At 43.8% G+C, this 53,596-nt stretch overlaps 1 protein-coding gene and 8 gene segments (V, D, J or C); 7 read left to right on the top strand and 2 right to left on the bottom strand.

Moving 5' to 3' along the window:
• The window catches only part of LOC134459631 (potassium voltage-gated channel subfamily H member 5-like), a gene marked incomplete at its 3' end in the record, with an annotated part of 16,008 nt that extends 14,641 nt beyond the window's left edge, over positions 1-1,367 (bottom strand). The window contains exons 1-2 of the mRNA XM_063211980.1: positions 1,295-1,367; positions 161-284 (exon numbers count right to left, since the gene is read on the bottom strand). Coding sequence (XP_063068050.1) covers positions 161-284; positions 1,295-1,367 — 197 coding nt within the window. The remainder of the gene's footprint in view (positions 1-160; positions 285-1,294) is intronic.
• A 12,758-nt stretch (positions 1,368-14,125) lies between these two features.
• Positions 14,126-14,623, bottom strand: LOC134468891 (Ig heavy chain V region MC101-like). The segment is given in 2 exon segments: positions 14,126-14,433; positions 14,541-14,623. Coding segments are annotated over 2 exon segments (351 nt in total).
• Positions 14,624-20,587: 5,964 nt separating this feature from the next.
• On the top strand, positions 20,588-21,078 carry LOC134468884 (Ig heavy chain V region 5A-like). The segment is given in 2 exon segments: positions 20,588-20,663; positions 20,771-21,078. Coding segments are annotated over 2 exon segments (351 nt in total).
• Positions 21,079-26,692: 5,614 nt separating this feature from the next.
• Positions 26,693-27,190, top strand: LOC134468877 (Ig heavy chain V region 5A-like). The segment is given in 2 exon segments: positions 26,693-26,769; positions 26,877-27,190. Coding segments are annotated over 2 exon segments (357 nt in total).
• A 1,374-nt stretch (positions 27,191-28,564) lies between these two features.
• LOC134459621 (Ig heavy chain V region 186-1-like) lies at positions 28,565-29,062 on the top strand. The segment is given in 2 exon segments: positions 28,565-28,659; positions 28,755-29,062. Coding segments are annotated over 2 exon segments (360 nt in total).
• Positions 29,063-33,491: 4,429 nt separating this feature from the next.
• LOC134459610 (Ig heavy chain V region 914-like) lies at positions 33,492-33,895 on the top strand. The segment is given in 1 exon segment: positions 33,492-33,895. A coding segment is annotated over 1 exon segment (348 nt).
• A 785-nt stretch (positions 33,896-34,680) lies between these two features.
• LOC134468868 (immunoglobulin heavy variable 2-70D-like) lies at positions 34,681-35,172 on the top strand. The segment is given in 2 exon segments: positions 34,681-34,757; positions 34,865-35,172. Coding segments are annotated over 2 exon segments (351 nt in total).
• Positions 35,173-38,649: 3,477 nt separating this feature from the next.
• Positions 38,650-44,759, top strand: LOC134459599 (Ig heavy chain V region 914-like). The segment is given in 4 exon segments: positions 38,650-38,720; positions 43,537-43,871; positions 44,494-44,553; positions 44,742-44,759. Coding segments are annotated over 4 exon segments (456 nt in total).
• A 721-nt stretch (positions 44,760-45,480) lies between these two features.
• LOC134469040 (Ig heavy chain V region 5A-like) lies at positions 45,481-45,978 on the top strand. The segment is given in 2 exon segments: positions 45,481-45,563; positions 45,671-45,978. Coding segments are annotated over 2 exon segments (351 nt in total).
• Positions 45,979-53,596: the final 7,618 nt, after the last annotated feature.

The following is a 53,596-nucleotide window of genomic DNA, read 5'->3' as shown; positions in this document are numbered from 1 at the left end:
ACACACCACTCAACCACATATCAAATCCTAAAGATGACCTGACTTTATTTCACTCATGCACATCGCATACACACACATGCACATGGGTGGTCTCTCTCTCTCTCTCTCTCTCTCTCTCTCTCTCACACACACACACACACATGCACACACACAGAGTCACCTGCAGGTGCTGCTCTTCTGCATGACCTCGGCGCGGTGGAAGCCAGAGAGTTTGCAGAAGCCGTCGTTACTGTAGACCACCGGCCAGCCCACGATCTGGGCATTGCCCAACAGGAAACAGCTCTCTGCAGACAAACACACGTGCACGCACGCACGCACAAACGCACGCACGCACACACACACACGCACACACACACACGCACACCTATGAGGATCACAGTACATTAACCCCTTAGTGCAGCACTATGGCTCTCTGTAATGTCATAGGCGTAGCAATGTTGTTATGATGTAGTTAAGCATTTTCAGCAAGTGAATAGGGTCGCCGGCGACCCCAGCTGCAGTAAGAGGACTGCTAGCTCAAGAAATGGGCATTGCCCAACAGGAAACAACTCAGTCACCTGGACACACAGGCAAACACAAACACAGACACAGACACAGACACACTACAATGTCACAAACATTTGACACACCATCAGGAATCAAACTGCTGCAACAATTTTTATCATTTTGAGTAGAGAACCGGTGCACAAACTTTTGGCGTCAGACTTGTAGCCCAAAGGTTGCCGGTTCAAATCCCGACATGCCAGCTTGGTGGGGGGAGTAATTAATCAGTGCTCTCTTCCATCCATTCCTCCTCCATGACTGAGGTACCCTGAGCATGGTACTGTCCCACCGCACTGCTCCCTTGGCCGCCATTGGGGGCTGCCCTGTGCACGGGTAAGGCATGAATGCAATTTCGATGTGTGCAGTGTGCACATGTGTGCTGAGGAGTGCTGTGTCACAACGACAACGGGAGTTGGAGTTCCCCTGGTGAGCTTTTTTTCTTCTTTGAATGTATTCTGGCTCAGTTCCTGAGCCCACTTCCATACAACTCCATAAAATGCCATTTATTTGTGTGCAGTGCACACTGGTGTGCTGTGGGGTGCTGTTATCACAATGAGTTGGAGTTTCCCAGGAGGGCTTTCTTTCGGTTTTTCACACAGGTTTATCAGCTATCAAACTGCTACCAGAAACACTTTTCGAATAGAGAATCAAGCTTTTTGATGCCACCGTTTTAATAGAAAAAGTTTGCCTGATACGTGTAGAGCGTAGTTAGTGCAAGCGCATCCCTCCACGCTCCCCCCAAACAACTTACCGTTCGAGCGCCTCACGATGTTCTCCAAAAAAGTATTTTGAGGTGCCACGAGCCCACGTTTTCCTCCAGGCATTTCGTGCGTCCGCGACCAAAGGTCCCGTGATTCTGTTTTCGTGGTGATCTGCTACAACGGACACAGTCGCGTGGAGTCTTTTGCGCGAGGACGGGCAAGCTCATGATAAGGTCGTGCGCTGCTGCTCGAGAGAGTTTTCTGTGCCACCCGCGCTCCCAGCACTGTTGAGTGTTTTATTGAGCACGTACGCATGCGCGATGGTGGCACACCCACACAAACAGTGCCCGTGGGCCGCGGGGATCACCACGCTCTGCGCACGAGGAGAAACCTTTTTGTAAACAAAATAAAGATACGAAAGCTGCGGGATGTGCCGTCTCGCTCACCTTCTTGCTGCTACGATGTTTCTGTGCTGATTCGCTAATTGATCCTCAGGAGTCTCTCCTTAGCAACACAGGACACAAATGGACTAAGCTCAATGAACAAATTAAATGAGCTTCACAATATTTTTTTTGAACATTTGTGTCATCATCATTATTATAATTGGCCTATTATAATGCTTGTATTGCTGCCATAGTGTGTGTGTGTGTGTGTGTGTGTGTGTGTGTGTGTGTGTGTGTGTGTGTGTGTGTGTGTGTGTGTGTGTGTAAGGGCTCTGTGTATGAGGACTATTGGCACACAGTCGATATGCCTCTTATTTATTATTAATGACAAGTCACAAATGTCACAGATCCTTAAGATGACCTTATTTTACCAATGTGCATGCACACACACACACACACACACACACACACCCACACACACAGACACACACACACACACACACACACGCGCGCGCGCGCACACATGCACACACGCACAAACACACTGAACCACATATCAAATCCTAAAGATGACCTGACTTTATTTCAGTCATGCACGTCGTACACACACATGCACACAGGCGCTCACACACACTTGCACTCTCTCTCTCTCTCGTGTGTGTGTGTGTGTGTGTGTGTGTGTGTGTGTGTGTGTGTGTGTGTGTGTGTGTGTGTATCCATTGATCCAGGTCTTAATGAGACATCCTGCTGCTGTGTGTGTGACCCCTGCTGCACGTTTACACATCAAAACTCCCACCAAGGTGCGAGCGCACAGTGTGTGTGCGTGTGTGTGTGTGTGTGTGTGCTTGTGCGTGTGTGTGTGTGTGTGTGTGTGTGTGTGTGTGTGTGTGTGTGTGTGTGTGTGTGTGTGTGTGTGTGCATGTGTGTGTGTGCATGCGTGCGTGTGTGTGTTTGTGTGTGTGCGTGTGTGTGTGCAGTCAAGCCGACAAGGCGGGGGCAATCAATTGTCCCAGGCCCAAAGGAGAGGAGGGACCCAGAATTGGGTCCCACACTGTGGGCTATGTATTTTGGAGGTGGGCTTTTCAGGTGATCTTGTCCCAGGCCTGGTCAAAGCTGTCAGTGGTCCTGCGAGTGTGTGTGTGTGTGTGTGTGTGTGTGTGTGTGTGTGTGTGTGTGTGTGTGTGTGTGTGTGTGTGTGTGTGTGTGTGTGTGTGTGTGTGTGTGTGAGGTAGATGCAGTGGAAGGTTCTCATCAATGTCCTCCAGCAGAACCCAAACTGGTCTTAAACAACCCTGAAGACAGGAATGGAAATTATCTCGATGAATTGCGATTAGTTAAGGAAATTAGCTGATTAAAAACAATTATATCAAATTAATCATAGCTTCCATTCCATGTAACATATATCGCGTATCCTTAGCTAGTGTACCATCACATGTGAGCAAGCTCTTTCTCTCCATCTCTGTGTGTCTCTTCCAGTCGGTCTCTCTCCATCTCTGTTTGTCTATTGTGTTGTATGCTTATGAAGATTCTCTTTCATCCAGATAATGTTATCCAAATAATTCAGTTGTTTCTGGAATAGAGATGTATAAAGTAGAAGTAGAAGCATTCTCACAGATGTAATTGCACTAGTGATATGATATTACATGGTTTAAACTTTGAAACATACTTATATCTAGATATGTAAAAGTACTTCTATTTCTACTTCAATTCTGTCCTGGAGATTGAATGACGTTCCTCATGTGGTGACATGTAAAGCAGCATTGTCCCGACCTTTCAATAATGCGACAATGTCCCATTGACAAGTGTAATGGAGCGCTGCTCCTTTAAGGGAGGTCTGACGCTGCGGCACACGTCACCACGCCGCTCGTAGAGGCTAATGGGAAGTCTCTTCATAAACACTGCCAGTGGCTAGTATTCGGTAAGCCTGCAAAGTTCTCCTTTGCGCGTTTCATCGCCGCCGGCGAACGCTGTGGTTGCTTCTCCCCTCGCCGTCGAGAGGAGTGCGGTGTCCAGTTCAGATCTAGGAGATGTGGACCATTTCTTGTCCTCGTGAGTATGTGGACCATTTCTTGTCGCTGTTTATGTGCTAGCCAGCAGCTAGTGGCTAACTTCGCGTCTGCTGTTCTATAGGTTGTGATTCCAACTTGGCGTCTCTTACTTGGCTAGAGTGATCTCTTGCTTCTCCACTGGCAAGGACTTCGGTGGACAATACCAACGGTTACCTTGCGCATTTCCCGTCTCCTGCACGCCGCGTGTGGTCGCTACCGGCGCCTCGGCCGTGTACCTCTGTATTGGCACTCCGACTGTGAGAATCGCGCATCGGTGCACCCTCATCTCCGGGTTGTATCCGTGTGGCCGTGGTCAGACACACCACGCGTTTAGGTGCACGAGCGGCGACTTTTAGCCCCGGTTGTGTGGTGCCTCTGGAAGCCGGGAACCCGTATTTCGGCTGCTGCTCCGGCCTCGGGAAATTGGACATTCGTGTGTGTGTGTGCGTTGGCGCGCTTAGTTCAGTGTGTGTGTGTGTGTGTGTGTGTGTGTGTGTGTGGGCGCTCGGCTCGGTGTGAGCTGGTGTGAGAGCCATTCCACAGTGTGTGTGCGTGTATGTACGTTGGTGCGTGTGAGGTGTGTGGGGGATACCTAGGGGACTGCACTGAGCTGAGCCTCGGGGGGTTGGTTTACCTCATGTTTTGATTTTCGTTTTCTTTCGTTTGCTGTGCCTAATTTCCTTTTTTTTCTTTATTTCATCCAATTATCTAATTTCTTATTTACTTGCATGTGTTAATTGGATTTTGATTTATTTTGCATGGTTTGCTATGATTTCTTGTTGTTTCTGTTTGCCGTGAATTATTTCTGTTTGTTGTGAACTATTTCTTTACTTTTTCTTTTGTTAATCCTGAGGTGTGCCATTCGCCCTATTGTGTTAGCCGTGCCAGCCCCTAGTGGCAAAGTATGACAACCTGAGTGTGGGTTCTAAGGCCCTAGGCCTACCAGGTGTGTTGTCTATTGTGAATTAGTGAACATACTTTGGGGCAGGTATTTACAGATCCGCGGGTGTGGTGGCAGCACGCCCACCCCCGCACTTTACTGTTAACGTGAACATACTTTGGGGCAGGTGTTTATAGATCCGCGGGTGATTGCGACAGCACACCCACCCCACTGCACTTTACGAATTGTGAGTAATTTTTTATATTTATTACAGAGAGTGAGAAGAATATATTTTTATAACGCAAAACAATAATAAAGATTTGAATTATTAATTGTCACCACTGTCTCTGTCTCCATTGTGCACGAACCTGTGTTTGCCTGGTAATCTATAGTGCGGGTACATTGTGTGTTGGTCCGGGGTATCTGTAACTACCCCTAATTCATTTCCTCCGGGGGCTCCACCCCCGGGGGTGGCGTAGTCGAACTACTTCCTGTAACGGTCTCGCCCACTACACAAGCAAAGTTACTGTTATTCCTAGACCAAATTTTGAGGCTAGAGTAAACTAAGCAGGAATCGCATTTCATGAGAATAATAAATAAATGATACATAATTTGATAGCCATAAGAGTTCCATTTATCTTAGTAAAGCACACGCATTGAATACAAGAAAGCAGTGTTTAGTCGCAGGTGGAAAACCTGACGACAGCCTATGAACTTATCATCAAAAAGGCTTCCTCCAAAGAGAATACCAGATATTGACTACGTACAGTATTGATATGTCGGAACAAAGGAGCTTTGAAGAAACACACAGGGACTCCTAAGCCAAAGGAACTTCATGAGTTCTGGTCTGTACTGTACAATTCACCTCTCTTTTCAATGTATACTTCTTCTCCTCTCTTTCTCCCAATCCTCCCCAACCCCCTTCTGCTCTGTCTCCCACTCAACCGCTCTCATTCTTTGTCTTGCCCAGGTTGTTTTTCCTTCTCTATTGTTTCTTTTTTTCCTCATGCTTTCTCTCTTGTGCAGTTAATTACAGTTCTTCCCACTGATTCTATCTTTAGTTTTTAAATAAACTGCTGGCAGCATACAGATGCATGCTTGTGTGCTCGCACGCACGCACGCACGCACGCACGCACGCACGCACGCACGCACGCACGCACGCACGCACGCACGCACGCAAACGTGCTCACACTCACACACATACGTACACACGCACACACACACACACACACACACACACACACACACACACACACACACACACACACACACACACACACACACACAAATAATTGATTTGGAAATTCAGGTGCTTATTTTCAAGGTGAAAGGTAGTGAACTGCAAGAAATACATCAGATACACATACTGCAGTTTTTGCCTTTGTTTTGCCTTGTTCAGGGAAAAACAAAGGCAAAAATAATAGAAGCTGAAATGTTCCGTGGCTAGTTTAGTTCATGAAGTGAAGCGCAATATCTGACACTTTTCATTTTCGTTAGTTTAAACTGAGAATAGAACTGACATATTGATTGGAATTGTATTGATTATTTTCTATGGCCGTAAATCTACAGAACAAGTCCGACAGGCGGACAACAGATGCGTCCGTCTATGCCACTGGTTCTCAATGTCACGGACAGAAGACGACCCAAGAGCGCAAGTTCAAATTCAGAGATATTTATTGAAGGGTTCAGGGGTAAGAGGAGTGAGTGGATCTTGAGGTCTTCGGAGGTGCCGGTTCCAGGGGTGCTAGGAGTGCCAGGGGTGTCAGGGGTTCCAGGGGTGCTTGGGGCCAAGGGGTCTTTCAGGGTCCTGTGGGTTACCTGGGCTCCGGGGGTCACCAAGTATCCGGGGGTTTCCAGTCCAAAGTGCCTAGTGTGTGTGTCCCCCAGTGATCGAGCGGCGTATCGGGCTGAGGGTGGTGAAGCGTCTGGGCTCGCTCGTCTGGTGGTCGGAGACCTGGGGGAACACACACACAACAGCAGAATGAATGGTAGGCAGTAGTACAGACCAGGGCTGGGCAATAATCGTGTTGAGAGACAGAAGGCAGAATCGAGTTACCGGAGGGGCTGAAGATTGGAGAGTAGTCGAGATCCAGAAGGCAGGTCGGGATAGCCGGGGCAGTAGAACAGGACGGCAGTCGAGAACGGATCAGAATCACAGGTAGGAGTCAGAGGGTAGACAGACAGGCAGGTTACTGGTCCAGGTATGAAGACGATCTGACAGGGCTTGGCTGAAAAACAGGGCTTGATATACTGGGAGAGGTTAGTGGGGAAATGCAGTGCAGTTGGCAGAGTAATTAGAACAGAGTGAGGCAAGGTGAGGATGGTGAGTGGGAAATGCAGTGCAGCTGGCCAGGTAACAAGAGCAGAGCAGGGCGGAGCCAGGTGGAGCTCGTTAGGCAGAGTAGGGAGAGAGTGAGCAGAGTGGCAGATAATTGAATGCAATAGGGTTGTTACCAGGGAGAGAGAGTGCTCATGACAGGACCCCCCCTCCAAGGGACGGCCCCAGAAGTCCCAAGAACAACATGCCGGGAGGGTGGAGGGGAGCAGGCGGCGGGTCAGAACTCCTCCGAGCGGTCCGAGTGAATATCCTCATCCTCAGAAGGAGCTGGAGGGTCACGGTCGGGAGACAGGACAGGCACTGAGACAGGAGCAGGGTCAGGCACAGGACAGGAAGCCGGGCGGGCAGGACGGCTAGGGACCCCTCTTGGACGGCCCCTACGGATTGCAGGCTGATCAGGATGTAGTCGGTGGAAGTCAGTGATGAGGGTCCGGTCCACTATCCTCCTGGCCGGGATCCAGGTCCTCTCCTCCGGACCATATCCCTCCCAGTCAACGAGGTACTGGAGACCCCTACCCCTTCGCCTAGAGCGGAGCAGCCGCCGGACGGTGAAGACAGGACCGCCATCTACGAGGCGCGGAGGAGGCGGCGCCGGAGCTGCAGGGACCAGGGGACTTTCATGGACCGGCTTGACCTTGGAGACGTGGAATGTGGGGTGGACCCGCATGGAAGCGGGCAACTGAAGCCGGACTGCCGTTGGACTGATGACTTTCTGCACAGGAAAAGGACCAATGAAGCGAGGGGCCAGCTTTCGTGATTCAACCCGCAGCGGCAGATCCCGGGCAGACAGCCAGACCTTCTGACCAACCCGGTAAGTAGGTGCTGGGGTCCTCCGTCGGTTGGCACCGACGGCGTAGCTGGTTCCAGACTTCAGGAGCATAGTGCGAGCCTGGGCCCAAGTGCAGCGGCAGCGGCGGGCATACGCAAGAGCAGACGGACAGGTGGCATCCGCTTCCTGGCTGGTAAACAGTGGAGGTTGATACCCGTAGACACACTGAAAGGGGGAGAGCCCGGTGGAGGAACTGGTGAGTGAATTATGGGCATATTCCACCCAGAGCAGGTGTTGAGCCCAGGCCCGGGGATTTTGGGAGGCCACGCACCTCAGTGACTTCTCCAGCTCCTGGTTCATGCGTTCAGTCTGGCCGTTTGACTGCGGGTGGAATCCAGACGATAGGCTGGCGGTGGCCCCAAGGAGATGACAGAACTCCTTCCAAAAGGTTGCTGAGAATTGCGGGCCCCGGTCTGACACTATATCCTGGGGTAGGCCATGGATACGAAACACATGTTCCAGGACCACCTGGGCGGTCTCCTTAGCAGAGGGTAGTTTGGGAAGAGGCACGAAGTGGGTCATCTTACTAAATCGGTCAACAATGGTAAGGATGACTGTGTGCCCGTCAGAGGGCGGAAGGCCCGTAACAAAGTCCAGTGAAACGTGGGACCAGGGCCTCTTGGGTATGAGTAGGGGTTGCAGCAACCCAGCAGGAGGCTGGTTGGGGGTCTTGTTTCGGTTACAAGTGGGACAAGCTCGGATGAATTCTCGGACATCCCGTCTCATCCGCCGCCACCAGAACCGCTGGCGGACCAGATGAAGGGTGCGAGTGATGCCGGGATGACAGGCCAGACGGGATTCGTGCCCCCACTGAATCACAGGTGACCTGAGATTTGCTGGAACAAACAGACGGTTGGGGGCGCTGGTGCTTGGGCCTGGCTGGTCCCGAAGAGCCTCCATGACCTGCTTCTCGATCTCCCAGGTGAGGGCCGCTACGACAAAGTGGCTGGGAAGAATGGGGGCTGGCATGGCGGTGGTCTCGTCCTTCTGAAACATCCGGGAAAGGGCATCAGGTTTGATGTTGCGAGATCCCGGGCGGTAGGAGAGCGTGAAATTGAAGCGGGTAAAGAACAGAGACCACCGCTGTTGACGGGAGTTCAGCCTCCTGGCTGTTTGGATATACTCCAGGTTTTTGTGGTCTGTCCACACTACGAATGGTTCCTTTGACCCCTCTAACCAGTGCCGCCATTCTTCAAGGGCGAGCTTGACAGCCAACAGCTCGCGGTTCCCAATGTCATAGTTGCATTCGGCTGGGGTTAGCCGACGGGAGTAGAAGGCGCAGGGGTGCATCTTGCCATCCTCAGCTGCTCTTTGAGAAAGCACTGCACCCACTCCCACGTCCGAAGCATCTACCTCCACCACAAACTGCCTTGCTGCATCTGGCATCTGGAGGATGGGAGCAGAAGTGAAACGTGTCTTGAGGATATTGAAGGCCTTATCAGCAGCTGATGTCCATTGGTACGGTTGTTTAGTGCTGGTTAGGGCCGTGAGGGGTGCAGCCACTGTGCTATAGTTTCTGATGAATCTCCTATAAAAGTTCGCAAAGCCCAGGAACTGTTGCAACTTTTTCCTAGACTCAGGAACTGGCCAGGAAGTGACAGCCGACACCTTCGTGAGATCCATCTGAATGCTGCCCTCGGTCACCACATACCCCAGGAATGAAACGGTTTTGGCATGGAACTCGCACTTCTCTGCCTTCACGAAAAGAGAGTTCTCCAGCAGGCGGTGCAGGACCAACTGGACGTGGTGCGTGTGTTCTGACAGAGTCTTTGAGAATATTAAAATATCGTCAAGGTACACAAATTCGAAAGTATTTAGCATGTCCCTGAGGATATCATTCACTAGGGCTTGAAAAACTGCCGGGGCATTGGTGAGGCCGAAGGGCATGACGAGATATTCATAGTGGCCGGTTGGTGTGTTGAACGCTGTCTTCCATTCGTCTCCCTCCCTCATCCGCACCAGATGGTAGGCATTGCGAAGGTCCAGCTTTGTGAATACGGTGGCTCCCTGCAGCAGTTCGAAGGCAGACGAAAGTAAGGGCAGTGGGTAGCGATTCTTAACCGTGATGTCGTTCAGACCCCGGTAATCTATGCATGGACGAAGAGAACCGTCCTTCTTGCCGACAAAGAAGAATCCTGCTCCTGCAGGGGAAGATGACGGTCTAATTATCCCGGCGGCAAGAGAGTCATTAATGTAGTCCTCCATGGCCTTTCTTTCCGGGGCTGACAGTAAATACAGACGACCCTTGGGAGGTGCTGTGCCAGGCAGGAGATCAATTGCGCAGTCATAGGGTCTGTGTGGGGGTAGAGATGTCGCCTTGGATTTGTTGAACACCTCTTTCAGGCTGTGGTAACAGGCCGGAACATTGGATATGTCGGGGGTAGCGCTAGGTATTTCCCGGTGAACGGGCAGGGTGGCCCCCTTTAAACAGGTCTGGTGACAACTCCTTCCCCACTCACGGACTGTTCCTGTCTCCCAGTCGATGTGGGGGTTGTGCTGACGGAGCCACGGGTATCCAAGAATGAGTGGTTGGCCAGGTGAGTGTAGGAGGTGAAACTGGATGGACTCCTGGTGGTTTCCTGACAGCAGGATTGTCACAGGGGCGGAGATGTGAGTGACAGTGCCAAGATGATGCCCATCCAAGGCTCGTGCAGGAATGGGTTGTGTCAGTTGGTGATGGTTCACGCCCAGTTGCCGTGCAAGTTCAGGGTCCATGATGTTTGCTTCGGCTCCGGAATCCACAAGGGCGGCCAATGTATGAGTCGTGTCGGGAAGCTGAAGGCGGAGATGAAGCAAGGTCTTTCGGATGGAGGGAGACTGAAGATTTGTTGAGCTCACCCGGATCTCCCCTACACCTGGTGAGCTGCGGCTTTTGCCGGACAAGTGGCGACACGGTGATTCTCACCACCACAGTAGAGGCAAAGGTTGGAGCTTAGACGGCGTCGACGCTCCTCGGGAGTCAGAGAGGCACGGCCAATCTCCATGGGCTCAGGCTGATTGAGTTGGCTTTGGGACTTGACAGGCAGGGGCTGGACAGAGGAGCTATCGACCCGAGTGCGGATGGCAGGTTGACTGAAACGGCCCTTCTCCCTCCTCCGGGTCTGTATACGGCGGTCAATGCGGACGGCAAGGTCAATAGCGGCATCAAGCGTTGAGGGCGGGTCATGGGATACAAGCTCGTCTTTGATATAGTCCGCCAGGCTGTGGAGGAAGGCTTGCACCAGTGCCTCTGGGTTAAACGAGCTTTGACTGGCCAGGGTACGAAAGTCAATGGAGAAGTCTGCTACTGTCCTATTGCCCTGACGGATGGTGAGCAGAGCTTGTGACGCTTCGGCTGTTGGCGAGCCCAGGTCAAAGACCTTTAACATCTCCTCCTCAAAGGCACTGAAGGAGGCACAGGCTGGGGTTTGCCGGTCGAATTCCGCCGTTCCCCACAACCGAGCTCGACCGGTGAGATGTGTGAGGACATACCCCACCTTGGCTCCCTCTGCTGAGAAAGTCCTGGGCTGTAGTGCGAACTGGATTCGGCAGCTGCTCAAGAATGGTCTTACTTGCTTCTGGTTTCCATCAAAACGTTCCGGGTTCCCAATCTTTGGTTCAGGAGCGTGGGGATCTGGTGGCAGCACTGCCGGGCCTACAGCATTGGGACCTCCAGCGGAGGGATGAAGGAGTGTCGGTGGTACAGGAACAGAAGAAGCAGGGGTGGGTGCAGGTGGAGTAGCCAGGTTTGAGAGTAGTTGCAGGGCTTGGGCTAGCTGTTGTTGCTGCAGTTGGAACTGTTGCTGTTGTAGCTGAAACTGTTGCTGCTGCTGCTGAAGCTGTTGCTGTTGCTGCTGGATCTGTTGTTGCTGCTGGTTGAATTGCTGTTGTTGTTGGTTGCCTAGCTGGAGAAGGGAAGCGATGTCGCCAGCCATCCGATTGATGTCTCCCTCAGTGCGTTCCAGTCGCTGTAGGGCAGTCATCTCTGGCTCTTCCTCCATCGTGGTCAGGGAGTGCGCTGGGTCCATGGTGGTCAGATCGTTCTGTCACGGACAGAAGACGACCCAAGAGCGCAAGTTCAAATTCAGAGATATTTATTGAAGGGTTCAGGGGGGGAAGAGGAGTGAGTGGATCTTGAGGTCTTCGGAGGTGCCGGTTCCAGGGGTGCTAGGAGTGCCAGGGGTGTCAGGGGTTCCAGGGGTGCTTGGGGCCAAGGGGTCTTTCAGGGTCCTGTGGGTTACCTGGGCTCCGGGGGTCACCAAGTGTCCGGGGGTTTCCAGTCCAAAGTGCCTAGTGTGTGTGTCCCCCAGTGATCGAGCGGCGTATCGGGCTGAGGGTGGTGAAGCGTCTGGGCTCGCTCGTCTGGTGGTCGGAGACCTGGGGGAACACACACACAACAGCAAAATGAATGGCAGGCAGTAGTACAGACCAGGGCTGGGCAATAATCGTGTTGAGAGACAGAAGGCAGAATCGAGTTACCGGAGGGGCTGAAGATTGGAGAGTAGTCGAGATCCAGAAGGCAGGTCGGGATAGCCGGGGCAGTAGAACAGGACGGCAGTCGAGAACGGATCAGAATCACAGGTAGGAGTCAGAGGGTAGACAGACAGGCAGGTTACTGGTCCAGGTATGAAGACGATCTGACAGGGCTTGGCTGAAAAACAGGGCTTGATATACTGGGAGAGGTTAGTGGGGAAATGCAGTGCAGCTGGCAGAGTAATTAGAACAGAGTGAGGCAAGGTGAGGATGGTGAGTGGGAAATGCAGTGCAGCTGGCCAGGTAACAAGAGCAGAGCAGGGCGGAGCCAGGTGGAGCTCGTTAGGCAGAGTAGGGAGAGAGTGAGCAGAGTGGCAGATAATTGAATGCAATAGGGTTGTTACCAGGGAGAGAGAGTGCTCATGACACTCAACCTTTTTTACTCAACTCTGCCACCTTATGGACACAAGAGGTAATCACCGCTGCTGGTGGACTACCCCTGGCTTGGAGCCATTGAAACCCATTCAAAACTTCATTTTTTCGATCTGACACAGAATATTTTTAATTAGACCTAAAGACACACCATGGGACTTGTTTAAAAGCTGAGAACCTCAGCTTTCCATAACTGAAAGCGGTATTTTCTATGCGAATTTCATAATGTGTTTTTATGTGATATGGGAGTAAATGTGTTTACATCCCGTCTGGGATTTGTTAAACCAGCTGGCCCGCTAGTTAGCTAGCAAGTGCTAATTAGGTCTCTACACTAGCTTACATCATGTCAAAAGTGGAAAGATTTGCCAACACTCAAGGCTGTGGATATAATGAACTGGTTCTGAATGTTTTGCTTTGACAAATTGCTGATATTAAACATCCAAATCCTGGTGTTTCTTTGTTTATGCCTGGGCCATTGAGACAGATCGATTCTAATATCTATTACTTACTTGCTAGCTAACTAGCGGACTAGCTAACAAATCCCAGACGGGCGTACTGTTAACACATTTTACTCACACGTTACATAAAAACGCATTTTGAAACTCGCACAGATTGTCCATTAGAATGTCAAGATTAGAAATTCATCCATAATAATGCAAAACCGAATCAAATGACATAGGCCTACATTTATCGCTTCGTCAGTCTGTCTGGCTTCATCTCCGTTCCGTTTCCAAGGAAACAAAACGTTATCTTTAGAAAGGTAACCCCGCACATAAAGTAGGCTACCTGGTGCTAGGAAAATAACGTTTTCAGTTATGGAAAGCTGAGGTTCAACAAGAGGTTCAACAAGACCCATGGTGTGTCTTTAGGTCTAATTAAAAATATTCTGTGTCAGATCGAAAAAATGAAGTTTTGAATGGGTTTCAATGGCTCCAAGCCAGGGGTAGTCCACCAGCAGCGGTAGATCACCACCAGGGGGCAGCACTATGACGTCAGCTGCAACCCAAGAATTCAGAAACGCATCACGGACGGACGGACGGACCAACGGACGGACAAAGCCTCTTATAGAGATGCGTGAGACGCATCTAAAAACCCAATCAATGTCCGTTTTTGACCATCTTTACCCACAGACGGCCTTCCTAAGCAGCCAAATTGGGCGGCAAGCTTTGCCTCTTGCTGCTATTCTATCCTATGCTATGCTGTCTTCCACATCCACTCGACCAAGTGGGCATACTGTGCATCTATACACTTACCCAGATTATTTATCCACTTAATTGACCATGGGTATTTTGAGAGGTGCCAAACGAATTATTATTTATTATTATTATTATTATTATTATTATTATTATTATTATTATTATTATCATTATTATTATTAATAGGCCTAATGAGTATTAGTAATAATAGTAATAATAATTATACAATAAAACATAAAATATCCAATATAATATATATATAAAAAAAAGAAACTGTCTGAGTATCTCCTTGGGTTTTTGTACGGGTCTGAAGCTGTTTTGTATCACTGTGAGTAGCGAGCACAGTAATAGACAGCTGTGTCTTCAGGCTGCATGTTTTGTCCTTGCAGGGTGATGGTGTTACTGGAGGTGTCTCTGGAGACACTGAACTTGCTCTTCAGTGACTCTTTGTGGTCTGTGCTACCACCACTCCAGATAGCGTTGATCCACTCCAGGCCTTTCCCTGATGGCTGTCGAATCCAAGCTGTGCCATAGCTAGTAACTGAATAGGAGACTTTACAGCTGATGGTCAGTGTTTGTCCTGGCTGGAGAGTCACTGAAGCTGGCTGAGTGAGCGTCTCTGAATGGACACCTGTGGAAAACACACCTGTTACTGTCATGGCAGCTCTAACACATGAGCCAGTGCAGACACACAGTCTGGAGTGTTGAGTGCAAATCCACTCCAACAGAGACACTTACTGGAAGTAGCAGCCAGCAACAGCAGCAGAGCTGACAGGGACATGATGGTTAGTTAGTGTGGAAGATGATGATCTGGCATCAACTGCTGCTCTGCTCTTCACTCTGGACACACAAGTTATACACTCACAGCACTCTTCAAATAGGAAGTGAAACTGGCTAAATGTACGTCATATAAGAGTTATTGTCAGCCAACTGCATGTGGGGATTTTATCTTTTTTTAAATTGGTTTGCTGTGTTTAGTTTGCTGTGTTTTAATATAGTGTGTTTTAGTGTTTGCTGTGTTTTTATATTGCATGTTTTAGAACTAGTTATTTATTTGGATTGCTGGCTTGCTGTGTTTTCACTTTGTGCACTAACTGGCTACTCAATAATGACTGTCTTAATTGCTTTGATGGGACACCTGACAAACATTATTACCCAGCCAATCGGTGCATTGGAATGGTGATGGGGAGGGGTATAAAGAGGCATGTTTTTAGAGGCTCCTGGCATTTGGTGGGGGGGATCGGACTGGAGGCAGCAGCAGACCTGAAGAGCAGAGACGGCGCTGGTCGAACGAACGAACGAACGAACGAACAACCGAACTGGACCGGACCGGACCGGACCGACGCCCGCAACCTAAGGAACGTGAGCAAACCTTCTTGTGTGCACTCCTCTCACCTCATGTCTGAGCTGTCTTGATCCCCCTGCCGAATAGCCCGAAACATGTTGGCTGTAGAACGTGTCCTGGAGGACCCAAAGTGGATTGGAGCCGAACCACGCTTCCAACCACAAGTTGAGTAAAATTCCTGACTGTAGCCTGCTCATTATTCTGGTGCTTGGTTGCATGCCATACAGAGACTGACACTTGTTCTTTGTTGCCGAGGTGTGATGGACCTGGAGTAGGCCACAGATGTCACCGGGGACCCCCCTCGGCCACCTGAACCCTGAATGAGACTTCACCCAACACAGCTTGGGCTGGGACTGGACATTGACTGGCCCCTGTGGCCAATGATCAAGGGGCAAGGACCACCTGGACCCTTAGGACTCTGCAGTGCTGCTTTTAGAGGACATTTAGTTTTAACATAAGAGATAATAAAAGAATATATATTTTTAACACTTGTGTCTGTCTTCTGTGTACTGGGCATTTTGAACCTTATTTTTAATTTTTTAACTAGGGACAAACCCCTGACATTTTATGGCGTAGTCGGCAGGATGCCCAGTGACACAGAAGACCGTTTTAGTCTGAGATCAGTAGATGGAACAGTTGATGAATTGAGTACCCCAGCCTCACCTTCATATGCCTTGGTTTAACAGTACTTCATGGCTTCCGGAATGCAGTGGACAGCAGCATTGATTCGGGGAACAGCGTGCCCAGGTACAAGCTCTGGTGTGTGCACAATCGCTCTGTGCAGAACGGCAAGTGGACATTATTCATTGTCTTTGTTGGAGAAATCCGGCACGAAGTTGAGCTGTTGGAGCCAAGGCTGTAATACAGGGGACAAGATTGTGACCGCGGTCAATGACCGCAAAGAGAGACAACTCTCACCACCCAAGAGTGTGCTACATTCAAGTGCTGCCCAGGCCCAGATGTGACGGTGGGAGCATCCATGCTCTGACTCAAGATGGCAGCGACCGACTCGACCCGGAGGCCACAATTGAGGAAGGTGAGCTACTGTTGTCCTGGGTTTAAAGCCTATCTCTGTGGAAAGAAGTACAGCGCCACTTTTGACTGCCATGATGGAGGAAGTGACAAGAGAGCCATGCCATGGAGGAAGAACCGGACATGGCAACAAGGAAGCTCTGACCAGTGCCGTAAAGGAACACTCAACTCGCATTGCACTGTTGCTGGACAGGAGGTTGGAGACTGCCAGTAAGTCCTGGGGAAAGACGGACGGACGGATGGATGAATGGAGGGAGGAGATGCGCCACCAGTTGAAAACGGAAGTAGCGATCCAAGTACAAGCCCTGGGTACAGAGGTAACGAACATTTGCAGAGACCTGTCCCGCTAGGCCCAAGGAGAACCTACTGGCCACTGACCTCTGCCCTGAGTGCACTACAGAGACCCAGTATGGAAGGCCTGTCCACCTGGATGGATGACCCTGAGCGAAGACCTCCGGTGGGCATTGTACCTGGGTCTTTCGATTTCCCAATCCCTCCTGCCGCTCAAGGTAATGGCTTGGTTGTACCGATGGCACTTAAAAAAAAACCCTATTTCAGGTAATGGACCATCTTTTAGTCCTTCATAGTCGGGACGACTATGTTTAAAGCTGGGGGGTAAATGTCAGCCAACTGCATGTGGGGATTTTATCTTTTTTTAAATTGGTTTGCTGTGTTTAGTTTGCTGTGTTTTAATATAGTGTGTTTTAGTGTTTGCTGTGTTTTTTATATTGCATGTTTTAGGACTAGTTATTTATTTGGATTGCTGGCTTGCTGTGTTTTCACTTTGTGCACTAACTGGCTACTTAATAATTACTGTTTTAATTGCTTTGATGGGACACCTGACAAACATTTTTACCCGGCCAATCGGTGCATTGGAATGGTGATGGGGAGGGGTATAAAGAGGCATGTTTTTAGAGGCTCCTGGCATTTGGCGGGGGGATCGGACTGGAGGCAGCAGCAGACCCGAAGAGCAGAGACGGCGCTGGTCGAACGAACGAGCGAACGAACAAACGAACCGAACCGAACCGGACCGACACCCGCCCGCAACCTAAGGAACGTGAGCAAACCTTTTTGTGTGTACTCCTCTCACCGCATGTCTGAGCTGTCTTGATCCCCCTGCCGAATAGCCCGAGCATGTTGGCTGGAGAACGCGTCCTGGAGGACCCGAAGTGGATTGGAGCCAAACCACGCTTCCAACCACAAGTTGAGTAAAAGTCCTGACTGTAGCTGCTCACTATTCTGTTGCTTGGTTGCATGCCATACAGAGACTGACACTTGTTCTTTGTTGCCGAGGTGTGATGGACCTGGAGTAGGCCACAGATGTCACCGGGGACCCCCCTCGGCCACCTGAACCCTGAATGAGACTTCACCCAACACAGCTTGGGCTGGGACTGGACATTGACTGGCCCCTGTGGCCAATGATCAAGGGGCAAGGACCACCTGGACCCTTAGGACTCTGCAGTGCTGCTTTTAGAGGACATTTAGTTTTAACATAAGAGATAATAAAAGAATATATATTTTTAACCCTTGTGCCTGTCTTCTGTGTACTGGGCATTTTGAACCTTATTTTTAATGGTTTTTAACAAGGGACAAACCCCTGACATTATAGGCTACGTAAGCAGCCATATGCAAATCACAAGGCCTCAACTATTGTGTGCATTTTGTTGATAATTGACAAGTTTTGACAATCTGTGCATGTGTTAACCCTCCTGTTATCCTTGGGGTCTATTTGACCCCTTTCAATGTTTAATGCTGAAAAATACATGATGTACATAATTCTTTTGCTTCATATTTGATGACTTTTCCTAAATATATGGGGTCAATGTGAAAAAAGTGAAATTTCCACAAAAATGTTTTCCCTAAGTGCTGTACACGTTTTGGTTACATCTGTGTCCCTTGGGATCAATTTGACCCCAAATTATTTTAAGTGTATTAAACATAAATGGAACATCCATATTTTCCTAATACATGTTCCAATCTGTCTAGATTATGTCAAATACATGAACATAAGTTATTTAGAACAGAACATTTTGCTTTATTTAGGGCTCTGATAACTAACAATATGTATGATGTGGACGAGGGCCAAAACTAATGCAAAGCAACTTTTGGGCAGTTGTTGCACATTTTCGCCTAGTCATGGATTAGTTCTTTTGGTGTGTGGGCTGTGTGTGGGGGTGCTAGGACTTATCTAAAGGGCTTTTTATGTCCCCAACAGAGCAACAGTAAATATCTGAGGCATAAACCGGTGCAAAAGTTTTTGCTTCTACTGATTTTGTAGACATTTAAATGGCTGGGGTCAAAATGACCCCAAGGATCACGGATGTAACCTAAATCTGAGGATAACAGGAGGGTTAATATCTTGCTCTAAACAACATCATGCGTCTTTTTAATGTCTTTTTAATGTCTACAATTTGTGAGTTTGGTAAGGATTGCTAAAGAGAGTTTGATTTTAACATCAATATTTTAAAGATGATGAATAATAAAAAAATAAAGTTGTGTTTTCAGATGCATGGACTGTGTATAATAAATGATTGCATGTTTGCCATCAATAAGGTAAGTTGATGACACTGAATTATAGTTTTAGATAAAGCTAATCGAAATCAAAGTATCGAAATTATGTACATTAAAAAATAAAAAGCACCCAGGCCAGCCCTACCAGTCTGATAAATCATGTGACTATACTGCCCCTGAGTGGTTACAAGTGGCATGGGCTATATGAGTTGAGATAATACTGGCTTCAAGACCATCAGCAGATGGCTATGTGATGCCAGTATGACTTGTAAACACACCAGTATCCGGTACCAGCTAACACAAGTTTAGTGTTTACCGGTACATTCACCACACGTAGATAGAGGATAATACACTTTGGTAGGCTATTGTGTTTTCCTTTCTTTCTTGGATTCCTTGTTCCACGAGGCCATTTAAAACAATAGTAGATAAAAGAAATTTCATGATCATGCTTGGAAGTAGCCACCAGCAACAGCAGCAGAGCTGACAGGGACATGATGGTTAGTTAGTGTGGAAGATGATGATCTAGCATCAACTGCTCTATCTCTCAATCTGTACACACAAGTTATACACTCCACATCTTGCTCCTTGTATAATGATAGGCCTATAATTTGTGAGTTTGGTAAGGATTGTTGAAGAGAGTGTAAGTTTAACATCCATATTTTAAAGATGATGAATTTAAAAAATAAAAGTTGTGTTTTGAGATATGGACTGTGTGTATTAAATGATTGTGTGTTTGCCATCAATAAGTTATATTAATGAAACTGAAATTATAGTCTTTGCATGTCCATCCTAAATAGTACCATAATAGAAACCAAGGTAGGGGCCTATCAAAATGATGTAGCCCATCGAAAAAGCAAAAGAGTGATACCCAGCCCATATATGTCTGTTAAATCCTGTGACTGTACTGCCCCTGTGTGGTTTACTGTGTCCATGACCCTGGGCTAAGAGTTGACATACAGCTCCAGGCCACTTTATTAGAATAGCATGAAAAAGTTGATTTATTTCCATAATTCCATCAATAATGTTAAACTGTCATGGATTATAGATTCATGGCCCAGTTTTTTTAACTATTCCAATCATTGAATTGTTTATTTTTATATATTTTGGCCTTCCAGCTCAAAAAACCCATGAAATGGGTAATTCGCATTATTAGGATATTGTAATAAAATCACAATTTTCTTCATCAAAATTTGCTTCACATCAGTGCATATCAAATCAGTTGAAATTTGGTACTTTCTACATGCAATATTCAATACTTGGTTAGGACTGATTTGATGTGCACTGGGTTGGGTTTTTTGAGCTGGAAGACCAAAATATGTAAAAAATAAACAATTTAATGGTTGGAATAGTTAAAAACTGGGCCATGAATCTATAATCCATGCTATTCTAATAAAGTGGCCTGGAGCTGTAATAGCGGCCTCAAGACCATCAGCAGATGGCTCCTCCTCAGTGTAACAGCATCAGTCCATCAGTAGTAATATCTCCCACTTCAACAGACTATGTGCAGTTATATTTGAACTGTCATGACAGGAATGAGGGTACAATTCAAGTCCATTTTTGAATGAATATTGAGTTTGATCTGTGACTTGGCCCCTGATTTTGATTTTGTCCCACCGTGAATATGAGTTTGACACCCCTGTGTCAAGATAGTTACATTAAATTAATAAAACATCCACTATATGGCCATGTACGATGCAGTTCACACTGAATAAAAAGAGAAACATGCTGCAGCTATGCAAGAAGGTCGCTGGTGTATTATTGACGGTCTCACTTCTAATACTCCTAACCCCATGTAAATATCTGCATGTAAATTCAGCCAGTTTCACTTCCTGTTTGAAGAGAGCTGTGGAATGTATAACTTGTGTGTCCAGAGTGAAGAGCAGAGCAGCAGTTGATGCCAGATCCTCATCTTCCACACTAACTAACCATCATGTCCCTGTCAGCTCTGCTGCTGTTGCTGGCTGCTACTTCCAGTAAGTGTCTCTGTTGGAGTGGATTTGCACTCAATACTCCAGACTGTGTGTCTGCACTGGCTCATGTGTTAGAGCTGCCATGACAGTAACAAGTGTGTTTTCCACAGGTGTCCATTCAGAGACGCTCACTCAGCCAGCTTCAGTGACTCTCCAGCCAGGACAAACACTGACCATCAATTGCAAAGTCTCCTATTCAGTTACTAGCTATGGCACAGGTTGGATTCGACAGCCATCAGGGAAAGGCCTGGAGTGGGTTAATGTTATTTTCTGGGGTGGTGGCACAGCACACAAAGATTCACTGAAGAGCAAGTTCAGTGTCTCCAGAGACACCTCCAGTAACACCATCACCCTGCAAGGACAAAACATGCAGCCTGAAGACACAGCTGTCTATTACTGCGCTCGAGCCCCACAGTGATACAAAACAGCTTCAGACCCGTACAAAAACGTACCGCACACATTATGTACAGTAACAGACAATGTTACATCTTGAACTAGAAGCACTCAGAGAGCGCAGACCTACGCCAAGGAAGCTGCTTGAAAGTATGTTACACCCTAAATCTTTCTGCCTTTTTTTTGTGGAGTAACCGCAATTCAATTTCAAGTCACTAGGGGTGTCTACACATAGGCCAGCAATGGTGAAGAATCTTTTAAAAAGTCCTGGTTCCGGTTCGTGATCCGGATCACCACCAGAATTTAATCACTTGTTCTTTCGGCCATTATGAACAATTCCACAAGGTTTCGTCCAAATCCGTTGATTAGAAAACATTACCTCCTTGGCGGAGGTAATGATGCAAGCTTATATTTTTCCCACATATTTGAATGTTTTTTTTTTACTAAGCTATTGACTATATTGTGTTTTAAATACAACAGAAACTCAAAAATAAGTTGTATTTCGTCGTGTGAATTTAACATCCATACACTGTATGTTGACTTATGCACACACCAAAACAAATAGCCTACATTTAAAATATCATTAACAGCTATCCAAACAGTTCTTTTGATGATGTTGTGAATTTTGATCATTAATAATCATTTACTTCATAATCAGAAATAATCAAATAAAAACTATAGAAATTCACAAAAGAACAGCTAAATTTACTGTTATAATGCCCTTAACTCATATCCTGCCCTGTACCCGATGATACTATTCCCTTTCTCCTATTAAGCTTCCTCCTGGAGCTTTTTATGATATATTTCTATCAATTTGATAGTAATTTTTCAAAAACCATTGTAAGAATACGTTGGTGGTTTTATTAGTCAATGGACAAACATCTCTCACACTTGATTCTCACATCCATCTCCTTGTCTCCCCCTCCCCCACCATGTCCCTCCCCCTGATGTGAAGATATTAAGCTGTTTGTGGACCTTCAGCTCCTCAGAAGCTCCTGGACTTCTGCAGATCTCAGAAGAGCAGCTCAGCCTCCACCAAGTCACCATGACCACCACCTCTCTACTGATGATGATGCTGCTGGCAGCTACTTGCTGTAAGTCAAAGAGATTCTTAAATGGAGTGTAAAAACAAGTGTTACCGTATTTCAGTAATATTTCACCTACTTCTAATCATCTTTTTTCACAGATGCTCAGGACATTGAGCTCATCCAGCCAAGTAACCTGGTGGTGTCTCCAGGACAATCTGTCTCCATCTCCTGTAGGTTCTCAGGATTCTCCATAAGCAGCTACTGCCTTAGCTGGATTCGCCATTCAGAAGGGAAACCCATGCAGTTTATTGGGACCATTTGTTCTTCTGACAGCCATGTCATAGACTCATTAAAGAGCAAGATCAGCCTCACTGCAGATATCAGCAGCAACACTGTGTTTCTCAAAGGCCAGAATATGCAGCCTGAAGACACAGCTGTCTATTACTGTGCTCGACGGTCCACAGTGATACAAACATGCTGCTTCCCATACAAAAACCTTCCTCGTCTCAAATTGAATTATCTGCCACAGGGAAGTTACAATTTCTAACAACATGGAACAAAGCAAAAATGGTAAAAGACATTGACTGTCAAAGGGAAAAATGTAAGTTGTGTGCAGCTACTGTAGATGTTTAACATGAAAAAGTACAATTCATATAGAATGTGTGTTTAGAAAAAAGTAGAATGAAACAAATAGACTGAGACTATATTTAAAATAATGAGTAGCATATTTAATTAAACCAGTATAATTAAACCAAATCAAAAGCAAATTAGCATATATTTGTCCCCATGTAAAGACATTATAGGGTATTGATTAATGTCTCGAACAAGAGTCATTGTAATTAATCACTAGGCTACACCATTCTTAGTGTGTATGCAGAGCGTACACCATTTTTAGTGTGTATATACGTGTAGAAGTTTGGGTTGTGGGGCTTGTCTCTGACTCTGGCATAGGTGAGAAAAAAAGGTTAAGAAAAAAGGTGAAGAACCACTGCCATAAAGTGTTGATCTACTGGTCAGCAGAGCATGAAGTCCTAAACACAGTGGTTTTCATGGCATACTTGAGATTCAGTATACAAACCAGCAGGGGACAGTGTTTACCATCAAATCAGAAACCCTCTGGTATTACTGAAACGGAAGATGTACCTGTTTCAGTATGAAACAGAACAGAAAAGTGTAATTGCAGAACAGAGATGCTTGTTTCTCCAATTGTGACAATCTTATAGGCTCCTGTAATGTCCATTGGACATGTTTATGTCACAGTTTGTGTCATTTGATACCACAGGAAGACCAATAGGGCATTTCACTGAGTCTCTCTCTAAGATGACACATAGTCATTGCTATCACACATGTTCAACCTCACTTTTTAAATTTTATTTTGAACCAGTGTTCCGCTTTAGCTGTTTTTTTGGCCTGGACTGTAAAATGTTGCGGTCCAGTCCAGTATTTTTTTTTTACTCTAATGAATTCACCTGCATTCTGCATTACCAAACCATGTCATCAAATTACGTACACAAAGCAAAGTTATGAAAAATTTTCAACATCCAAGGTGTTGTCCTTCTGACCTGTCCATGCAGGCTGCTTGCTGTAGGCAAATGAACACCAGTCCTCCTCTTCCTCTTCCTCTTCCTCCTGCTCCTCCTCCCCTTTGTCTTACTGTATATACACCATGTCTCTGTTCTGAATGACAATATCAGGAGCAGTGCAGCGATTCAGGACCAGATCACACCATGATGCTGACACATCTGCTAGGCCTACTGCTAATAGCAGCACACAGTGAGTCCTCAAAGACACAAGATATAACAAGATATGGGGTTCACATTACAAACATTATCTGTCACAAAGTAATGTGATTTCAATTGTTAATAATTATGTTTCCCAGGTGTGAGGAGTGATGTTGTTCTTACTCAGCCGAGCTCCATGGTGACCCAGCCTGGGCAGACTCTACGCCTCTCCTGTAATGTGGCTGGATATTCACTGACTAGTTGTTGTTGCATGGATTGGATAAGGCAGCCTGCAGGGAAACCACTGGAGTGGATATCATCCATTTGCAATGATGGGGACACATATTACAGTGATAAACTGAAAAACAAGTTCAGCATCTCCAGAGACACCTCCAGCAGCACAGTGACTCTACAGGGCCAGAATATGCAGCCTGAGGACACAGCTGTGTATTACTGCGCCCGGCGGTCACAGTGATACAAACATGCTGCTTCCCCATACAAAAACCTCCCTGGTCTCAACTAGACTGTGGTGGAACATGGGGCCCAGGGCCCACTTGGAAAAGAGGCAACTGCCTCAATGTGACTACGATAGTGAAACCCGTCATTTTCTTAAACTGCACTCCCTACACTACCAATTTCTGCAAAAAAATTGCATTCAGACCGTATTTTACGCTTATGGCCCAATTTCATCAACTTCTACTAGACTATAAATGGAACATCCATATTTTCCTAATACATGTTCCAATTGTGTCAAATACATGAACATAAGTTATTTAGAACAGAACATTTTGCTTTATTTAGGGCTCTGATAACTTACAATATGTATGATGTGGACAAGGGCCAAAACTAATTAAAGGCAACTTTTGGGCAGTTGTTGCACATTTTCGCCTATGGATTAGTTTTTTGGGTGTGTGGACTGTGTGTGGGGGTGCTAGGACTTATCTAAAGGGCTTTTTATGTCCCCAACAGAGCAACAGTAAATATCTGAGGCATAAACCGGTGCAAAATGTTTTGCTTCTACTGATTTTGTAGACATTTAAATGGCTGGGGTCAAAATGACCCCAAGGATCACGGATGTAACCTAAATCTGAGGATAACAGGAGGGTTAATATCTTGCTCTAAACAACATCATGCGTCTTGTATAATGAGATAGTCTTTTTAATGTCTACAATTTGTGAGTTTGGTAAGGATCGCTAAAGAGAGTTTGATTTTAACATCAATATTTTAAAGATGATGAATAATAAAAAAATAAAGTTGTGTTTTCAGATGCATGGACTGTGTATTATAAATGATTGCATGTTTGCCATCAATAAGTTAAGTTGATGACACTGAATTATAGTCTTTAGATGAAGCTAATCGAAATCAAAGTATCGAAATTATGTACATTAAAAAATAAAATGCACCCAGCCCTACCATTCTGATAAATCATGTGACTATACTGCCCCTGAGTGGTTACAAGGCATGGGCTATATGAGTTGAGATAATACTGGCTTCAAGACCATCAGCAGATGGCTATGTGATGCCAGTATGACTTGTAAACACACCAGTATCCGGTACCAGCTAACGCAAGTTTAGTGTTTACTGGTACATTCACCACACATGTAGATAGAGGATAATAACCTTAGGTAGGCTATTGTGTTTTCCTTTCTTTCTTGGATTCCTTGTTCCACGAGGCCATTTAAAACAATAGTAGATGAAAGACATTTCATGATCATGCTTGGAAGTAGCAGCCAGCAACAGCAGCAGAGCTGACAGGGACATGATGGTTAGTTAGTGTGGAAGATGATGATCTGGCATCAACTGCTCTATCTCTCAATCTGTACACACAAGTTATACACTCCACAGCTCTCTTCAAACAGGAATTGAAAACGGCTAAATGTACATGCCCATAAGTTATACGTAAGCAGCCACATACAAATTAAAGGGCCTCAACTGTTGTATGCATTATGTTGTCATGTTAATATCTTGCTCTAAACAACATCTTGCTCCTTGTATAATGTTAGGCCTATAATTTGTGAGTTTGGTAAGGATTGTTGAAGAGAGTGTAAGTTTAACATCCAGATTTTAAAGATGATGAGTTTAAAAAATAAAAGTAGTGTTTTGAGATATGGACAGTGTGTATTAAATGATTGTGTGTTTGCCATCAATAAGTTATATTGATGAAACTGAAATTATAGTCTTTGCATGTCCATCCTGAATAGTACCATAATAGAAACCAAGGTAGGGGCCTATCAAAATGATGTAGCCCATCGAAAAAGCAAAAGAGTGATACCCAGCCCATATGTCTGTTAAATCCTGTGACTGTACTGCCCCTGTGTGGTTTACTGTGTCCATGACCCTGGGCTAAGAGTTTATATAATAGCGGCCTCAAGACCATCAGCAGATGGCTCCTCCTCAGTGTAACAGCATCAGTCCATCAGTAGTAATATCTCCCACTTCAACAGACTATGTGCAGTTACATTTGAACTGTCATGACAGGAATGAGTGTACAATTTAAGTCCATTTTTGAATGAATATTGAGTTTGATCTGTGACTTGGCCCCTGATTTTGATTTTGTCCCACCGTGAATATGAGTTTGACACCCCTGTGTCAAGATAGTTAGGCCTACATTAAATAAAAAAACATGCGCTATATGGCCATGTACGATGCAGTTCACACTGAATAAAAAGAGAAACATGCTGCAGCTATGCAAGAAGGTCGCTGGTGTATATTATTGACAGGAAGTCTCTAAAGGAAGTCTCTAAGGAAGTCTTTAAATGTGAACTTCTAATACTCCTAACCCCATGTAAATATATCTGCATGTAAATTCAGCCAGTTTCACTTCCTGTTTGAAGAGTGCTGTGAGTGTATAACTTGTGTGTCCAGAGTGAAGAGCAGAGCAGCAGTTGATGCCAGATCCTCATCTTCCACACTAACTAACCATCATGTCCCTGTCAGCTCTGCTGCTGTTGCTGGCTGCTACTTCCAGTAAGTGTCTCTGTTGGAGTGGATTTGCACTCAACACTCCAGACTGTGTGTCTGCACTGGCTCATGTGTTAGAGTTGCCATGACAGTAACAGGTGTGTTTTCCACAGGTGTCCATTCAGAGACGCTCACTCAGACAGCTGCAGTGACTCTCCAGCCAGGACAATCGCTGACCATCAGCTGTAAAGTCTCCTATTCAGTTACTAGCTATGGGACAGGCACAGCTTGGATTCGACAGCCATCAGGGAAAGGCCTGGAGTGGGTCAATGTTATATACTATAACGGAAACACAGCACACAAAGATTCACTGAAGAGCAAGTTCAGTGTCTCCAGAGACACCTCCAGTAACACCATCACCCTGCAAGGACAAAACATGCAGCCTGAAGACACAGCTGTCTATTACTGCGCTCGATACTCACAGTGATACAAAACAGCTTCAGTCCCATACAAAAACCAACTCCACTCATTATGTACTGTAATAGTCAGACAATAGACAACTTGAATGATGCAAACTCAGTGACGTCTGTAGGTTGTCAAATGAACCGGGGTTTTAGCAGGTAGTGGACGTTACTACTGTTATCACCAGAGACTCTCATAGGTATTATCCAGTCTGGTATTACTGTGCTCGAAAGCCATAGAGTGATACAAAAGAGTTTTATTACACCCATACAAAACACTCTGCACACATTATGTACAGTAATATTACATCATGACAACATTACATCTTGAATGATGCAAATTAATTAACAGACTTTGTTTATCTTTACCACAACAAAGTTAAAAGTTGCCTGTTGATCTAAAAAAGGAGGAAAAAACAGAGGCACTCTGAGATTTGAGAAAAATATAAAAAAGTCTTTAATTTAACATGACAATTCTGTTTAAAAACCACTGGCTTATATAGTCCCCTTAGTATATACGTCATTGTTAAAAGCACATGGGCCTACGCGTTGCGGCCATATTGGCCTTCATCAGGGCATTACCTGTAGATCTTACTAAGACATGCAACATAAATTCTTATGTAAATTGTACAGTACAGTAGAGTACTTTTATTAATCCCGAGGGAAATTATGGTGTCTGACAGTTTACATAAATACACAAATACAAAACATAAACAAAGACCCAATACACATTGTGGCACATTGCAGTAAGCATAGCACCCACTTGTGGACAGCAATCAGCCTTACCTCAGTTAACATACACCCCCCCCCTCTCTCTCTCACACACACACACACACACACACACACACACACACACACACACACACACACACACACACACACACACACACACACACACACACACACACACACACACACACACACACACACACACACACACACACACACACACACACACACACACACAACAAATAAACAATTTGATGTTGGTACTGTGGAATGCATTTATAGACAATACATGACAATAACTTACATTTAGCATTATTCATTCAAGACCAAACTAAGTAATAGACCAAAATGTAGGACTAATAATCCAAACTTTTGACTAAGTACCGTAAGTTACACCATTACAGAAGTATGGCGACAAATACTAACAAGCTCATGATCATAATGGCCTATTTGCGTTTCTTTAGCTTTGACAGATGCGATACATTTGGACCAATTTGTAGCTACTCTTAAGTAGCATTTATAAGAAATAGGATGGCGGTTTCATGAGTCTATTCAAAGTATTTCTAACATGAATAGTTTCTTTGTCTTCCCCTCCCCCACCATGTCCCTCCCCCTGATGTGAAGATATTAAGCTGCTTGTGGACCTTCAGCTCCTCAGAAGCTCCTGGACTTCTGCAGATCTCAGAAGAGCAGCTCAGCCTCCACCAAGTCACCATGACCACCACCTCTCTACTGATGATGATGCTGATGCTGGCAGTTACTTGCTGTAAATCAAAGATATTCCTAAAAAGAGTGTAAGCACAACCGTGTTACTGTGTTCCTATCATTTCTCACCTACTTCTAACTATCTCTGTTTCACAGATGCTCAGGACATTGAGCTCATCCAGCCAAGTAACCTGGTGGTGACTCCTGGCCAGTCTGTCTCCATCTCCTGTAAGGTCTCAGGGTTCTCCATTAGCAGCTATTGTCCTCGCTGGATACGCCAACGAGCGGGGAAGCCCTTGGAGTATATTGGGTGGATTTGTTCTTCAAGCAGCTCTGTCATAGACTCATTAAAGAGCAAGATCAGCTTCACTGCAGACAGCAGCAGTAGCACCGTGTTTCTGAAAGGCCAGAATATGCAGCCTGAAGACACAGGTGTCTATTACTGCGCCCGAGAGACACAGTGATACAAACATGCTGTTTCCCCATACAAAAACCTCTCTGGTCTCGACCACAATGCCATGCACAGGGAAATGACACTTTCCTACAACATATTACAAAGTGGAGATTGTAAAAGAAGTTCAATGTTGAAGTGAGAAATTGAAGCTGTATGCACATATACTGTAGGGGTTCAACATGCATCACAGCAATACAATACGATTCATATCAAATAGTCTGATGTGTTTAGAAAAGCAAGTAAAACAGGTAAAAAAAATAGTAGAAGGAAACATATGGACCAGGACTATACATATATTAATTATGACAATTGTTGATTCAGAGTCACACAAATAAACATCTAATGTACATGTACAGTGTTGATCTACAGGTCTTTAGAACATGAAGTTCACAGCAGACAGTAATGTGCATGGCCTGCTTTAAATTCATTACAGAAAACAGCAGGGGGCAGTGTTTACCATCAAATCAGATACCCTCTGGTATTACAGGATGGAAAATAGCAGCATAGAAGCATGTATTTGTAGAAGCTTTTATTTCCACTTCTGAAAATGAAATGGGAGCTTGCGTAAATTCTACCAGGGAGATTCGAAGTACCCGGCTGTCAAACTCTTACTAATCAATCAGTGTCACTTTTGACAGATCATACTCGTGTCATCATTCCCCAGGATGAACGCGAGATTGGGGAGTTCCCCATTACATCACTTACGCATTGTTCCCTCTCAGCCAATGAATCACATTCACGTCTTTTTAGAAAAGCTGTCACTCATTTAATTCTCTGCTTTCCAGTCAAGCCGACTTTGACGCCACCTCCACTCCTCCATCCACCGTCACCAGTGGTTCCCGTCTGAAAGGGGGCAGGCTACGCCCGCCTCCATCTCCGATGGAGGATATGCCGTCCTACCCCGCAGTTCAACGAGAATACGGGAACTTATGCCAAACAGGTTCATGCATTGTTTTATCATGTCTATTTGTTCAATAAATGTTAATAACGTTCATTTGCCTCTCGAGTCTTCATGGTAGAAAGAGTGCACATTGGACATCTTTGTGTCACTGTTTCTGTGCTGCATGACTGTTTGAACTGAACCAAACCGGTTATGTCAAGTCTGACTCTGTTACTGAGCCACTCCAGACATTAGACACCACGGTAACGGGAAAATTAACTGAATCGCTCTAAGACAACATACAATCATTGCTACCTCACAAGTCATTGCTACATGTTAAGCCTTGCATCTTTATCTCATATCAAATCATGTGTTCAGCCTTGAAGACCTTCTGACCTGTCCATCCAGGGTGCTTGCTGTAGACAAATGAACATCCCTCCTCCTCCTCCTCTTCCTCTTCCTCTTCCTCCTGCTCCTCCTCCTCCCCTTTGACTTACTGTATATACACCATGTCTCTGTTCTGAATGACAATATCAGGAGCAGTGCAGCGATTCAGGACCAGATCACACCATGATGCTGACACATCTGCTAGGCCTACTGCTAATAGCAGCACACAGTGAGTCCTCAAAGACACAAGATATAACAAGATATGGGGTTCACATTACAAACATTATCTGTCACAAAGTAATTCGATTTCAAATGTTTTTTTTCCAGGTGTGAGGAGTGATGTTGTTCTTACTCAGCCGAGCTCCATGGTGACCCAGCCTGGGCAGACTCTACGCCTCTCCTGTAATGTGGCTGGATACTCACTAGGAGATAGCAGTTATTGTACGAGTTGGATAAGGCAGCCTGCAGGGAAAGCTCTGGAGTGGATTGGCTATATATGCTATTCTGGGGGCACAGCTTACAGTGATAAAGTGAAAAACAAGTTCAGCATCTCCAGAGACACCTCCAGCAGCACAGTGACTCTACAGGGCCAGAATATGCAGCCTGAGGACACAGCTGTGTATTACTGCGCTCGATATCCACACTGATATAAACATGCTACCGCCCCATACAAAAACCTCCCCGTGATCAACTTGACTGTTTAAGATGGAATATGGGCCTGATTAAAATATTATTTTGGATGAGGTGTATTCTTTAAAAATATATATTCTTTTGATGCCATAATAACATTGTACTCAAAGTTCCTTTTTTAAAGTAAAGCAGTAAAAGGAGTTGCATCTTTACAGTAGGTTGGCACAAATAAGCTAATTGATGGGAGGGTGTCATGCCTGAGTATGTCATAGCATATAGTGTGCAAGTCAATCTTTGTCCTTGGATGGACGTCATGGACTTCATGAGTGAGGGACGTTTTTATTCAATAGGTCCTTCAATGTAATTTTCTCATTTGGGATTTTGAATGGGAGAAAACCCATCAAAATGTCCCTCTGTAACTGGTTGGCATTGGGGGTTTCTCCACGGAGGTGGGGGACAACAAGACACAGGAAGGGACGGGGGGACTCCGTACTCATATACTCGAATGGCATCAAAACCTCTGTCCTTCAATCACACAACCCCCAGCGATAAGTTGTCCTAAACGACACCACCTTTTGTCATTGCTCAACTATTCATATAGAATTCATGATAATGTAATCTACATGTATCTATTTATAGTATCTATTCATGAGTCCTTCAGAGTCCTTCAATCACACAATCCCCAGCGATAAGTTGTCATAAATGACACTGTCATTGCTCAACTACTCATATAGAATTCATGATATTGTAATTATCTAACTACATATCTATTTCTAGGCACTTTGTTTTAACCCCTTAGCGCCGAGCCTATGGTAACTTATAACCTTATATTGTCAACAAAATTGTAATGGGCTATGTCTTAATCTGTTACCTAAGGCTCTCAGTACTGTCATAGCAATGTTGTCATGTTGTACAGTAGTTGAGTATTTTCAGCAAACAGTGAATAGGCCCGTCGGCGAGCCCATCTGCACTAAGAGTACTAGCAGTGAATTTCCTCATAATGTGGCACAATTTTTCTTTAGAGGTATTTTATGAGAATGAGTAAACGATAGAATGCAACTATTTTTATTTATTATATACAACATGCTATCTACAGCACCAGTGATTTGTGGGAGTGGCTTATGCAAAATGCAACATGTCTTTAGCTATATCTGTGTGTGGAGTAAGGGTAAGAAAGCTCATTGACATCCTTCCATGAACCAACCAGCCATGGGTCTGAAACTAATATTAGTGGTTTTGTGTCTAACAGGTAAACTCATCCTCCCAAAACCCTCTCTCTCAATGCTGGATTTTAGCCAAGTTCTGATATAATGAAGTCATGAAATAATGTGTCTTTGTATCATTTTGTTGTAGGTGTGGAGTGTCAGACACTGTCTGAGTCTGAGCCAGTGGTAATCAGTCCTGGAGGATCTCACAAACTGACCTGCACAACATCTGGTTTCACATTTAGCGGTTATCGAATGAGCTGGATCCGACAGGCTCCAGGGAAAGGACTGGAGTGGATTGCCTATATTAGCACAGCCAGTTCCCCGATCTACTACTCCCAGTCAGTCCAGGGCAGGTTCACCATCTCCAGAGATGATTCCAGCAGCAAGCTGTATCTGCAGATGAACAGTCTGAGGACTGAGGACACGGCTGTCTATTACTGTGCTCGGTACCCACAGTGAGTGAGGGCAGTTACCAGGCTGTACAAAAACACTTCCCCATTCAAAACATTTGTCATTCTCAACAGAAGAAATACTGAACTGTCTGTTGGAATAAATTGGAAATTGAAATATCATTGATCAGTGCAACAGAGTAACTATACTTCAGAGAAATAATATTACAATATTACAAATATTACAATATTACAAAATATTACAGAATTTTTATTACGACATAGTACACATCAAAGAGATCTAATGAGTAATGGGATAGGCTCATCTCAGTTTAACTATATCCCAAGAAATGTTGATTCAAAATTTATCAATGGTGAATATGATCAATATTATTTTCTTCTAGTTTTAAAAATGTTAATATTTTTTGTACCTACTCCAAGTCATGTTCATTGTAAAAAACAAACCAGAAAATGAATAAATAAATTAAGATCTTGGATTACACATTTGGCCTGATAAAATAAAGTTCCATCCATGCATTTTAATCTTTCAAACAATCCTGGTATGTCCTCCTGTAGCATAAATGTTGAACAATCCCACCCAGAGACAGACAGGAGTCAGACTGCCGCTGTGTATCTCTGACCATCCTGCTTCTGCTCTGTGTGCCTTGTAAGTGTGGCCAGTCCACTGGAGCCCTGCAGCAGCACTACACCAGCATATCATACTCCTGTGTACTGATACTGCCTTTACACTGTGTGCTTTACATGTTAGCAATTGGTTTGTTCTTGTAAATCACATTAAACTGCATCTTGCACATTGAACTGAATCTGTCTGAATGACTAAAAATGTGGCCTTGAGCCACATCTTGCATATCTGTGCTTGTAGTATTTGGATGCCTTTGCCTTGCCAGTGCTGCAGTCTGAGGTTCATTAGCCACAGTGATACTGATGTGTCATCCGTCTTCAGGTGTCCATGGCATCAGTCTGGCCTCGTCTCCAGACCAGCTCAGGTCTCCTGGTGCCTCGGTGAAGATCTCCTGCCAGGTGTCTGGTTATGCCCTCACTGACTACGGCACGGGCTGGATCCAACAGCCTCCAGGCAAAGCCATGCAGTGGATTGGGATCATGTGGGGTGGAGGCTCCTTTGACTACGCCGACTCCTTCAAGAGGCGCTTTAGCATCAGCAGAGACAGCAGCAATGTGCTCTACTTGGACATCAGCAGCCTGCAGCCTGAGGACTCAGCAGTGTACTATTGTGCCAAGACACACAGTGCAGCAGCTCAGTGGAGGAGCTGAACAAAATCCCCAGACGGAGACACTCACACTCACACTCTGCACCTAAGACCGCAGTCATGAACACAGTTGACCACATGGGGGCAGCGCAGGCACAGGATTGAACAGACCCTGATGTAATAACACACCAAATACAGTACAATCTAGTGGGTTATCAAAACGCTAAATTTGCGATTACATCTCTTTTTATTTGTAAACCTCTTCAGAAATGACTTTTCACTCACATACTGCATCACATTCACTAAAGAATTATTCTCTAAAACACCTCTGCGTGTGTCTGGCTGTGAAGGTACACATCATGATATAAAAAAAAAATCGTTTTTATCAGCTGCTGTATTTGCAATAAGTCAAAGGGATATCAGAAGCAAGAAATATATGCACTAAAGGACATATTCATTTGTGTTCATACAATTCCCAACACATTTTTCCCTCATTATCCCAATTGCATATGAGAAAAGTACCTTTGAATTGTGATTTTGTGAGATATTGAATAAAACCTCTGTCATCAATGACATCTCAAGACCCCAAGCACAAGGGAGGACTGGAGTTAGTAGAATGGAAAGACCCCGTTATTCCTGCTCTATTCCCATGCTATTGCAATAATAGCATGCAATTAGCAGGATGGGGCCGCGGTTGGGGGCGAGGCATCAATGGGGGTGTTGCCCAGAACAGCAATCATTGTAGGACCGCCACTGTAAAGGGCCGCTGGGATTGTATTGACAGGAAGTACGACTTCTAAACCACATTCCCATGTACATTTGCATGTAAACTCAGCCAGTTTCACTTCCTGTTTGAGAAGGATGCTGTAGAGTGTATAACTTGAGTGAGCAGAGCAGCAGTTGATGCCAGATCCTCATCTTCCACACTAACTAACCATCATGTCCCTGTCAGCTCTGCTGCTGTTGCTGGCTGCTACTTCCAGTAAGTGTCTCTGTTGGAGTGGATTTGCACTCAACACTCCAGACTGTGTGTCTGCACTGGCTCATGTGTTAGAGCTGCCATGACAGTAACAGGTGTGTTTTCCACAGGTGTCCATTCAGAGACGCTCACTCAGCCAGCTTCAGTGACTCTCCAGCCAGGACAAACACTGACCATCAGCTGTAAAGTCTCCTATTCAGTTACTAGCTATGGCACAGCTTGGATTCGACAGCCATCAGGGAAAGGACTGGAGTGGGTCAATCATATTGGCTGGGATGGATACACAGCACATAAAGAGTCACTGAAGAGCAAGTTCAGCATCTCCAGAGACACCTCCAGTAACACCATCACCCTGCAAGGACAAAACATGCAGCCTGAAGACACAGCTGTCTATTACTGCGCTCGCTACTCACAGTGATACAAAACAACTTCAGACCCGTACAAAAACCAACTCCACTCATCATACAGCAATAATCAGACAATATACTGTACATCTTGAATTATGTAAAATCATTGGCGTCTGTAGGTTGTCTGTAGCGCTATAGCCCAGAAGCTAGAGTATACTGTCTTATTGTGCTCGACAGCCACAGTGATACAATAGTTTTATTACAAACACTTACTGTACACATTACAGCATATAGACTAGAGTAAAGCATCTTGACAATATTGCATCTTGAATAATGAACAGACTTTCTTGATCTTTACCACAACAAAGTTGAAAATTACCTGGAGGTCTTACTAAGCTATTGACCATATGAAACAGAAATTTTAAAGTAAATTGTACTGTACATGTGGTTTTAATATGCACATGTTGATCTATATACACTACGGGTCGAAAATTCACCACACCTTCTTCCCTTCATTTCAATCCTAGTTTAAATAATCAATTTGAGGTTGGAAAAAGTAACTATGCAATGAATTCATAAATAATATAAATTGCATTTAGCCTTATTCAAACAACAGAATAAAACTAACAAGCCCATGATTGTATTGTATTGACCTGTATGTGTTTCTTTCGTTTTTTACAGATCTCCTATCCTGATCTTTACTGCGATATCCACTGATACAAACATGCTGCATCTCCATACAAAAACTTCCCTGGTTTGAACTTGAATGCCCTGCCACAGGGAAAGGACAATTTCCTACCAGATGGAACAACGTGAAAATTGTAAAGGAAGTTTAATGTCAAAGTGAGAAATGTTATTTGTATGCAGCTATATACTGCAAGGCTTGAAGCTTTACTATTCATATAAAATAATCTGATGTGTGTTTAGAAAAACAAATAAAATAAGAAACAAATAAAGGAAAATGGACCTAGACGATACATATATACATTATGACACGTTGTTGATTCAGTGTCATGCATATACTGAGTGCTGCCATATTAAGCAAAAGATTATCTTAATTCATAATAGACCGTCTCTGATTAAGCTACATAAAGTGTTTATCTGCTGGTCTGCAGAACATGCAATTCTAAGCTGACAGTATTGTGCATGGCCTGCTTGAGATTCAGTATAAAAACCAGAAGGGGGCAGTGTTTACCATCAAATCTGGTACCCTCTGATATGTATACAAGGAACGTGTGTACTGGCATCAGTATGGAAAAGAATAGCGTACAGTAAAACAGTGCAATTGTAGAATATAGATGCTTTTTATACCATTTGTGAAAATAAATGTGATAGTGCACATTGGACATGTTTTTTGCCACTGTTTGTGAACATGAGCTGGACTGACTGTGTTATGGATCCTCTCCAGCCATTTGAAGCCACAGGAAGGCCTATAGGACAGTTCACAGAGTCCCTCTCTAAGAAGACACACAGTCATTGCTATCACACATGTTAAACCTGACAATTTTATTTCATTTTGAACCAGTGCTCCACTTAAGCTGTATTTGTCCTGGGCCTGTGGCTTCAGTCCCATACTTTTTTACTCTAATGAATTCACCTGCATTCTGTGTCACCCAATTATGTCATCAAATTATGTACACTAAGCAAATTCATGAAGAATAGTTTCTTTCAATTTTCAACATCCAAGATGGTGACTTTCTGACCTGTCCACCCAGGGTGTTTGCTCTAGGGCAAATGAACATCACTCCTCCTCTTCCTCTTCCTCCTGCTCCTCCTCCCCTTTGTCTTACTGTATGTACAAACTAGATGATACCTCCAGTATTGTGCAAAATGCTCCAGTCATTTGAATTAAGTATGTGCATTTAGTCGCACACTCTGTTCTGAATGACAATATCAGGAGCAGTGCAGCGATTCAGGACCAGAACACACCATGATGTTGACACATCTGTTGGGTTTAGATCCTCCTCATGCATTACAATGTGTTCACTCAGCTCTGGGTTTTAGTCAAGTTCAAGTAAGCTAGATCACTGATATAATAAATCAAAAAATAAAGTTATGAAATAATTTGTCTTTGTCTCATTTGTTGTAGGTGTGGACTGTCAGACACTGTCTGAGTCTGAGCCATAATGTAAAAAAAAGAATAATTTCAGTTCAAGTCAGGGCCGTCGTTAGGCCTATTTACATTAGTATTAGCCCCCCGTAACGATTTTGAAAAAAAAAAAAAAAAGTTTTTTTTTTTTTGTTTTTTTTTTTTTTACATTTTTCCAAAAGCAAATGCAGTAAAGCACTGAATACGAACCACCAAGAAGGCAAGTTAATCTGAATACAAGTTCCTGTTTGCTTATTTATTGTTTAATGCCACTTATATCCCACTGCACAGCAATAAAAGCAGGGTGCACAGCAATATGTTATGCGGGTGGGGGGGGCATAATACTTATAACATAACATAATAATATTCATCAGTTGAAACATTTTGTAATGTTTTGTTTAGCTTACATATAAGGAATGTTCATTAAAATGTGAATTTAAAAACATTCCACCGTAACTAGTTTGGAAGTCAGAGGCGTGCTCAGTCCCTTTAGGAAGATGAAAAAAGTATTCTTGTGGGTGCTCTTTGGTTCAAGGTTCAATGTCAAAAAAGTTGCTTGAAAAGAGAAAAAACTTTTCTTCACCAAGGCACTCCAAAAAGTATAGTTAAAAATGTCTTTATTATTATGACATGTCCATTAAGGACTTTTAAAATTGCCCACGCGTAGCGGCAGTTGAGCCTTCTTCAGGGCATGAAGAAGGCTCAACTGCCGCTACGCGTGGGCACTGTAACTAGTGTTTAAAAAAATAATTGTTCAAAACAACGCTTTTGCACACCTCTGTAGCTTGACAGGTGCACAGGATACCATCCCAGTGGGGTTGTCATCCAAGTGTAAAGAAATATTGCACAATGTCCATTCCACCACCAAACTTTAATACAACATGAAGAAGGTCGGATGACCGAGACAATGTATTAAAGTTTGTCGGTGGAATGGACACTGTGCGGGATTTCTTAAAATAATGAATTCATAGACAAAACTTTAGCAGGTGCGCTGAAAAATTTTGGTGCGCGCTGCCATACTTCCTCCAGGGCTAAGCCCCCCCTGTCTCTCAAACCTAGTGACGGGCCTGGTTCAAGTCCACACACTGCATAACACCTTCACTATATAAAGATTGTGATTCTCTCTAAAACACCTGTGAGGCTGTGAAGGTACACATGCCATAAAAAAAACCCTGTAAGCACATAGTCAATGGTAACTATCAGAAGCAATAAATATGCACTCAGTGCACCTTCATGTGTGTTCGTACAATTCCCAACACATTTTTGCCTCATGAGAGAATACAGTGCATGGAGTTGGCCCAATCAAAACAAAGGTTAGAGTTGTGACAAGGAGTCCCACTTCTAACTCTAACCACATGTTTATGCAAAGTCAGCCAGTTTCACTTCCTGTTTGAACAGTGTTGTAGAATGTATAACTTGTGCGTCCAGAGTGAAGAGCAGAGCAGCAGTTGATGCCAGATCATCATCTTCCACACTAACTAACCATCATGTCCCTGTCAGCTCTGCTGCTGTTGCTGGCTGCTACTTCCAGTAAGTGTCTCTGTTGGAGTGGATTTGCACTCAACACTCCAGACTGTGTGTCTGCACTGGCTCATGTGTTAGAGCTGCCATGACAGTAACAGGTGTGTTTTCCACAGGTGTCCATTCAGAGACGCTCACTCAGCCAGCTTCAGTGACTCTCCAGCCAGGACAAACACTGACCATCAGCTGTCAAGTCTCCTATTCAGTTACTAGCTATGGCACAGCTTGGGTTCGACAGCCATCAGGGGCCTGGAGTGGGTTGGCTATGCCAGCACTGGTGGAAGCTGCTATTACAAAGAGTCCCTAAAGAACAAGTTCAGCATAACTAGAGACACTTCGAGTAGAACTGTGACTCTCACTGGGCAGAGGGTGCAGTCTGAGGACACCGCAGTCTATTATTGTGCTCGGAACACACAGTGAGTGAGGGCAGTTACCAGGCCGTACAAAAACACTTCCCCATTCAACACAGTGGCGGACAAAAACACAACACAAAAGTTATTTAAAACGTGTTGTCCAAGCACATTAAAGTCATACGTTTAAGATTAAATATAATGTAATATATAAACAATGTATTAAAAATGCAACATATTGTATAATGTTTTTTAAAGGACTACTGTTCCAAAATAGACCTTGTTTTAATTCTACTCTGCTGTAACTTTCATACATAAATTGATTGTGTTTCCTTCATCATTCATGGTCCCATTTTATCAGCATTTAATTTGTTCATTTCTGTATGCTAAGGAAAAGTTTGTCACAACAATAAAATACACAATACTGTAAAATCTGATGATTACAAAAGATTAGGCCTACATAACCAAAAGCATTGAGTGTGGTAATGACTACCTAACAGTGACAAACAGAATAAAATGAATTAAAATAAATTATGGCATGGGATTGCAGAATATAAAACACAGGAATAGATGAAGTAACATTTACAGAAGTAGCCTAATGCAGATGACCACGTGCAGAAAAAAATCCAACAACAAAGTTGAAAATTGATCCTATATTTTAAATTCAACAGAAATTCCGAAATAAATTGTATTGTTATATGGTTTAACATGATGTGCAGTATGTTGGTGCAACCAAAGTCATCCTGCACTGGTTCGCCACTTGGGGCTTTAACACATGACCTGCCAGTTTACACTCCGTTTCAGCATGGACAATACCAATATGCTACAGGAGCGGACTGATAGCTCTGTGCTTTCAATACGAGTCTTTGTGATGCATTTGCATCAGTGTGTAGATAGTAATGCAGACAATACAGCCAGTAGTGGGCATGTCCTACTGAGTTTCATTCTAAAAACCAGCAGGGGGCAGTGTCCGCAATCAAAAATGCCCTATTGTACTGAAAAAGGAAGATGTGCGGACCGGCCGCTTTGATAAAGAACAGCGTGAAAAAGTGTAATTGTAGAATCGAGAGAGAATTGAATTTCCATATATCTTTTCAACGGAGTTGTGCTTAATGTGTGAGTTTAAAGTTTCAGTTGCCTATTAAGGATGTGTCGTGTAATATCAAACAGATTTAAATATGACAAAATTAGGTTTTGACAGTGAGGTATTCAGTAAATCATGTCAATGGTTTTTGAAAATTAAATTGTCAATAACAGGGGATCATCTTCTAAATTTTTAACCTCGCTATGTGACGGTAGAAATGATAAATCCCGCCGAATGATCAACCTGTTAATGTTGTGAGGAGAAATAGACTGTGTGAATACATTATTAAACAGGATAGGACCAGGAGCTTCCATCTGTCAATTCTACTTGTGAAAAAAAAAGAAAGCCCAATTGGGAAACTCCAACTCCCATTGTCACTGTGACACAGCACTCCACAGCACACAAGTGAACACTGCACACTGCACACAAAGAAATTGCATTTATGTCTCACCCGTGCAAGAGGGCAGCCCTCAATGGTGCCCCTTGGGAGCAGTGCGACGGGACGGTACCATGCTCAGGGTACCTCAGTCATGGAGGAGAGCACTGGTTGATTACTCCCCTCACCAACCTGGCGGGTTGGGAGTCGAACCAGCAACCTCTGGGACGCAAGTCTGACGCCCTAACCGCTCACCCATGACTGCCCTACTTCTGGTCTTTGTGGGAATAGCTATCTGATACTAACACATTTAAAATATATAAGCCTGTATAATCAAATAAATAAAATTAGTATGGGGTAGCGGAATGTAAAATGGTGGTTTTGGTGGTTTTACTAGCCTATGCACAAACATCTCATACTCTCGATATTCTCACATCCGTCTCCCTGTCTTCTTCCCCTCCCCTATCATGTCCCTCCCCCTGATGTGAAGATATTAATCTGTTTGTGGACCTTCAGTTCCTCAGAAGCTCCTGGACTTCTGCAGATCTCAGAAGAGCAGCTCAGCCTCCACCAAGTCACCATGACCACCACCTCTCTACTGCTGCTGATGATGATGCTGGCAGTCACTTGCTGTAAGTCAAAGAGATTCTTAAATGAAGTGTATGCACATCCGTGTTACTGTGTTTCAATCATTTCTCACCTACTTCTAACCATCTCTGTTTCACAGGTGCTCAGGACATTGAGCTCATCCAGCCAAGTAATCTGGTGGTGACTCCAGGACAGTCTGTCTCCATCTCCTGTAGGTTCTCAGGATTCTCCATTAGCAGCTATTGCCCTTATTGGATACGCCAACGAGCGGGGAAGCCCTTGGAGTATATTGGGTACATTTGTTCTTCAAGCAGCTATGTCATAGACTCATTAAAGAGCAAGATCAGCTTCACTGCAGACAGCAGCAGCAACACTGTGTTTCTGAAAGGCCAGAATATGCAGCCTGAGGACACAGCTGTCTATTACTGCTCTCGATATCCACAGTGATCCAAACATGTTGTTTCCCCATACAAAAACCTCCCTGGTCTGAACTTGAATGTCTTGCCACAGGAAAATGACATTTTTATGGAACAAAGCGGAACAAAGTTGAAATTGTAAATTAAGTGAGAAATTGAAGTTGTTTGCAGATATACTATAGGGGTTAAACATGAAGATTTAGAATTCATATAATCTAAGAATAAACCTGGCTAAAAATAAGTAGAAGGAGACAAATGGACTGGACATGTGTTAATCATGACAAGCTGTTGATTCAGTCACACAAATAGACATCCATTGCATCGTATGCTGCCATATTACATAAAGTGTTGATCTATTGATCTGCAGTACAATATAGAGCAGGGGGCAGTGCTTACCATCAAATCAGATACCCTCTGGTATTACAGAAAAAGGAAGATGTGTGTACCGCTTTCAGTATGGAAAAGAAAAGCATGGAACTTTGCAATTAAAGGAGAGATGCGCATTACTCCATTTGTGAAAATAAATATAATAGCACATAGCACATGTTGGAGCCACTGATTGTGTAGGCTAGTGTATGACTGCATTGCTATCACACACACACGTTGAGCTTGACTTCTCAAATCGACCAGTGTTCAACTTTGGATATGAGGTGTTGGCCTTTACTGTCACGGACATACATGAGGGTGTTAGTGCAGTACTTGTTTTCCCTAGACAGCTTGACCGCATTTCCTAGACGTTCCCTTGACAGCATTCACCTGCACTCTGCATCACCCAGTCACATGATCAAGGAAGTATACAAAGCGAAGTTATGAAGAATTGTTTCTTTTAATTTTCAACTTTAAAGGTGGCAACCTTCTAACCTGTCCATCCAGGGTGCTTGCTGTAGGCAAATGAATATCCCTCCTCCTCTTCCTCTTCCTCTTGCTCCTCCTCCCCTTTGTCTTACTGTATATACACCATGTCTCTGTTCTGAATGACAATATCAGGACCAGTGCAGCGATTCAGGACCAGATCACACCATGATGCTGACACATCTGCTAGGCCTACTGCTAATAGCAGCACACAGTGAGTCCTCAAAGACACAAGACATGACAAGATATGGGGTTCACATTACAAATATTGGCTTTGTAATCAAATGTTGATTATTCTATTCCAGGTGTGAGTAGTGATATTATTCTCACTCAGCCGAGCTCCATGTTGACCCAGCCTGGGCAGACTCTACGCCTCTCCTGTAATGTGGCTGGATATTCACTCAGCGATAGGGGCTGTTGTACTGGTTGGATAAGGCAGCATGCGGGGAAAGCACAAGAATGGATTGGAATCATGTGCTATGATGGGAGCACAGCTTATATGAGAGATGAGAGGTTAGATAATGAGCTGGACCCCTTATCTCTCTTATCTGTTGAGGCCTTTGCACTCATCCTCAACACATCTACACATGGTAATCTGTTGCATGATGGATTTTTGTGTTTAGGCATCAAGCACATAACCTCTATTGTAAGTCGTGAGAAAATAATATCTAGCCCTATCTAAGTTGGCCTCTATGGACTTTGTTTAATTGTGGTGGTCATATTTCCCCATATGAGCATTTTGCACAGTTCTTTCAATCATTTGCTCATTATTTGTTAAAAGTATTGTAAGAACATAAATAAACACAAACACTGAATGCATTTAATTTAATTTAATTTAATTTTAATTTTATTTCATATAAAATGCTATTTATAAATCCAGTGATCCCTTTGACCAAATGGGAGTGGCCCATGCAAAAAAGCAGCAGATCTATAGTTATATCTGTGTGTGTGGAGTAAGACTAAGAAAGCTGATTGTAGTGCCATCCTGCTACCATGAACCAACCAGCCATGGGTCTGAAACTACTAGGCCTATTAGTTGTTTTATTTCTCACAGGTAAACTCGCCCTCTCTCATAGCTTCTCTCTGCGTATTGGGAGTGGATCATTGATAGAATCAACAAACGAAATAATGTGTCTCTCCTGTCCTGTTTTTGTTGTAGGTGTGGAGTGTCAGACACTGTCTGAGTCTGAGCCGGTGGTCATCAGTCCTGGAGGATCTCACAAACTGACCTGCACAACGTCAGGGTTCACATTTAAAAATTATGCTATGAGTTGGATCAGACAGGCCCCAGGGAAAGGGCTGGAGTGGATTGCATTTATTCACACAGCCAGTACCCCGATCTACTACTCCCAGTCAGTCCAGGGCAGGTTCACCATCTCCAGAGATGATTCCAGCAGCAAGCTGTATCTGCAGATGAACAGTCTGAGGACTGAGGACACGGCTGTGTACTACTGTGCCCGGAGAGACACAGTGAGTGAGGGCAGTTACCAGGCTGTACAAAAACACTTCCCCATGCAATACATCAGCCATTCTAACTAGCAGAAAACAGGTCTTGAATTGTCTGTTTAAATGAATTTCAAATTGAAAATATCATTGATCAGTACAACAAAGTAACTACTTGAGGAAAATATCATTACAGTCAGTATTTATTTTGACACAATAGTAACATAACAGAGATTCAATGAGGATATCTCATTTTAACCAATTCCAAAGAAATTGTGATTCAAAACATATGGTGAATATGATGAATATTATTTTGGCCTGGTAAATAAAACATATTCAATTTAATTTGAAGTGTCATTGAAAGAAACATGTTTACACATTTGAAAGGCTGTCATAATGCATTATTATTATTATTATTATTATTATTATTATTATTATTATTATTATTATTATTTAAAAACATCATTACTTATTTTGTAGCCCCCACTCCCAAAAGAAAGTCATTATGCAAATGAAATGTCCTCATATGACATAAATGTTGAACACACCCATCCAGAGACAGACGGTAGTCAGACTGCAGCTGTGTGTGTATCTCTGAGAAGACACTAGACTATAGTATACGACCATGAGCTCCCCTCTGACCATCCTCCTTCTGCTCTGTGTGCCTTGCAAGTGTGGCCAGTCCACTGGAGCCCTGCAGCAGCACTGCACCAGCACCTCATACTCCTCCTGTGTACTGATACTGCCTTTACACTGTGTGCTTTACATGTTAGCAATTTGTTTGTTCTTGTGAAAAACATGAAAATGATTATTGCACATTGAACTGCATCTGTCTGAATGAAAACAAATTTTGCCTTGAGCCTCATCTTGCACACTGGACATATATCTGTGCTTACATTTGAATGTCTTTGTCTTTGTCAGTGCTGCAGTCTTCAATGAGTTCCATTGTAGCCACAGTGATGCTGCAGTGTCATCTGTCTTCCACATGGGGGCAGTGCAATTATAGAATTTAACAGACCTTAATCTAATACACCAAATAATTCAGTACGATTCATTGGATTATCATAGCATTAACTTTACTATTACATCATGTTTTTACTTGTTAACTTCATCAAAAACTATGTATTCATATAACGCCAAAAAATCAATTCAATTCAAATTCATACACACAATGGAACACCTTCACTCTCTAAAACACCTCTGTGTGTGTGTCAGGCTGTAAAGGTAGGCCTACAAATCATAATATAAAAATAGTAATACCCTATGAAAATCCTGTAATCAGATGCTATCTTGGCAAGACTTTTGCCAGATTTTGAATTAAACCTCTGTTGTTAATGACATCATCAAGAGGCCACAAGCACAAGGGAGGACAGGAGTTCAGAAAATGGAAAGACCCCGTTGTTTTTGTTCTATTGCCATGCTATTGAAATAATAACATGCAGTTAGTGGGTTGGGGGCGGGGCGTTGCAGGGGGCGTTGCCCAGGGTGCCAGTCATTGTAGGATCGCCACTCTAAAGGGCCGTTGGAGTTGTATTGACAGGAAGTCCCACTTCTCATAACCACAATCCCATGTACATGTAAATTCAGCCAGTTTCACTTCCTGTTTGAAGAATGTTGTGGAGAGTATAACTTCTGTGTGTAGAGATTGAGAAATAGAGCAGTTGATGCCAGATCCTCATCTTCCACATTAACTAACCATCATGTCCCTGTCAGCTCTGCTGCTGTTGCTGGCTGCTACTTCCAGTAAGTGTCTCTGTTGGAGTGGATTTGCACTCAACACTCCAGACTGTGTGTCTGCACTGGCTCATGTGTTAGAGCTGCCATGACAGTAACAGGTGTGTTTTCCACAGGTGTCCATTCAGAGACGCTCACTCAGCCAGCTTCAGTGACTCTCCAGCCAGGACAAACACTGACCATCAGCTGTCAAGTCTCCTATTCAGTTACTAGCTATGGCACAGGTTGGATTCGACAGCCATCAGGGAAAGGCCTGGAGTGGATCAATGTTATCTGGAGTGGTGGTAGCATATACCACAAAGATTCACTGAAGAGCAAGTTCAGTATCTCCAGAGACACCTCCAGTAACACCATCACCCTGCAAGGACAAAACATGCAGCCTGAAGACACAGCTGTCTATTACTGTGCTCGAGCCCCACAGTGATACAAAACAGCTTCAGACCTGAACAAAAACGTACCGCACACATTATGTACAGTAACAGACAATATTACATCTTGAACTAGAAGCACTCAGAGAGCGCAGACCTCCGCCAAGGAAGCTGCTTGATAGAACATTTGACTATGTTACACCCTAAGTCTTTCTGCCTTCTTTTTGTGGAGTACCCACAATTCAATTTCAAGTCACTAGGGGTGTCTACATATAGGCCAGCAATGGTGATGAATCTTTTAAAAAGTCCTGGTTCCGGTTCGTGATCCGGATCACCACCAGAATATAATCACTTCTTCCTTGGGCCATTATGAACAACTCCTCAAAGTTTCGTCCAAATCAGTTGGTTAGTTTTTGAGTTATCCTGCTGACAGAATCTTTTAAAAAGTCCTGGTTCCGGTTCGTGATCTGGATCACCACCACAATTTAATCACTTGTTCCTTGGGCCATTATGAACAATTCCACATGGTTTCGTGCAAATCCGTTGATTAGAAAACAACGGCCTTGGCGGAGGTAATGATGCAAGCTTATATTTTTCCCACATATTTTAATGTTTTTTTACTAAGCTATTGACTATATTGTGTTTTGAATACAACAGAAATTCAAAAATAAGTTGTATTTTGTCGTGTGAATTTAACATGCATACACTGTATGTTGACTTTTGCACACACCAAAACAAATAGCCTACATTTAAAATGTCATATGTCAGTGGGAGTGAAGGGAGATGGGCGGGAGAGCGATCGGGACTGGAGACTGAAGCTCCGACTTGTGATTAGGTGAACCCCGTGTCAGTAGTACTATAGTTTAAATGGGATATGTTATTAATTTAACTGAGAAGTCTCGTCGTGGTAACCAGTGAGGAAGCTATTCATTGCGGTAGCCTATATTGCAGTTTTGTGTACATATTCTTGTAAACATAGTTGCGAATAAAGTCTTAATAGTGGCACGTCCTTATCCTTTTTAATCTCCCAATTTTTCGAGGGGGCTAGCAAGAACGCCAGAGAGCTATGCAAAATGCCAAGCATTGTAGATTACATTCTGGCGAATTCCAGTTGTCCTTATGAGGAGAACATGAATATCAAGGAGCAGAGCAGAGCACTGCCTAATATTGACTTGGTGAAAAAGGTAAGGAAGATCGTTTCTTTGGAGCTTTCGAGGTGTCTGATCAACTGGTTAACTGCAAAGTCCCGTGAGTGGCGAGTCCTTGTTTCTTGCTGTGTTGGCAATGTCTAGTAAATAATTTAAGATTTGGCGCCCTCTAGTGGTAAGCCCAGCCGTGCACCCAGTAATGAACAAAGACAGCGAAGGCAAACTCACATCATTATGTGGCGGAGGTAGGCCTAAAGATAATAATAATAATATATATAATTTCCCTATGAATATAAGGGGGATAATGATGAATTGAATTAGATAATATGAAAGTAGCACCAGCTCTCTGTTAGAATCCCCACCACAGGTCAGTTCCCGTGTTTATTCCAGAACAGACTGCTGCAAGATTTCTCACAAAGAGCTACACTCAAATGATTAAGAACAATGTGTCGTAAAAAACACCAGCTTTCCAACAAATTTGTTTCAACAAGAGTCCTTTAGTTTGTGAGGCCATTTGTTGCTCAGGACCAATGTAAGATGTGTGACAAAATTGCCCCCCCCTATTTTTTTTTTTGCGTTCTGGACATAGCCTTTTGTAATTGAACAGCCTCCCCTGTTTGACAGACTGCCAGCCGCCACTGATATAGGCCTAATTCAAACATTATTTTGGATGAGGTGCATTGTTTAAAAATATCTTAAAAAGAGATGAAGATTCAGGTTTACACATATTAAACATCATAACTTCCTAATGCACTGCCAGAGGCAAGTAAGATTGTACTAAACTCACTAAACTCATTGTTCCATTTTTTTTTTAATCGACGTGAACCATATCACCAACTGAACTCCTGCACTTGTCTCAACTCTGAATTCCATGGCTCTGTGCACTAGTTTACTAGTGTTTAGGTCATTGGCCAGAAGGCAATACTGTTGGTCTGTTCGGGCCAATGTCAGTGTGACTCCTGATTGGAGAACAAACACAAGGGTACAGATGACACCACTCTGCTGCACCTTAAACTCCTTTAAATGTTAAAATCGGTTTCTATTTGTTGCAACCTTCATGATCACAAATCAAAGTACTTCCAATTTTTAAAGAAGTACTAATTTCAACAGCAATACTCCAACTTCACCAATGACGTGACAGCACACTTCTGCACTGCTGGCAGTCACCCTTATAATTGAATAATTTAATAAATATGTTTTCCAATAGGCCTAAAATATTTTCTCCTGACATATATCTGTTTTTTATATCATTCACGGCATCATTAAGTCCTCCAGTCATAATCAGTCATTTATTTCAAATGTAGATTTCCATGATCTCCTCCTTATTGTTCTCACAGGTGATGTAAAAGCAGCAGGATCTGTGAATGTAAATGGTGTCAACCTGCAGCTATAAATGCTGAGAGTCTTCAGCTTCCCCATCAGATCATGGAGCACACTGGAGCCATGTCACCCACATCATCCTCAACACAAACCTGTCTGCTTCTGATGCTCCTTCTACTCAGCACCACATGTGGGTCTTTCTGATTTTCAGTTCAACTTTTCATAATGTCAAGTTGATTTTGTTATTGTTATGCAGTGTATGTGTTACTAACATTCCTCTGTCTTTATTTTTCAGGGGTAGATTGCATTGAATACAGCCAGCCCAGCTCTGTAACCATCAGGCCAGGAGAGTCTTTGAGTGTCACCTGCAAAGTAACTGGAGGCTCCATTACAGACAGCCATCAGGGAAAGGCCCGGAGTGGATCAATCGCCTCTGTTATAATGCAGACTTGTACTACAAAGACTCACTGAAGAGCAAGTTCAGTGTCTCCAGAGACACCTCCAGTAACACCATCACCCTGCAAGGACAAAACATGCAGCCTGAAGACACAGCTGTCTATTACTGCGCCCGAGAGCCCCACAGTGATACAAAACAGCTTCAGACCTGAACAAAAACTTAAGGGGCACAGTTATCAGCATAAATGGGATACCCCCAAATGAAATGAGGTCACTCTGCAGAGATTGACAAGTGAGCAGAAGCGTTTTCGAGGCAACCCATGCCTTCAAAGTAGTCTAGTCAAGATACTCTAAACTTGATATCACAGAATTCTTGTCATACAAATGAAAAACAATGTAATTTCAGTCATAAAGTAGTCATCAATTAGTCACATTAATATTCTACAATTAAGAGCATGTGCATGTGTGTAAATATACTATTCTAAAAACTGTGTACAACAGATGAAGCGTATTGATGATTTGATGATGAGTGTATGTCTAACAGCAAGAAGGCCACTAGTTCCCCCCTCAGCCAGTAGGCAGCAGTGTGGCACCACAATACTCAGCATCTCTGGATGAGACAGGGGTTCTCAAACTTTTTCCATCATTCCCCCTTCAGAGGGTCTGAATGCTTCCGAGCCCCCCCCAAGCAACAGCAGTACTCGCGCAGACTGATTTTGCGATCGCTGCGCAGAATCAAAGGAAAGGTGACTGGTGAGATTAAACAAAGAGGGACTGCAGTCGAATGCAGATGTGTGTTCATTTCCTATGCTATTCAAATTCATGACAATTAATAATATAATGTTGGTGAGGGCTTTAAAATGATTGACTTATTGGCAAGACAGGAAATCATTTCCTTGGGGGAAAAACCCCAAATCAGATGTCACACGCCCCCCCCTGAGATGCCTCTGCGCCCCCCCCCCCAGGGGGGCTTACGCCCCACTTTGAGAAACACTGGGATGAGAGGTTAGATAATGAGCTGCACCCCTTATCTCTCTTATCTGAAGGTTTTTGCTCTCATCCACAACACATCTACACATGTTAACCTGTTAGATCATGGATCTTTGTGTTTAGGCATCAGTCACACAACCCCAATTATAAGCTCTGACAAACGACACCCCTTTTTTTATTGCTCAAGTATTCCTTTAGATGTTTTATTTTGTAATATCTAGGCCCTATCTAAGTAGGCCTCCTTGTACTTTGTTTTAATTGCGGTGTACGCATATTTCCCCATATCAGCATTTTGCACAGTTCTTTCAATCATTAGTTCATTATTTGTTAAAGGTATTTTAAGAATATTAATAAACACAAACACTGAATGAATTGAATTGAATTGAATTTAATTGAATTTAAAATGCCGTTTATAACACCAGTGATCCCTTTGACCAAATGGGAGTGGCCTATGCAAAATGCAACAGGTCTTTACTTATATCTGTGTGTGTGGAGTATGACTGAGAAAGCTGATTGTAGTGATATCCTGATACCATGAACCAACCAGCCATGGGTCTGAGACTACTATTAGTGGTTTTATGTTTAACAGGTAAACTCACCCTCCATCCCAGCTTCTCTCTGCTTGTTGGGAGTGGACGACTGATTTAACCAACTGATGAAATAATGTGTCTCTGTCTATTTTGTTGTAGGTGTGGAGTGTCAGACATTGTCTGAGTCTGAGTCAGTGGTCATCAGTCCTGGAGGATCTCACAAACTGACCTGCACAGCGTCTGGGTTCACATTCAGCAGCTACGCAATGAACTAGATCAGACAGGCTCCAGGAAAAGGACTGGAGTGGATTGCGTTTATTCACTATCAGAGCACTCATATCTTGTACTCCCAGTCCAGGGCAGGTTCACCATCTCCAGAGATGATTCCAGCAGCAAGCTGTATCTGCAGATGAACAGTCTGAGGACTGAGGACACGGCTGTCTATTACTGTGCCCGAGAGACACAGTGAGTGAGGGCAGTTAGAGGGCTGTACAAAAACCCTTCCCCATTCAACACATCAGCCGTTCTAACTAGCAGAAACAACTCTCAATTGCAAATGGAAAATATCATTGATCAGTGCAACAGAGTAACTATACTTCAGAAAAATATTATTACAACATTACAAATATTACAATATTACAAAATATTTCAGAATTTTTATTACGACATAGTACACATTAAAGAGATCTAATGAGTAATGGGATAGGCTCATCTCAGTTTAACTATATCCCAATAGTGGGGTCGTAGGCATGTGCAATTTTTCTCAGTCATTTCAAATTGGTGTTAAAGTTTGATTTTCACTTCCAAGTTGAAGTTTAGGGTCTATAGAACAATTTGGGTTCGAGTGTCAAACACACAGATAACAAAATGGCCTGCGGGGGGCGCTCTAAAATATATAAACTGCTATAACATTTTATTAGTTTAACCAAATTTAACATATGAGGTATGCATGGATTCAGCGTTAAGAGGAGGAGCTGGTGAGCTAAGTATTTGGTTACCCGATTAAAGACACACTATGTAATGAAAGTGAAAAGTGAAAAAGTGAAAGCCCATTGGGAAACTCCAACTCCCATTGTCATTGTGACACAGCACTCCACAGCACACAAGTGAACACTGCACACTGCACACAACGAAATTGCATTTATGCCTCAACCGTGCAAGGGGGCAGCCCTCAGTGGCGCCCCATGGGGAGCAGTGCGGTGGGACGGTACCATGCTCAGGGTACCTCAGTCATGGAGGAGGATGGGGGAGAGCACTGGTTGATTACTCCCCCCACAAACTGGAGTCGAACCGGCAACCTCTGGGATGCAAGTCTGACGCCCTAACCGCTCACCTAATAAACACACTTTTAGCCAATGGACAGCAAAATTCAGGGTTTTTTTAAGATAAAGGGTGGAAATGCCCTCCAAGTTGCAATGACACATCATTTATTGTTACAGGCTATGAGCCGCAGGGGTCGACCGGTGCCATCTGGGGGGAGGAATGCTAGCAATGTTTTTTGGCAAGGTATATCCCCCCACTAGTAGAAAAAGCTTGATAGCAGTCATGGGGTGGTAGCGAAATCACTTTTTTCAGCTCTTGAAGTTACTACCCCCCTATAATAAATACTGTTTTTTAATATCGGCTGTGTATGTAGTTATGGCTTATGTTGGGGGTATTGCCAATATTGTATACCATTGTGCTTGTTATCACTGGAAAGGGGACCTTTCAGGCTTTCATTTAAGCCCATTAATGAATCTGTCTGACATACACAGAAGCCACAGCACGTCATTAAACCAGAAATAGCTCCCATTTTCACACAAATTGTGCCTAAACTGTGCACTTTCGTTTACATCTGTGACATGAAAGAACACCAAGGACACCAAAGTTAACAACCTCAATACTTAGGGCACTCTGCCGATTCAGAAAATGTATACTATGCCCATACAATCATTTACTATATGTTTATAAGAGCCTTAAATGTCACTTGTGCAACCAGCAAAAATGTCTTCAAAATCGGACCCAAGACAATCGCCTAATACAATGCCCGGTATCACTTTACTTAAACAAACTTTGTTTATACTGTAGTTCATATGTGAATGTACATTACATTCACAAGTTGTTAAAGTATTCAATTATTGTAGTGTGTGAAGAAATACAATCTAAACGGTAGGCCCTGGAATGATAGGGCATTGGGTAACACTTAACTTAAACCACTCAGATATGGTATCTCATTAACAGAATTTAGATAAATGTTCATATACAACATTTTATACAGGCTATTTCATAAACAAATAGACTGAGACCCTATACAAGGGGTTGCAAGCCAATAAAGAAACATGTTGCAAAGGGAATATGTTTAATGAAAGAATAGTTTCATGTAGATTTATATTATTTCTTCGTCAGTACTCTTCATCTTCCATGTCATCCCCTTCATCTGAACTGTCTATGGTTGCCTGGTTTCCGCACACTCTCAGTTTACACATGTCTGTGCACCTGAGGCCATTTACCAGACAAACACAATGATGGCTAGAGCATTTTGTAGTGCAGTTGCACGAAAGAAGGTCCAGGACAGCTTGGTCATATTTTCTCACAAATGTTGGCTAAACTGTTTGATTTCGTTTATCTCTGTGGCATGAAAGAACACCAAGGACATAAAATTAGACAACCTCAATACTCGGTGGAATCTGTTGATTCAGAAAATGTATAATATGCCCATACAATTATTTTGTATATGTTTGTGAGGGCCTAAAATTTGACTTGTGTAACCACCAATAGTCTTCAAAATAGTAGCCAATATAGCAGGTCATTAGCTGGAAATATCAGGCCTTTTTTCCTGCCAATGTTTGTGCTGACATTCACAGAGGTCATTAAACCAGTAATTTCTCGGCCCTATCGTGGCCTAATGGTAGGACACTGGTCTACTACGCGGCTGACCCGGGTTCGATTCTGAACCGTGCCCTTTGCCGACCCTCCCCCATCTCTCCCTCCCAACTCGTTTCCTGTCACCTCCTTCACTGTCCTGTCTCATATAAACCAAAAATAAAGGCTTGAAAAGCTCCCCCAAAATACTTAAATGATCACTCCTGCCAATTTCAATATGCTGTTGTATTGCTCACATTACCCTTGACTTGTCAGTACCCGGAGATGCTGCATGCTGCTATTCTAATGGGGGCAGATTTTGTTTACATTTTAAAAAATCTTAACATGGGCCTACTCCAAATATTTTCCCAAAAGGTAACACCTGCCCCCATTACAATGACCAGGATCTTGGAAAAGGCTGAAAAAAAAATCTCAGGCACTGACAAGTC

Source organism: Engraulis encrasicolus, chromosome 2 (assembly GCF_034702125.1).
Source record: "Engraulis encrasicolus isolate BLACKSEA-1 chromosome 2, IST_EnEncr_1.0, whole genome shotgun sequence".
Lineage (NCBI taxonomy): Eukaryota > Metazoa > Chordata > Actinopteri > Clupeiformes > Engraulidae > Engraulis > Engraulis encrasicolus.
This window is presented reverse-complemented; position numbering and strand designations above follow the sequence as displayed.